This window comes from Schistocerca cancellata, chromosome 12 (genome assembly GCF_023864275.1).
Source record: "Schistocerca cancellata isolate TAMUIC-IGC-003103 chromosome 12, iqSchCanc2.1, whole genome shotgun sequence".
Classification (NCBI taxonomy): domain Eukaryota; kingdom Metazoa; phylum Arthropoda; class Insecta; order Orthoptera; family Acrididae; genus Schistocerca; species Schistocerca cancellata.
The window spans coordinates 96,580,900-96,652,988 of record NC_064637.1 but is presented as its reverse complement, the minus strand read 5'-3'; positions in this window follow the sequence as shown (position 1 = coordinate 96,652,988).

The following is a 72,089-nucleotide window of genomic DNA, read 5'->3' as shown; positions in this document are numbered from 1 at the left end:
TACACTGTATCGAAACATAGAAACAGTGGCCAAGTCTACTCCTGTGGCCTCTGTCGGGCGCGGAAGTCGCTTTGGGTGGGTGCTGTGCTTTTCGTTGGCTAGAGTGCTGGATCCCAGGCTTCGCTGAAGTTGAACCCGGCGTCTCTGTTGACCAGCCCATCAGCTACACGTATTTCAATCGCCTCCTTCAGAACGCAGTCCCAAAAAGACGAGGCCTGCCGTAAAACTTCCGTTTTCCCACAGTGGTCAGAGCCATTGGAACCATTCAAACTGTTTTAGTATATCAGGGCAGAATGCAAATAGAAATTTTCGCATTTTACTACGGAGCAGACTGATGATAGGAATACGTTGAACCTCGAATCGGTGAAAGTTATGTTGATGGTCCACTGTAATTTTTTTAAAAAAATTCCTGAGTATCTTTTTAGAGGTTTCTGCTAAGCAGGTCTACACTGCTACAGAAAATTGGATTTTTAGAGAAGTACCTATAAATATTAAGGGATGTATGTTGTAACTATTAATTAATTAATTAATTTAATGTGAATGTATGTTTCCATGTGTACTCTGTTGTGTTTGTGAATTGGATGTTCAGAGAAGTACCAATACAAACTGAGGGATGTATGTTTCAACGTGTTCTCTTTTTTCTCAGAGAAGTACCAATAACAGTTAAGGGATATATGTTATATCTATTAATTAATTCATTTATTAAATTTAAACGCATGTTTCCATGTGAGTTCTGTTTTGTTCGTAAATCGGATCTTCAGATAGGTATCATTAAGAGTAGAGGGTCGTATATTTCAATGTGTTCCCTTATTTCTTTGTCCTGTACGAAGCTGATTGTCGTCTTTTTTTATACGTCTGTATCTGGTCAACCTACCTCAGGCTTCACCTTGGGCACGACTAAAACGTCAGGACTTCCCGGCTAATCCCGTACGTATGGTCAGCCTACTTCGTGGCAAAGCAGAAAAGTAGAAGCGCTCGCAGCTTGTTTTGTTGACAGCGTCGCAAAGAATGGAAGGCAATCGGATTTGAAGTATTGCTACTAATGAGGACTGAAGAGACTACACGAGCTGCCATCTGGCGGCAGAAGAGCGAACAACATTTCCGCGGCGATGGCGCCCCGAGCGGCAATATTCGCGACTCGCCGGCCGCAGCGCGCCGAGTGAAAGATATTATTAATGGAGGACAGGCTATTACAAAACCACGTGCTCAGAGGGCCTTGTTAATTAATGGCACCTGATAAGTGATTAAATAACGGCGTCACAAGAAAACAGCTGATAATAAATGAGCGGTGGCACACAGCCCTATAACCGTTGCGCCCCTTGTGATGACGACACGTTGTATTTACTGAACTGCGTCCACTCAATTTTCTGTACTGCAAATGCTATTCAGACCGACGCAGAAATTCTCTGGGTGAAGCACCGCGACGGACAGGCATCCCATAGCACTCGAACACAAATCTTGGTGTTATTTTATTCATTAAAAAAAATATATATGTACGTTAGGAATTGAAAACCCGTGAAGTCAAGATCGTACATGAAATCTTTGTTTTTATATGGACTGACTGCTAGTTTTGGCTAACAGTCGACCCATCACCAGATCATAAAACATCCTTTGTTATTGTTGGTGTCATTACGGCTTCACAAATCGTTAAAATCTGTCTTAAAATGACAACGTCCACAAATAATTAAAAACAGCTTTCCATCGTTCGTGGCCAGCGTAAATGAAGGATGGTCATAAAAACAATGGCGTTACGCCGTTTTTACCGAGGACCTATTTGATGCAGCTCTCTATCTACTCTATCCTGTTCGAACCTCTTCATCTCCGAGTAACTACTGCAAATCTTTCTGTATTCATATCTCGGTCTCCCTCAACTGTTCCCCCCCCCCCCCCCCCCCCCCCCCCCCGAGTTCACGCACACTTTCCTCCGATACTGAATAACTGGTGATCCCTCGATGTCTCAGAATGTGTCATATCAACCGACCCCTTATTTTTTGTCACTTTGTGCCACAAATTTCATGTCTCCCCAGTTCCATTCAGTACTTCTTCATTGGTTACGTGATCGACCCAGTTAATCTTCAGCATTCTTATTTAACACCACAATTCTATTCTCTTTTTATCTAAATTGTTTGTTGTCCATGTTTTACTTGCATAAATGGCTACATTGCAGACAAATCAGAAGAGACTTCCTGACACTTAAATCTATGGTTCAAATGGCTTTGAGCATGACTTGACTTCGAAGGTCATCAGTCTCCCAGAACTTAGAGCTACTTAAACCTAACTAACCTAAGGACATCACACAGATCTATGCCCGAGGCAGGATTCGAACCTGCCACCGTAGCGGTCGCACGGTTCCAGACTGTAGCGCCTAGAACCGCTCGGCCACCCCGGCCGGCCTTAAATCTATATTCGATATTAACGAATTTATCTTCTTCAGAAAAGGTTTCTTCCCTTTGCCAGTATACATTTTATATTCTCTCTACTTCGACCATCATCAGTTTTTTGGCTGACCGAACAGAAAAACTCACCTACTACGTTAAGTGTCTCGTTTCCTTATATCTGAGCCCCCCTCCCCTCCTCCCCCCCCCCCTCTCTCTCTCTCTCTCTCTCTCTCTCTCTCTAAGCACCACCTGATTTAACTCGACTGCACTCCGTTATCCTTGCTTTCCTTCTGTTGATGTTCATCTTATATCTTCCTTTAAAGACAATTTCCATTCCGTTTAATTGCTCTTCCAAGTCTTTCGCTGTCTCTGACAGAATTACAATGTCATCAGCAAACCTTACAATTTTTATTTCTTCTCCCTGAACTTTAATTCCTGCTCCAAATTTTTGTTTTCCTTTATCGCTTGTGTTATGTACAGATTGAATAACATCAGGCACAGGCTACTTCCCTGTCTCACTCCCTTGTGAACCACTCCTTCCCTTTCATTTTCATGCCCCTCGTTTCTTATAACTGCCATCTGGTTTCTGTACAAATTGTAAATAGCCCTTCACTCCCTGTATATTACCCATGTTACCTACAGAATTTCGAAGGAGTATTCCAGTGAGCATTGTTGAAAGCTTTCTCTGAGTCTACAAATGCTGTAAACTTAGGTTTGTCTTTCCTTAACATATACTCTAAGATAATTCGCAGGGCCAGTATTGCCTCGCGTGTTCCTACACTGCCGACATTGATCTTTCTTAAAGAGTGTTTACTCTCAGTAAATATAACATCTCTTAAAGCAACACATTAAGTTCAGTTAGTTCTTATAATTTACAGCTAGTGGGAATGATGCTTAACTTCTACCGGCCCTTGCTGTAGCTTACTTCAAATCTTTATTCTTGGCTTGGTTTAGCCCCCTTACCAATAGGCAAGCACAGCAATATCGTGTCGTATATATGATTTCTCAACTCCACGTCCCTTTTTCTCAACACATACTAATCGTACAAGGTTGAATGAGGTGTCATAAGTAAGGTTTTTTTTTTTTTAACCCGATTCTGAAATTGCATATCGATTTTGGGTTAAAACTTAGCATTTGTGGCAAATTTTAAAACAGAGGAGACTTAACTGTCATAGGCCAAAGCTTCATAACTATATTTTACGAACCTAACTCATTATCTTATTAGAAATACTATTTCATTTGTTTTAAAGTACTTATTATATGTATAGGTAACATCCGTGACCGCTGCCTTCCGCCCGTCGTACAAGTTGTCTACATCTACATCTACATCCATACTCCGCAAGCCACCAGACGGTGTGTGGCGGAGGGTACCTTGAGTACCTCCATCGGTTCTCCCTTCTATTCCAGTCTCGTATTGTTCGTGGAAAGAAGGATTGTCGGTATGCATCTGAGTGGGCTCTAATCTCTCTGATTTTATCCTCATGGTCTCTTCGCGAGATATACTTAAGAGGGAGCAATATACTGCTTGACTCCTCGGTGAAGGTATGTTCTCGAAACTTCAACAAAAGCCCGTACCGAGCTACTGAGCGTCTCTTCTGCAGAGTCTTCCACTGGAGTTTATCTATCATCTCCGTAACGCTTTCGCGATTACTAAATGATCCTGTAACGAAGCGCACTGCTCTACGTTGGGTCTTCTCTATCTCTTCTATCAACCCTATCTGGTACGGATTCCACACTGCTGAGCAGTATTCAAGCAGTGGGCGAACAAGCGTACTGTAACCTACTTCCTTTGTTTTCGGATTGCATTTCCTTAGGATTCTTCCAAAGAATCTCAGTCTGGCATCTGCTTGACCGACGATCAACTTTATATGATCATTCCATTTTAAATCACTCCTAATGCGTACTCCCAGATAATTTATGGAATTAACTGCTTCCAGTTCCTGACCTGCTATATTGTAGCTAAATGATAATGGATCTTCCTTTCTATGTATTCGCAGCACATTACACTTGCCTACATTGAGATTCAATTGCCATTCCCTGCACCATGCGACAATTCGCTGCAGATCGTCCTGCATTTCAGTACAATTTTCCATTGTTACAACCTCTCGATATAGCACAGCATCATCCGCAAAAAGCCTCAGTGAACTTCCGATGTTATCCACAAGGTCATTTATGTATATTGTGAATAGCAACGGTCCTGCGGCACACCTGAAATCACTCTTACTTCGGAAGACTTCTCTCCATTGAGAATTACATACGGCGTTCTGTTACCTAGGAACTCTTCAATCCAATGACACAATTGGTCTTATAGTCCATATCCTCTTACTTTGTTCATTAAACGACTCTGGGGAACTGTATCCAACGCCTTGCGTACGTCAAGAAACACGGCATCTACCTGTGAACCCGTGTCTATGGCCCTCTGAGTCTCGCTGACGAATAGCGCGAGCTGGGTTTCACACGATCCTCTTTTTCGAAACCGATGCTGATTCCTACAGGGTAGATTTCTAGTTTCCAGAAAGTCATTATACTCGAACATAATACGTGTTCCAAAATTCTACAACTGATCGACGTTGAGATATAGGTCTATAGTTCTGCACATCTGTTCGACGTCCCTTCTTGAAAACGGGGATGACCTGTGCCCTTTTCCATTCCTTTGGAACGCTACGCTCTTCTAGAGACCTACGATACACCGCTGCAAGAAGGGGGGCAAGTTCCTTCGCGTACTCTGTGTAAATCGAACTGGTATCCCATCAAGTCCAGCGGCCTTTCCTCTTTTGAGCGATTTTGTTTCTCTATCCCTCTATTTCGATATCTACCATTTTGTCATCTGTGCCACAATCTAGAGAAGGAACTACAGTGCAGTCTTCCTCTGTGAAACAGCTTGTCTTTTCTAAACGAATATACTTTCCGAAACGACAAGCATATTTGTCACTGTCACCTTGAATGGTGATTTAGGTATTGCTACTGTTGTGGATTGGCAGGAGACCAACCCGTAATATTAGAGGAAGCCGAAAGGCACGCGTTTTAGCTCACGCAGGCTGGCGTGAGGTCTGGAACAGGACAAGGAAATTAGACTAGCAAAAAAGGACGTAGCTGTGGAATACTTAACTTTAATCCATAAATGGTGAACATCGCTCTTGACGGTACATGTTTTGCAGCATCAATAGTAACTGGTAAGGGCGCCTTGCTAGGTCGTAGCAAATGACGTAGCTGAAGGCTATGCTAACTATCGTCTCGGCAAATGAGAGCGTATTTTGTCAGTGAACCATCGCTAGCAAAGTCGGCTGTACAACTGGGGCGAGTGCTGGGAAGTCTCTCTAGACCTGCCGTGTGGCGGCGCTCGGTCTGCAATCACTGATAGTGGCGACACGCGGACCGACGTATACTAACGGACCGCGGCCGATTTAAAGGCTACCACCTAGCAAGTGTGGTGTCTGGCGGTGACACCACAGCTACTGCTCGTGGTCGTGCGGTAGCGTTCTCGCTTCCCACGCCCGGGTTCCCGGGTTCGATTCCCGGCGGCGTCAGGGATTTTTCCTGCCTCGAGATGACTGGGTGTTGTGTCGTCTTCATCATCATAATTCATTCCCATTACTGTCGGAGGAAGGCAAAGGCAAACCACCTCCATTAGGACCTTGCCTAGTAAGGCGGTGCGGGTCTCCCGCATCGTTTCCCTACCCTCCGTCATGGAGTATGGGACTTCATCATCACTACCAACTAACGTGCTTACACAGTCGGAAGAGCAAATTAAAATCTCGAGGTACAGTTGGAGGTTATTGTGGCCTTAGTGATATACCAGGTAAGAAGCGAACACTACGTTCTAAACAATACATTTCCTATTTCTTTACTTCCTTGCATTTTACATTCGTATTTCTCATTACATTTTTTGCAACAACAGGTAAATATACACTGATAAGCCAAAACATCGTGACCACTGTCCACCGCTACGTTGGATGTCACCTGTGGCGTTGCGGACACGTGACGCGGCAAAAAAAAAAAAAAAAAAAAAAAAAAAAAAAAAAAAAAAAATGTATGCAAGTGGAGCAAAGACGGGTGGGGATCACCCTAGCCAAGTCTGCGGCTCGTGATGTTGCGGCAGCGTTCTCGCTTCCTGCGCACGGGGTTCAAAGTGTCGAAAGTATGCCCAGTAGTACCACCAGTTTTCTTTAATTAACTTTTCTTCCTTTATTTGTACTATACTGAATAGGAAACAAGCATTACTTAGTGGAAAGTGCCAACTACTCATTATTATTATTATTATTATTATTATTATTATTATTATTTTTAAAATGATATCCTTTACTTTGTGCCTATAAAATTCTATTGATTACTCACACTATTCTTTCTGCTTCTCTTATGTAATATGACAAAATTTTCTCTCTTCTTCAATTTAGGTATATTCTGTAGTATATGTAAAAAAAAGTTTCTTCCACTTCTGCTCCACCTATCATGGTGACGTTTCCCTCATACTGTCCCACTTAACAGTGTAACTAGAGGAAGAGATCAAACCAGAATACACAATGTGCCTGTGAAAAAAGATGACAAATGGCCATGTAAAAGGGTTTAAGGAACAACAATAAGAGAAAAACGAAAAAGGAAAATATAAAAACGAAAACATATAAAATGACAGTAATATTAACCATCACTAGGAATATAATAGATTAATAGAATAAAATGTCTTTTTTTAAAAACGTATCGTTGTTAATATATTTAAATAAATAAATAAATATATATATATATATATGGTTAAAAAAGGTTCTGGGTTCGATTCCCTGCGGGATCAGAGATTTTGTCTGTCTAGAGATGACTGGGTGTTGTGTGTCTTTCATCATCATTTCATCCTCATTCACTCGCAAGTCGCCGTAGTGGCGTTAAAGAACTTGTGGAGCGGCGGCCGAACCGCACCGCGAGGGGTTTCCCGGCCAACAATGCCGTGCGCTCATTGTTATTACCCTAGCGAAGATATGGGCTGCAAGTGGAGAAATGCATTGAGATAAGCGACTTTGACAACGGGCAGATTACTATTACGCAGAGTCTGTGAACGAGTATCTCGAAAGACAGCGAAGCTGCTTGAATGTGTAACTAACCTGTTACTACGGGTTATTCCTTATTATTGGGAATGGAAATACTTATTGCTTATGAAATTAACGTATGAAGAGTAGGTAGGGTCGCCACCGACTCTAACCGTACAACTAATCAAAGATTTGGTCGAGTCGGAAAATAAATTAATTTCATCACAGACCAAAAAATCACCAAAATGAATACGTTGTGATGTCGCTCATAGGGGATACGATGTAATTAATAGTGTTCCCGTGCACTGTTCACGACAATCAAACATTTAAAATAAAACAGCACATGCAAGAACACGGTGCAGAAGATCAGCTCCCAGCAACACACCTGAAAGTAAGACTTAATCTAAAGCATTTGTTATAAAATACAAGGGGAGACTAATCTCTGGACCTGTGCGTAAGGAAACGCATTGGATGTGCTAACGGGAAAGCTACGAGGTGAGTGGCTTAGGTGCAAAAACGTAATCTCGGAACACGAGAGAAAATTGTAGATAAAATCATTTATTCCTAAGATAAGGATGTGAGGCATGTACACGATTCCTGATAACACGTGGTTTGTGGAGACACAATTTCTAGGTATAGTGCCAAATTCCAACAATATCACATCACACAATCATGTGAACATTATCTAAAACAAACATGCGATCGCACAGTTAGTGATGCCGGTAGCCCAACAACTATAATGTTCTACCACGTGGTTGGCTCCCCACGGACGAAAGACACATAAACCAAGGAAAATTTACGAGAAGGCAAAGCTCTAAATATTTAGAAAGGTGAAAGCTTATGCAGGCACAGCTGAAGGCAAACAGACATTCATACAGAAGCGAGTGTTCACTTCTTGTCGACACCTTTGTGTGGCGCTCTTCCGGCGGATCCAAGTCTGCTATAGAAATTTACTAAAAGAAAAATCTGCCAAAGTTTTGCATTCCTTGCTGCGACAAGGCAAAGCAATCTTCCAGATTTGAAAAGCGAGACCAAAAGCTAACAGCTCTCCCCTCGCCAAGTAACAGCGCGCCACGCAGTCAGTCTAACTCACCCTTCTCCGACTGGAGCACAGCTGTGGACGCTTCCCGTACCGGCGGCAGACTGCCTCCCGCTTCTTCTCCAGCCTCTTCCACGCTCCGCGTGGCCCGGAAAACCCAAAGATGCCATTTCCGCCACCAACCTAACGCAGGTGGATTTCTCACAAGTAGCGAAAACCTCTTTGCCGACTTGACCACTACGAGAGTTGGCTATTCTGTACCACTGCTGCTGAATCTGTACGACTATCGCAGACTTTCTGCAGCAGACTACGCCACAGTCTAGCAACGTGACACACAACGACATTCATTCAATCACACCGCTATGAGTTATGAGAAAAGATAAACAAGGAAAGAAAGAGAAATACTAGTGAAAATGGGCTACCGGACTAATGAAAGGTGGCTACAGGACCCTTTCAAATGTTCACGTACTACTGTCGTGAGCATCTACGGAAAGAGGAAGGAGGGCAGTGAAACTACCAGTAGGCGCTTAATGGTTGGACGTCCACGACTGTTCACAGAACGTGGGGTTTGGAGGCTTGTTGTTGTTGTGGTCTTCAGTCCTGAGACTTGTTGATGCAGCTCTCCATGCTACTCTATCCTGTGCAAGCTTATTCATCTCCCAGTATCTACTGCAACCTACATCCTTCTGAACCTGCTTAGTGTATTCATCTCTTGGTCTCCCTCTACGATTTTTACCCTCCACACTGCCCTCCAATGCTAAATTTGTGATCCCTTGATGCCTCAAAACATGTCCTACCAACCGATCCCTTCTTCTAGTCAAGTTGTGCCACAAACTTCTCTTCTCCCCAATCCTATTCAATACCTCATCATTAGTTACGTGATCTACCCACCTTATCTTCAGCATTCTTCTGTAGCACCACATTTCGAAAGCTTCTATTCTCTTCTTGTCCAAACTAGTTATCGTCCATGTTTCACTTCCATACATGGCTACACTCCATACAAATACTTTCAGAAACGACTTCCTGACACTTAAATCTATACTCGATGTTAACAGATTCCTCTTCTTGAGAAACGCTTTCCTTGCCATTGCCAGTCTACATTTTATATCCTCTCTACTTCGACCATCATCGGTTATTTTACTCCCTAAATAGCGAAACTCCTTTACTACTTTAAGTGTCTCATTTCCTAATCTAATTCCCTCAGCATCACCCGCCTTAATTCGACTACATTCCATTATCCTCGTTTTGCTTTTGTTGATGTTCATCTTATATCCTCCTTTCAAGACACTGTCCATTCCGTTCAACTGCTCTTCCAAGTCCTTTGCTGTCTCTGACAGAATTACAATGTCATCGGCGAACCTCAAAGTTTTTACTTCTTCTCCATGAATTTTAATACCTATTCCGAATTTTTCTTTTGTTTCCTTTACTGCTTGCTCAATATACAGATTGAATAACATCGGGGAGAGGCTACAACCCTGTCTTACTCCTTTCCCAACCACTGCTTCCCTTTCATGCCCCTCGACTCTTATAATTGCCATCTGGTTTCTGTACAAACTGTAAATAGCCTCTCACTCCCTGTATTTTACCCCTGCCACCTTCAGAATTCGAAAGAGAGTATTCCAGTTAACAGAATGAGATTTTCACTCTGCAGCGGAGTGTGCGCTGATATGAAACTTCCTGGCAGATTAAAACTGTGTGCCCGACCGAGACTCGAACTCGGGACCTTTGCCTTTCGCGGGCAAGTGCTCTACCCGCGAAAGGCAAAGGTCCCGAGTTCGAGTCTCGGTCGGGCACACAGTTTTAATCTGCCAGGAAGTTTTATTCCAGTTAACATTGTCAAAAGCTTTCTCTAAGTCTACAAATGCTAGAAACGTAGGTTTGCCTTTTCTTAATCTTTCTTCTAAGATAAGTCGTAGGGTCAGTATTGCCTCACGTGTTCCAACATTTCTACGGAATCCAAACTGATCTCCCCCAAGGTCGGCTTCTACCAGTTTTTCCATTCGTCTGTAAAGAATTCGCGTTAGTATTTTGTCTGCTCTGTAAAGTGGGATAGACGGTGATCTCTGGTACGTCTGCCGAAAGGGCACAATGATGGCGCACGCACACGTGTTTCGGAGCACACCGTTCATCATACGTTGTCGAACATGGAGTTCGTCAGTCGACCACCCCTACGTGCTCACACGTTGACCGAACGGCATGGACGGTTACGATTGCAATGGACACCGGATTATCGCGATTCGATGTAGCGATGTCGGAGATTTGATGTTTCACCAGATTCGTACACACGTGAAATGGTCGTATGGCAAAATCCCCACTTCATCGCTACCTCGGAGACGCTGTGTCCCATCGCTCGTGCGCCGACTGTAATACAATGTATTTTCGAACTCACTTAGATCTTGATAATCCGCCATTGTAGCAGCAGTAACCGATCTAACGACTGCGCCAGACCCTTGTTGTCTTATATAGCTTGTAAGTAGGCTGTTTATGTTTTCTTTATGTAAGTAGGCTGTTTATGTTTTCTTTATGTAAGTAGGCTGTTTAGGTTTTCTTATTGGGAACGTTACGTAGCGCTGCTGGATGTGAACAGCGCGTAGCGTTGCGCAGTTAGAGGTGAGCCGCCAGCAGTGGTGGATGTGTGGAAGGAAATGGCGGAGTTTTGAAATTACATATATTATGACTTTTGATTAATATTAAGGTAAATACATTGTTTGTTCTCTATTAAAATCTTTCAATTTGCTAAGTATGCCTATCAGTAGTTAGTCCCTTCCGTAGTTTGAATCTTTTATTTAGCTGGCAGTAGTGGCGCTCGCTGTATTGCAGTAGTTCGAGTAATGAAGATTTTTGTGAGGTAAGTGATTTGTGAAAGGTATAGGTTAATGTTAGTCAGGGCCATTCTTTTGTAGGGATTTTTGAAAGTCAGATTGCGTTGCGCTAAAAATATTGTGTGTCAGGTTAAGCACAGTCCTGTATAAATTGTTCTAAGGGGATGTTTCATGCTGTTGCCGACCGCAGTGCGGTACTCTGCCTGTTTACATATCTCTGCATTTAAATACGCATGCCTGTACCAGTTTCTGTGGCGCTTCAGTGTAGGATCACTTTCTTGTCCGTTTGTCTGTATCTGCCAGTCTATCTGACTGTTAAAAACCGAACCGTTTTTGTCAGGTGCGGGAAGAGTATCAAGCCGAAATTTGTGTCACATTTTAAGGTCTATGGTCCCTCCGCGGTATAATAAACGTTAGCTTCTAAGTCAATGCAGTCAAAAGATACGGCCTCTTATGTCCTGTTTTGAAACACGTAAACTCACTTATCAAAAGCTGTAGAGTACTTCCCGTTGTCCTAGAAACATGAAATTTGGCAAGAAGCTAAGTTTTACAGTAAAAGTAAATGGAATAACGACAATATTACTAATTTGTAATTGTATCACATGAAACAAAAAAAAAATTCTTTTGTAATTTCAGAGTGGTTCAAGACGCTTCAGTCTGGAGCCGCGCGACCACTACGGTCGCAGGTTCGAATCCTGCCTCGGGCTTGCATGTGTGTGAAGTCGTTAGCTTAGTTAGGTTTAAGTAGTTCTAAGTTCTAGGGGACTGATGACCTCAAATGTTAAGTCCCATAGCGCTCAGAGCCATTTGAACCATTTTTTGTAATTTGTTATCCGACGTCAAACTGGAGATTAAAACCGTCAATAGTTCTGCCGTCAGCCTGACTAGATTGCAATGGTGAAAGTCAAACATCAGGCAAGGAGTAACTTTTCTGCTCATATGACGCGTTTCGTGATTTATCCATCGTCAGATACCTAGGTGCGATTACTGCACGCAGATATGGCGTTTCACGTACAACTCGAATAGTTAAAAAATTATCTACTTGTGAGGATCGACAGCCTGCGGATTCTTAATAAACGTAAATATGGGCCGTAGTAGGCTGTAAGGCGATGTTTATTTAATCGTGCGATTAGTTAACTTCGACTAAGTTTCATTGTAAAGCGCCCGTTAACATTTGTAACATCTGTATTTCATGTCATTTTCAAATCACTCTTATTTACAAGTAGAAATGACGGAATTCTATTCTTTACTTGTAATTAAGAGTGATTTGAAAATGACATGAAATACGGATGTTACGAATCTTTACAGGTGCTTGACAATGACGCTTAGTCGAAATTAACTAATCGCACGATTAAATAAACATCGCCTTACAGACTACTACGGACCATGTTTAAGTTTATTAAATTTGAATAGTATGCGAATGTTTGTTTTACATAGAACTTGAAACGCCAATCTACGTGAAGTAGTCGCTTCTGGTTGCCTGATAAAGGATGAATTCCTGAAAGCGTCATGCGAGCAATAAAGTCATTCTTTGTCTGATATTTGACTTTTACCATTGCGACCCAGTCAGTCTGAATGCAGAACTACTGATTATTATACACTCCTGGAAATGGAAAAAAGAACACATTGACACCGGTGTGTCAGACCCACCATACTTGCTCCGGACACTGCGAGAGGGCTGTACAAGCAATGATCACACGCACGGCACAGCGGACACACCAGGAACCGCGGTGTTGGCCGCCGAATGGCGCTAGCTGCGCAGCATTTGTGCACCGCCGCCGTCAGTGTCAGCCAGTTTGCCGTGGCATACGGAGCTCCATCGCAGTCTTTAACACTGGTAGCATGCCGCGACAGCGTGGACGTGAACCGTATGTGCAGTTGACGGACTTTGAGCGAGGGCGTATAGTGGGCATGCGGGAGGCCGGGTGGACGTACCGCCGAATTGCTCAACACGTGGGGCGTGAGGTCTCCACAGTACATCGATGTTGTCGCCAGTGGTCGGCGGAAGGTGCACGTGCCCGTCGACCTGGGACCGGACCGCAGCGACGCACGGATGCACGCCAAGACTGTAGGATCCTACGCAGTGCCGTAGGGGACTGCACCGCCACTTCCCAGCAAATTAGGGACACTGTTGCTCCTGGGGTATCGGCGAGGACCATTCGCAACCGTCTCCACGAAGCTGGGCTACGGTCCCGCACACCGTTAGGCCGTCTTCCGCTCACGCCCCAACATCGTGCAGCCCGCCTCCAGTGGTGTCGCGACAGGCGTGAATGGAGGGACGAATGGAGACGTGTCGTCTTCAGCGATGAGAGTCGCTTCTGCCTTGGTGCCAATGATGGTCGTATGCGTGTTTGGCGCCGTGCAGGTGAGCGCCACAATCAGGACTGCATACGACCGAGGCACACAGGGCCAACACCCGGCATCATGGTGTGGGGAGCGATCCCCTACACTGGCCGTACACCGCTGCTGATCGTCGAGGGGACACTGAATAGTGCACGGTACATCCAAACCGTCATCGAACCCATCGTTCTACCATTCCTAGACCGGCAAGGGAACTTGCTGTTCCAACAGGACAATGCACGTCCGCATGTATCCCGTGCCACCCAACGTGCTCTAGAAGGTGTAAGTCAACTACCCTGGCCAGCAAGATCTCCGGATCTGTCCCCCATTGAGCATGTTTGGGACTGGATGAAGCGTCGTCTCACGCGGTCTGCACGTCCAGCACGAACGCTGGTCCAACTGAGGCGCCAGGTGGAAATGGCATGGCAAGCCGTTCCACAGGACTACATCCAGCATCTCTACGATCGTCTCCATGGGAGAATAGCAGCCTGCATTGCTGCGAAAGGTGGATATACACTGTACTAGTGCCGACATTGTGCATGCTCTGTTGCCTGTGTCTATGTGCCTGTGGTTCTGTCAGTGTGATCATGTGATGTATCTGACCCCAGGAATGTGTCAATAAAGTTTCCCCTTCCTGGGACAATGAATTCAGGGTGTTCTTATTTCAATTTCCAGGAGTGTAATAATGGTCACCTGTCTCCTACATGACTTTGTGTCAGCTTTATGTTACTGAAATTAAAACATTCTCGAAAATCTTGGAATCCCTGGGATCGATACCTTGCCACTATCAACGTCGTTAACGGGGAAAAATGGTCGACATTCTCCATTCCCGGAATTGATGCACTTTCTGTATACACAATTAAAAAACGAACATTTTGTGTTAGATTTTACCGTGCCTGTATTAACATCGAATGAAACAGCCAGTCCACTGTTATCAGTCAATGTTTGTTTATATCCACAACGCGTTTCGAAGGTTTACACTTCCATCATCAGGTGGATTTACATGCGTTAGTATGACATGTGTGTGTATTGTGTTACGATTTTGAGGTACTTTGAGCCACTGTCTCGAATGGTCACAGGCTCTGTGCTCTGTCGTAAAACATCACGTGTAAATCGTAAAGAACATATTTGCTACAAGTTCTTTGCACCTAGTTGTTTCCAGACAGCATCTTTGTTTACAAAATATGTTTACAGGTGATACGTCAGGCAGATAGAAGCCTGTGACCTCTGGAGGCAAAGCCATAATGTAACCAAAAACCGTAAGATATCTGTATGGTGCGAACAGTGGCAGTTGCCTGTGAATAAAGAAAAGTGTGAAGTTATTCACATGAGTACTAAAAGAAATCCGCTAAATTTCGATTACGCGATAAGTCACACAAATCTTAAGCCTGTAAATTCAACTAAATACTTAGGGACTACAATTACAAATAACGTAAATTGCAACGATCGCATAGATAATGTTGTGGGTAAAGCAAACCAAAGACTGCGACTGATTGGCAGAACACTTAGAAGGTGCAACAGGTGTACTAAAGAGACTGCTTACACCACGCTTAGCCGGCCAGTGTGGCCATGCGGTTCTAGGCGCTTCAGTCTGGAACCGCGTGACCGCTACGGTCGCAGGTTCGAATCCTGCCTCGGGCATGGATGTGTGTGATGTCCTTAGGTTAGTTAGGTTTAATTAGTTCTAAATTCTAGGCGACTGATGACCTCAGAAGTTAAGTCGCATAGTGCTCACAGCCATTTGAACCATTTGAACACCACGCTTGTCAGCCCTAAAAATGGTTCAAATGGCTCTGAGCACTATGGGACTTAACTTTTGAAGTCATCAGTCCCCTAGAACATAGAACTACTTAAACCTAACTAACTTTCCCGAGGCAGGATTCTAACCTGACCGTAGCGGTCGCGCGGTTGCAGACTGTAGCGCCTAGAACCGCTCGGCCACCCCGGCCTTGTCCGCCCAATTCTGGAGTATTGCTGAGCGGTGTGGGATCCGCATCAGGTGGGACTGACGGATGACATCGAAAAAGTTCAGAGAAGGGCAGCTCGTTTTGTATTATCGCGAAGTAAGGCAGATAGTGCCACAGACATGATACGTGAATTGGAGTGGCAATCATTAAAACAAAGGCGTTTTCCGTGGGACCCACCTACATAGGGAGAAATGATCATCACGGTAACATAATAGAAATCAGGGCTCGGGCAGAAAAATTTAAGTGCTCGTTTTTCCCGCGCGCCGTTCGAGAGTGGAACGGTAGCGAGACAAGTTGAAGGTGGTTCACTGAACCCTCTGCCAGGCACTTTATTGTGAATAGCACAGTAATAATGTAGATGTAGATGTGGACACAATACACTCGTATTTCATAAAAATATTCAAATGTGTGTGAAGTCCTATGGGACTTAACTGCTAAGGTCATCAGTCCCTAAGCGTACACACTACTTAACCTAAATTATCCTAAAGACAATCACACACACCCATGCCCGAGGAAGGACTCGAACCTCCTCCGGGACCAGCCGCACAGTCCATGACTGCAGCACCTTAGGCCGCTCGGCTAATCCCGCGCGGCATATTTCATACTAAAACATGCAAATCCACCTGATGATGGAGGTTTAAATCTTCGAAATGGCTTGTGGATATAAACAAACAGTGGCTGGTCACAGTAAAATTGTTGTTTCATTCGATACAATTGCGACGGTACGGAACCCTCAGTGCACTGCCCCTACTTGCACATGACCAGTTTATTTGTTTATCTTATTGTATGGTCACATGACGAAGCTCTCTTTCGTCTCCGTTTGCCACGGCCATTTGTTCCGACACGTTTAATCCTTTGCTTATTGTTTTTTCGTTTGTCCAGTGGCAATCGAATATTTTCAGTTGATGCAACAGCTGCAGCAAGCCAACCCTAAAACGTTTGCACTCTTATCGAGTCATTCATTACGAGACACTTCTGCTGCTCGGTAGAAGACCGCCTACGCTCGTAATGAGGACGGCGACCCTGAGGTCTCAAGCAGCGGCGCCAAGACCCGCGTACCAAGCGCCATCAGGGTCTCCTCCCCCGCACCCGACAACCCCCTCCCCCACCCCCTCCTCCCCCGCACCGCCGCCACTTTCGGCGTTCTTCCCGGCGGGCTGTCAGTCGCTACAGAAGCGAGCGCACCACAAGATGGATTCGCGGGCCTCTCACGGGAGATTAATCAAAGTCTGCCGCGCCCTCTAACACCCCCCCCCCCCTCCCTCCCCTCTGACACACACACACACGTATAAGAAGACAAACACAGTTCTGCTGCGCCCAGTACCACGTGGGGCTACCCAGTCCCATGATGCAACCTCCTGAGCTCGCACTGGGTGCGAAATCTTCATGTGTGTTGTTGCGGGTGTGGGGTGGTGGTAGAGTGTCGCCTCCCACTCACCGTCCCTCCCAGCCATCCGTGGTCCACCCCCGCACCGCCCGTTTTTTTTTTTAAAGATTACTTTCTATTTTCTTTCGGCAGCAGCAGCGGCGCAAGTCTTTTCACTTTGCTGACGGCCGCCTTCCTCTCTTTCCTGCTACCACCCTCGAACCGGGCCTGGGGGCTGATGTAGCTTGCCGCGTGAGAATTTGGAAAATGTCGGCGTATCTGTAACGCGGAATAGCTTCTCGATTTCCAAGAGACTTTCGACCGCGTACCTCACAAGTGTCTTCTAATTAAACTAGTAAACCCCCACCCCAAAGTCTTTAAAGAATCTAACTATGTTGTATAAAACTCCATATCCTCTGAACTATAACTCGGGAAAAAATTAGTTCACTCTGAAAGACGATGTCGATTTTGATCCGATGACGGCATATGCCACCTGGGGGACAGTAGATGTACTGCCGTTCGCCAACAGAGAGCGTTTACTTATATGGATATGGTGTCTGTTCTTTCGGACATGTCCGAAAGAACATACACGATTGATGACCTGCAGCCGTCTAGAACGAAATTACAATTATATTGATACCTTCACCTGCTTACGGGCGTTGATACATATTAACGGGGACAGGTGAAAATGTGTGTCCCGACCGGGACTCGAACCCGAGATCTCCTGCTTACGTGGCGGACATCATATCCATAGAAGTATATAGTTCTGGCATTACCGGCCATGACCTCCTCCTGCTGGGTACAGCTGGAAGTATTTCAAAACAATAGCATATCAGACTGGCGTCTCATGTATCAGTACGTGTACGGAAAAGACAACTCTTTCGCTTCGAATCTTCATTTCTGTGTGCAGTATTGACTGTTCATAGTTTATTAGTGATCTTATAGTGTACAGTTTTGCCTTGCAAGTAAGATAAGTGAGTATACGCTGGCAGAAAAGACACGAAAACATCGTATCCAACGTGACGTTTTCAAGAAGGGACGTCGAACAGATGTGCAGAACTATAGACCTATATCTCTAACGTCGATCAGTTGCAGAATTTTGGAACACGTATTGTGTTCGAGTATAATGACTTTTCTGGAGACTAGAAATCTACTCTGTAGGAATCAGCATGGGTTTCGAAAAAGACGGTCATGTGAAACCCAGCTCGCGCTATTCGTCCACGAGACTCAGAGGGCCATAGACACGGGTTCACAGGTAGATGCCGTGTTTCTTGACTTCCGCAAGGCGTTCGATACAGTTCCCCACAGTCGTTTAATGAACAAAGTAAGAGCATATGGACTATCAGACCAATTGTGTGATTGGATTGAGGAGTTCCTAGATAACAGGACGCAGCATGTTATTCTCAATGGAGAGAAGTCTTCCGGAGTAAGAGTGATTTCAGGTGTGCCGCAGGGGAGTGTCATAGGACCGTTGCTATTCACAATATACATAAATGACCTGGTGGATGACATCGGAAGTTCACTGAGGCTTTTTGCAGATGATGCTGTGGTGTATCGAGAGGTTGTAACAATGGAAAATTGTACTGAAATGCAGGAGGATCTGCAGCGAATTGACGCATGGTGCAGGGAATGGCAACTGAATCTCAATGTAGACAAGTGTAATGTGCTGCGAATACACAGAAAGATAGATCCTTTATCATTTAGCTACAAAATAGCAGGTCAGCAACTGGAAGCAGTTAATACCATAAATTATCTGGGATTACGCATTAGGAGTGATTTAAAATGGAATGATCATATAATGTTGATCGTCGGTAAAGCAGATGCCAGACTGAGATTCATTGGAAGAATCCTAAGGAAATGCAATCCGAGAACAAAGGAAGTGGGTTACAGTACGCTTGTTCGCCCACTGCTTGAATACTGCTCAGCAGTGTGGGATCCGTACCAGATAGGGTTGATACAAGACATAGATAAGATCCAACGGAGAGCAGCGCGCTTCGTTACAGGATCATTTAGTAATCGCGAAAGCGTTACGGAGATGATAGATAAACTCCAGTGGAAGACTCTGCAGGAGAGACGCTCAGTAGCTCGGTACGGGCTTGTATTGAAGTTTCGAGAACATACCTTCACCGAAGAGTCTAGCAGTATATTGCTCCCTCCTACGTATATCTCGCGAAGAGACCATGAGGATAAAATCAGAGAGATTAGAGCCCACACAGAGGCATACCGACAGTCCTTCTTTCCACGAACAATACGAGACTGGAATAGAAGGGAGAACCGATAGAGGTACTGAAGGTACCCTCCGCCACACACCGTCAGGTGGCTTGCGGAGTATGGATGTAGATGTAGATGTAGATGTAGACGTCGAAGCAGTGTGTCTTCAAAGCATTCAAAACAGATACGACGCTAAGAGCAGTTCGGAAGCAGTCAGCGCCTCTGCTAAGAAACTGTGAGACAGCGACCAGGATTCTGATGTGAATCTGAAATTGAACTATAGGTTCACGAATTTTCTTGCCGTTTTCTCTGTTATTTTCAACACGTCAAATGTAAAACTTGCAATGCAGACCACGTTACAAGAACGAAGTTCTCGAGGCTCAGGGTTCACAATAATTGTTACTTGTCGAAATTGTCCAGAAGTTGTTATACTAAGTCGCAAGTTTATACGGAACGCGTTTGAAATCAGCCGTCGAATCGTCGTAGCAATGCGCTTCCTTGGAGCAGGGCTAAACCGAATTGTACAGTTTTGTGTGTTTGTACAATTGTCACGGGCGACATTTCAATCGTTTTGTAATATACTAGTGGATATGATTGCGATCACAGTGGCAACATTACGACAGGCCAGACCTGGGATAGCAGATTAATCGTAAGACTTCTCTAAATATAGAGTTTTTTCATTGACCGTGTCTATAATAGATTCCAAGACTTCTAACGCGTTTTTCTGAAAACATGATTTTTCAAAACGGCACGCAGCGTAACTCCAACAATTTTCAATGTTTTTGTTTGTAAATTTAACAACTACTTTGAAATAATATTTAAAAGTGAACCACGTAGGACATTTTCGATTAGTTTATGAATCACCTCCAAGGGAACGATCTATTGATACGTAATCAGCATGGTTTCAGTAAACCTCGTTCTCGTGCAACGCAGCTAGCTCTTTATTCGCACGAAGTAATGGCCGCTATCGACAGGGGATCTCAAGTTGATTCCGTATTTCTAGATTTCAGGAAAGCTTTTGACACCGTTCCTCACAAGCGACTTCTAATCAAGCTGCGGGCCTATGGGGTATCGTCTCAGTTGTGCGACTGGATTCGTGATTTCCTGTCAGGAAGGTCGCAGTTCGCAGTAATTGACGGCAAACCATCGAGTAAAATTAAAGTGATATCAGGTGTTCCCCAGGGAAGCGTCCTGGGACCTCTGCTGTTCCTGATCTATATAAATGACCTGGGTGACAATCTGAGCAGTTCTCTTAAGTTGTTCGCAGATGATGCTGTAATTTACCGTCTAGTAAGGTCATCCGAACACCAGTATCAGTTGCAAAGCGATTTAGAAAAGATTGCTGTATGGTGTGGCAGGTGGTAGTTGACGCTAAATAACGAAAAGTGTGAGGTGATCCACATGAGTTCCAAAAGAAATCCGTTGGAATTCGATTACTCGATAAATAGTACAATTCTCAAGGCTGTCAATTCAACTAAGTACCTGGGTGTTAAAATTACGAACAACTTCAATTGGAAAGACCACATAGATAATATTGTGGGGAAGGCGAGCCAAAGGTTGCGTTTCATTGGCAGGACACTTAGAAGATGCAACAAGTCCACTAAAGAGACAGCTTACACTACACTCGTTCGTCCTCTGTTAGAATATTGCTGCGCGGTGTGGGATCGTTACCAGGTGGGATTGACGGAGGACATCGAAAGGGTGCAAAAAAGGGCAGCTCGTTTTGTATTATCACGTAATAGGGGAGAGAGTGTGGCAGATATGATACGCGAGTTGGGATGGAAGTCATTAAAGCAAAGACGTTTTTCGTCGCGGCGAGATCTATTTACGAAATTTCAGTTACCAACTTTCTCTTCCGAATGCGAAAATATTTTGTTGAGCCCAACCTACATGGGTAGGAATGATCATCAAAATAAAATAAGAGAAATCAGAGCTCGAACAGAAAGGTTTAGGTGTTCGTTTTTCCCGCGCGCTGTTCGGGAGTGGAATAGTAGAGAGATAGTAGGATTGTGGTTCGGTGAACCCTCTGCCAAGCACTTTAATGTGAATTGCAGAGTACTCATGTAGATGTAGATGTAGATGTAAACAATAATCATGAACAAATTAGTCCTTTTTTGGTGAAAATTGAGAGATTTTAGTTAAACACTCGCCATTTACACAAAAATCAACACTTCTAAAATCGCCTAGGTGGTTCATGTATATTACATAGACTTTTTTCCCCCTTGGATTCACACTGACACGAGTTATAGTGCGTGCCACAGATCGCTTCAAATTCACTATGTCTCGGATAAATTGCTGCGGTGTCGCTATTTCCCGAGAAATATGTTTGTAATATAATTAATACAGGGTGTTCCAAAAAGAATAACCTGATTTAAAAGCTCCATGTTTATTGATAAAAACATATTACAAAAGTGGGATAAATTGCAAAATACAAGATCTTGAAGTTGTAACTATACTATTAAACATGCTTTGTGTGTCCACCACCAGCAGGACAAACGACATATAGTCGATAGTGAAACGTCCCCTTAGAAAAATTGTACAGGACTGAGCTTAAACTGACACACAATATTTTTTAGAGCAACGCAATCTGACTTTCAAAAATCCCTACAAAAGAATGGCCCTGACTAACATTAACCTATACCTTTCACAAATCACTTACCTCACAAAAATCTTGGTTACTCGAACTACTGCAATACAGCGAGCGCCACTACTGCCAGCTAAATAAAAGATTCAAACTATGGAAGGCACTAACTACTGATAGGCATAGTTAGCAAATGAAAGACTTTTAAAGAGAACAAACAATGTATTTACCTTAATAGTGTTGAAAAATCATAATGTACATAGCAGTTCATAATATCCAGTATTACGAATTTCAAAACTCCGCCATCTCTCTCCCCACATCCACCACTGCTGGCGGCTCAGCTCCAACTGCGCAACGCTACGCGCTGTTCACGTCCAGCTGCCCAACACTACAATGGCAGACAACAATGCAAACTAGCCACAGACTGCACACAGCACAGCCAGTGATTTTCATACAGAGAGCGCTACGTGGCGGCGTCGTTACCAATATAAGAACCTAAACAGCCTACTTACAATAGTTAAATTCGTGATGAACTTAACGCAATGTGTCTACTTTTACAGAAATTATGGCGCTGTTGTTCTGTTCTTCATTTCTTATATGTCACAAGATAAAGGGGAGACGAACATACTCCCACAAGAAAAAAAATCGCGTGGGATCACGTCTGGCGATCCTAAAAATCAAAGACAGCGGGGCGGCGTCTCGGGTTCCCGTGCGCCCTAGGAAGCTTTGAGCTACCTTCAAATGCTGCAGAACTGTCTTTTTCCACAACTTCAGTGGGACTCCAATGACTTCATTTTCCAACAGGATGGAGCTCCGCCACAATGGCACAACATAGGCTACGTCAGTTTTTCTTTATATGGATATGGTGTCTGTTCTTTCGGACTTGTCCTTATGAGTATATAGTTTTGGCAATACCGGCCATGACCTTCCTCTTCTGTGCGGATGCTCACATATTACCCGAACTCTTACGGGACTTGCTAAGAATGTGTTGGGTAGCAACACTACGAGTGTAGTGTGTGGACATATAAGGTGAGAATGTGGGTCTCGCGGGAGGTGTGCGCGAGATAGACCCTGCAGTCGCACTATCCTCTGTGCCCTCAGTGGCTCAGATGGATAGAACGTCTGCCATGTAAACAAGAGATCCCGGGTTCGAGTTCCGGTCGGGGCACACATTTTCACCTGTCCCCGTTGATATATATCAACGCCCGTCAGCAGCTGACGGTATTAATATATAATTCCAATTACGTACGTCAGTTTCCCAGTGGCACTCTGCATTAACACTGGATAGGGTGCACCGTACCCCCGAGACACTGTCCCACATTCTTGGCCTCCAAGATCGACCATTATGACACCGAGCGATTTTTCTTTATGTGGATATGTGAAGGAAAGTATGTTCATCTCCCCTTCACCAGACGCTCAGAACAGAATAACAGCTGCCATAATTCTTGTAAAGGCAGACACTGTGCATAAAGTTTATCACGAATTTAGCTATCGTGTAAATGTTGTTCGTGCTACTGATGGTGCACACATAGAACATTTGTAGTAGCGTAGCTATATATATATATATATATATATATATATATATATATATATATATATATATATATATATATATATATAGGGTGAGCCACCTAACGTTACCGCTGGATATATTTCGTAAACCACATCAAATACTGACGAACCGATTCCACAGACCGAACGTGAGGAGAGGGGCTAGTGTAATTGTTTAATACAAACCATACAAAAATGCACGGAAGTATGTTTTTTAACACAAATCTACGTTTTTTTAAATGGAACCACGTTAGTTTTGTTAGCACATCTGAACATATAAACAAATACGTAATCAGTGCCGTTTGTTGCATTGTAAAATGTTAATTACATCCGGAGATATTGTTACCTAAAGTTGGCGCTTGAGTACCACTCCTCCGCTGTTCGATCGTGTGTATCCAATAGATGTTCAATGTAGTGGCCATCATGTACCGAGTGTACCGTGATGTGCCTACAACCCAGAGGATATGAAACAACGTATTGTGGCAGCCTGCGGCGACATTACACCAGATGTTCTGCGGCGTGTACGATATTCATTACGCCAGAGATTGCAATTGTGTGCAGCAAATGATGGCCACCACATTGAACATCTATTGGCCTGACATGTCGGGACACACTCTATTCCACTCCGTAATTGAAAACGGAAACCACGTGTGTACGTGTACCTCACCCCTTATGGTAATGTACATGTGCGTCAGTGAAAAAGACCAATAAAAAGGTGTTAGCATGTGGACGTAATGTGCTGTTCCAGTCTCTTCTGTACCTAAGGTCCATCACCGTTCCCTTTGGATCCCTACGTAATTCGGTGCTCTCCGATACACACGATCGAACAGCGGAGGAGTGGTACTCAAGCGCCAACTTTAGGTAACAATATCTCCGGATGTAATTAACATTTTACAATGCAACAAACGGCACTGATTACGTATTTGTTTATATGTTCAGATGTGCTAACGAAACTAACGGGGTTCCATTTAAAAAAAACGTAGGTTTTTGTTAAAAAACATACTTCCGTGCATTTTTGTATGGTTTGTATTAACCAATTACACTAGCCTCTCTCCTCACGTTCGGTCTGTGGAATCGATTCGTCAGTATTTGATGTGGTTTACGAAATATATCCAGCGGTAATGTTAGGTGACTCACCCTAAATAATACATGTATTGCAAATCATCCCATGTCTGTAGTATGTTTCATCAATAAATATGGATCATTTTAATTGAATAAGTTATGGGCTCTTGGTAAAACGTTATAAGCTAAGTAGATACTGTTTTTTAACAAATTTTATTACGATTATTGCACAATGTAGCTTTTGGCTTATAGGCCCATTTTTAATTACTTCACTGATTCCAAAAATGATAAAACAAAGATAAACATGATGATTTTTCTTTCGCTTATACCACAGTCCCGCAGCGATTGCAGGGTCGGCGTGGTTACAACGGATTTGGCAGTGTTAGTGTGAGGGATGGCCGGATGCCCTTCCTGCCGCCACCCCGTACCCCCCAGGACGGAATCAGTGTACCCCAACTGTCTGCGTCAAGTGGAAATAATGAAATAGTACGGACGTGTTTTAAATGTCTGCGACGTGGGTAACAGAGGCGGAACGTGGGGACCAGCCCGGTATTCACCTAGCGGGATACGGAAAACCGCCTAAAAGCCAGATCCAGGCTGGCTGGCCCACCAGCCCTCGTCGTTAATCCGCCGGGCGGATTCGATCCGGGACCGGCGCGCCTGCCCGAGTCCAGGAAGCAGCGCGTTAGAGCTCTCGGCTACCCTGGTGGGTTAAAGATAAACATGATGATAAGGGACAGATAAACATCTCAACTTCTTAATGTATCAATCGTTGGCTTAATGTAAAATTACTTCAATGATCATTTTTTTGACAAATTACGTAAGGAATTACACAATTCAGGAATGAGACTAACATGACTAAACATACCTAGGAATAAAGTTATGCATCAGCCTAGAACTTTTTATCTACTCATGAATTGAGACCAAATGTTTTGCTCCTGTCGGGGAGTTCTGATATCATCTAAAAGAGGTGAGTAATCGAATTGTGTTTGATTGGTTAATAATACGAGTGGGAATATACATATCAGTTTTTTAATTTTTAGAATTTCTAGCTGGCTGAGTTTTCCCCCCTGTTTCTCTGTGTGTATGACTTCTGCATTTATTATGGATTTGTGGTTTTTGTTAAGGCAATGTTTTGCAAAGGCTGAATCACGCCTCTTCAGTCTCTAACTTCTTTGGTGTTCCATAGGTCTGGTGCAGATTAACCTTCCAATCTGTCCAATGTAACAAGACTGACACTCCCGGCATACGATCTTATACCAGGTGTAGAACAATGAAACCGGAATTTCCCTATAGATGGTATTAGGCGTCAGTGTAGAGCCTGTGAGACCGCGTCTGCAGTGCCATTATATTACATTAATACTTGTTCCACAAATCATGAATATTACATTTCGTAATGATGTGGAAAATGTCACTTTAACGTAATTTTTCTGTCCACAAAATAATTAATTAATATTTGTTTTCAGTTACTACTTCATATCTAAAAATTCATCTATTGAGAGGAAGGAGTTGTCACTCTGAAATTTTTTTAATTTGCTTTTACATGTTGGTTGGCTCTCTGTCAGAATTTTAATGCTATTTGATAAATGACCACAGATTTTTGTGGCGCCGTAATTCACTCCTTTCTGTGCCAAAGTGAGAATTAATGCAGAATAGTAAAGATCATCCTTTCTTCTCGTGTTGTAGCTATGCACTTCACTGTTATTTTTGAATTGGGATGGGTTTTTAATAACAAATTTCATAAGTGAATATATGTATTGCGAAGGTACTGTGCATATCCCGAGTTCCTTAAACAAATCCTTAAACAAATATGTATGCAAGATGATCTTGGGTAGGCTGCAGCTATTATTCTGATTACACGCTTTTGTACAATGAGTACTTTCTCTCTTAATGGCGAATAGCCCCAAAATTCAATACCATGAAAGCAATGAATGAAAATAGGTATAGTAATCTAATTTACTGATATGTTTATCACCAAAATTTGCAATAGGCCTAATACGAGTAGCATAAGAAGCTGAATCTAACAGTTGGGGCAGATCATCGATGTGTTTCTTCCAATTCAATTTCTCATCAGTGCACACACTCAGAAATTTAGGATATTCTGCCTTAGCATCAGACTTCTGTTCATAGTCTGTATTTATCAATGGTGTTATGCCATTTACTGTACACAGTTGTATAAACTGTGTTTTATCAAAATTTAGTCTGAGTCCATTTTGCAGAGAACCACTTAATAATTTTCTGAAAGACATTATTTACAATTTCCTCAGATGATTCTTGTTTTTTGTGAGTGATTACTATACTTGTATCATCAGCAAAAAGAACTAGTTTTGCATCTTCACGAATATAGAGTGGCAAGTCATTATATATATTAAGAACAGTAAGGGACCCAAGACTGAACCCTGTAGGTCACCATTCTTGATACCTTCCCATTTAGAGGACTCTTCTGATTTTTGCAGTCTATTTGTACTCTTAATTTCATCCTTGTGCATTCTTCCAGTTAAATATGAATTAAACCATTTGTGCACTGTCCCACTCATACCGCAACACTTAAACTTATCTAGAAGACTTTCATGATTCATACAATCAAAAGCCTTTGAGAGATCACAAAATATCCCAGTGGGTAATGTTCGGTTATTCAGTGCATTTAATATTTGATCAGTGAAAGCATATATAGCATTTCTGTTGAAAAGCTTTTCTGAAAACCAAACTGACATTTTGTTAGTACTTCATTTTTACAAATATGTGATGCTACTCTTGAATACATTACTTTTTCATGAATTTTGGATAAAGGTGTCAGAAGTGAGATTGGGCAGTAGTTGTTAGCATCAGACCTATCCCTTTTCTTATGCAATGGTTTAACAACAGCGTATTTCAGTCTATCAGGAAAAATGCCCTGTTTCAGTGAGCTGCTGCATATGTGGCTGAGAATCCTACTTATTTGTTGGGAACAAGCTTTTACTTGTGAGTAAATCTATTATTTTCCTAATTTCAGTAGGAGGAATGGAATGAATTACAATTTTATCAAATTGCATAGGTATTGCCTCTTCCATATCCTGCCTTGCCTTTTCAAATGAATAGCCGCATCCTATTTTCTCTACAACACTTAAAAGTGACTATTAAAAATGTTTTCTACTTCTGACTTCTTATTGACAAACTTTTAATTGCGTTTGATAGAAATACAATCTTCCTGTGCTCTAGACTGCCCAGTTTCCCTTTTAACAATATTCCAAATTGTTTCAATTTTATTATCAGATGTTCTAATATCAGACATAATGCACATACTTCTGGACTTCTTAATAGCTTTTCTTAATACAGTGCAGTAGTTTTTATAATGTTTCACAGTTTCGGGATCATTACTCCTCCTAACTATAAGATACCTTTCCCTTTTCTGTTTACAAGATATTTTTATTCCTTTAGTAAGCCATCTGCTTCCTGTAACGACTGACGACGAATGTCAACACACAGTAAACGAGGTTCCATACATCGGTATCTGTTTCAAACCAGCAAACATGTCGAGTTTTGTGCCTACGAACTACGATTTGCGGACAGTATCGGTTTTCTTTTAGCATTTGAAGAAAACTCCTGTAAAACGGTATCGAATGCTTGTCGAAGCTTTCGGCGAACATGCTCCTGGGAAAACACAGTGTTTCGAGTGGTTCAAAAAATTCAAAAGTTGTGATTTTGGCGCGAGAAACGACGAGCGCGGGAAACCGAAAAAGTTCGAAGACAACAAATTGGATGAAGGTGATACTCGAACGCAACAGGAACTGGAGGAACAACTGAATGTGCCGCAGAAAGGCGTTTCTCTTCGTTTGAAAGCCATGGGAAAGGTGGAGAAAGTGGGTAACTAGGTTATGCATGAACTGAATGAAAGACAGCAAGCACATCGAAAGACCATTTGTGAAATGCAGCTGGCTAGATACAAAAGAAAGTCGCTTCTCCCTCGAATAGTGACAGGTCATGAAAAACTGACGTATTTTGAGAATCCTAAGAGTCGCAAATCATGGGTGAATCGAGGCAAATCACGACATCCACTGCAAGACGTAATCGCTTTGGAAAGAAGACAATGTTTTGTGTTTGGTGGGATCAGAAGGCTGTCATCTACTATGAGCTACTGAAACCTGGTGAAAACGTTAACACTGATCGCTACCAACAGCAAATGATCGATTTAAATCGAGCATTGCACGAAAAACGACCGGAATATGGGAAAAGGCAACACGAAGTCATATAGATCCATGATAACGCCCCATGACACACAGCGAAATGGATCAGCGAAAGGATCGATGCGTTCAGTTGGGAAATACTAGGACATGCAGCTTATTCCCCACACTTGGCTCCGTCCGATTATCATTTATTTGCATTACTGGGACACACTCTCGCTGAACAAAGCTTCGGTTCGTATGAAAATGCGGGAAAATGGCTCGCTGACTGGTTCGGTTCAAAGGAAAAACTGTTTTTTTTTTTTTTTTTTTTTGACGTGGTATTCATAGCCTGCCAGAGAGGTGAGATAAATGTATAAATAGCAATGGAGATTATTTTGAATAAAATATCGTTTATCAGTTTCAAATAACAGACGTGTAATTATTGCAACCAAATTGCGGTTTCATACTTCTACACCTGGTAAACCCCACTTTTTGTGATGGCTGGTTGTTTGTATTTTGCATTGAACAAATTTGTACTTTTCTATGTCCCACAGACAATAAGTAGTTGTTTGTTCAATACGAGAGACAGACAACCAGGCATCACAAAAAGTGGGTTTTATAAGATCATATGCGGGGAGTGTCAGTCTTTCTATATTGGGCAAACTGGGAGGTCAATCTACACCAGGCTTAAGGAACATCATAGAAGCACGAGATTAAAGAAGCCTGATTCAGCGTTGGCAAAACATTGCCTTAACGAAAACCACAAATACATAACAGATGTAGAAGTCTTACACAGAAAGAATAGGGGGGCGGAGCCCAGTCGGGTAGAAATGTATATATCCCCATGCCCATTATTAAATGAGCAAAGCCAACTCAATTCAAATGGTTCAAATGGCTCTGAGCACTATGGGACTTAACATCTGAGGTCATCAGTCCCCTAGAACTTAGAACTACTTAAACCTAACTAACCTAAGGACATCACACACACCCATGCCCGAGACAGGATTCGAACCTTGCGTCCGTAGCGGTCGCGCGGTTCCAGACTGAAGCGCCTAGAACCGCTCGGCCACACGGCCGGCAGCCAATTCAATTAATCACTTCTTTCAGATGATGTCAAAACTGCCAGACAGAAGTAAAACTTCGGGCATCAATTCACGAAGGTCAGATGTTCCTGATTGATCCATAACTTTATTCGTAGATGTGTTTAGCCATATTAGTCTAATTGCTGAGTTGTGTAATTCCATATGTAATTTGTCAAAAAAAATGGCCATTGAAGTAATTTTACATTAAGCCAGGGATCGATACGTTAAGAAGTCGAGATGTTTGTTTTTGCCTTATCATCGTATTTACGTCTGTTTTATCATTTTTGGACTCAGTAATTTACTTGAAAATGGGCTTACAACCCGTAACCTAGGTTGTGCAATAACCATAATAAAATTTGTGAAACAAGGCAAAGAACGGTGTTTGGTTAGTTAATATGGTTTGAAACCAGGTCATTCTCTTTCAAACACCCTGTTACACTCCTGGAAATTGAAATAAGAACACCGTGAATTCATTGTCCCAGGAAGGGGAAACTTTATTGACACATTCCTGGGGTCAGATACATCACATGATCACACTGACAGAACCACAGGCACATAGACACAGGCAACAGAGCATGCACAATGTCGGCACTAGTACAGTGTATATCCACCTTTTGCAGCAATGTAGGCTGCTATTCTCCCATGGAGACGATCGTAGAGATGCTGGATGTAGTCCTGTGGAACGGCTTGCCATGCCATTTCCACCTGGCGCCTCAGTTGGACCAGCGTTCGTGCTGGACGTGCAGACCGCGTGAGACGACGCTTCATCCAGTTCCAAACATGCTCAATGGGGGACAGATCCGGAGATCTTGCTGGCCAGGGTAGTTGACTTACACCTTCTAGAGCACGTTGGGTGGCACGGGATACATGCGGATGTGCATTGTCCTGTTGGAACAGCAAGTTCCCTTGCCGGTCTAGGAATGGTAGAACGATGGGTTCGATGACGGTTTGGATGTACAGTGCACTATTCAGTGTCCCCTCGACGATCACCAGTGGTGTACGGCCAGTGTAGGAGATCGCTCCCCACACCATGATGCCGGGTGTTGGCCCTGTGTGCCTCGGTCGTATGCAGTCCTGATTGTGGCGCTCACCTGCACGGCGCCAAACACGCATACGACCATCATTGGCACCAAGGCAGAAGCGACTCTCATCGCTGAAGACGACACGTCTCCATTCGTCCCTCCATTCATGCCTGTCGCGACACCACTGGAGGTGGGCTGCACGATGTTGGGGCGTGAGCGGAAGACGGCCTAACGGTGTGCGGGACCGTAGCCCAGCTTCATGGAGACGGTTGCGAATGGTCCTCGCCGATACCCCAGGAGCAACAGTGTCCCTAATTTGCTGGGAAGTGGCGGTGCGGTCCCCTACGGCACTGCGTAGGATCCTGCGGTCTTGGCGTGCATCCGTGCGTCGCTGCGGTCCGGTCCCAGGTCGACGGGCACGTGCACCTTCCGCCGACCACTGGCGACAACATCGATGTACTGTGGAGACCTCACGCCCCACGTGTTGAGCAATTCGGCGGTACGTCCACTCGTCCTCCCGCATGCCCACTATACACCCTCGCTCAAAGCCCGTCAACTGCACATACGGTTCACGTCCACGCTGTCGCGGCATGCTACCAGTGTTAAAGACTGCGATGGAGCTCTGTATGCCACGGCAAACTGGCTGACACTGACGGCGGCGGTGCACAAATGCTGCGCAGCTAGCGCCATTCGACGGCCAACACCGCGGTTCCTGGTGTGTCCGCTGTGCCGTGCGTGTGATCATTGCTTGTACAGCCCTCTCGCAGTGTCCGGAGCAAGTATGGTGGGTCTGACACACCGGTGTCAATGTGTTCTTTTTTCCATTTCCAGGAGCGTATATGCTTAATAACCCAAGTACACTACTGGCCATTAAAATTGGTACACCAGGAAGAAATGCAGATGATAAACGGGTATTCACTGGACAAATATACACTCCTGGAAATGGAAAAAAGAACACATTGACACCGGTGTGTCAGACCCACCATACTTGCTCCGGACACTGCGAGAGGGCTGTACAAGCAATGATCACACGCACGGCACAGCGGACACACCAGGAACCGCGGTGTTGGCCGTCGAATGGCGCTAGCTGCGCAGCATTTGTGCACCGCCGCCGGCAGTGTCAGCCAGTTTGCCGTGGCATACGGAGCTTCATCGCAGTCTTTAACACTGGTAGCATGCCGCGACAGCGTGGACGTGAACCGTATGTGCAGTTGACGGACTTTGAGCGAGGGCGTATAGTGGGCATGCGGGAGGCCGGGTGGACGTACCGCCGAATTGCTCAACACGTGGGGCGTGAGGTCTCCACAGTACATCGATGTTGTCGCCAGTGGTCGGCGGAAGGTGCACGTGCCCGTCGACCTGGGACCGGACCGCAGCGACGCACGGATGCACGCCAAGACCGTAGGATCCTACGCAGTGCCGTAGGGGACCGCACCGCCACTTCCCAGCAAATTAGGGACACTGTTGCTCCTGGGGTATCGGCGAGGACCATTCGCAACCGTCTCCATAAAGCTGGGCTACGGTCCCGCACACCGTTAGGCCGTCTTCCGCTCACGCCCCAACATCGTGCAGCCCGCCTCCAGTGGTGTCGCGACAGGCGTGAATGGAGGGACGAATGGAGACGTGTCGTCTTCAGCGATGAGAGTCGCTTCTGCCTTGGTGCCAATGATGGTCGTATGCGTGTTTGGCGCCGTTCAGGTGAGCGCCACAATCAGGACTGCATACGACCGAGGCACACAGGGCCAACACCCGGCATCATGGTGTGGGGAGCGATCTCCTACACTGGCCGTACACCACTGGTGATCGTCGAGGGGACACTGAATAGTGCACGGTACATCCAAACCGTCATCGAACCCATCGTTCTACCATTCCTAGACCGGCAAGGGAACTTGCTGTTCCAACAGGACAATGCACGTCCGCATGTATCCCGTGCCACCCAACGTGCTCTAGAAGGTGTAAGTCAACTACCCTGGCCAGCAAGATCTCCGGATCTGTCCCCCATTGAGCATGTTTGGGACTGGATGAAGCGTCGTCTCACGCGGTATGCACGTCCAGCACGAACGCTGGTCCAACTGAGGCGCCAGGTGGAAATGGCATGGCAAGCCGTTCCACAGGACTACATCCAGCATCTCTACGATCGTCTCCATGGGAGAATAGCAGCCTGCATTGCTGCGAAAGGTGGATATACACTGTACTAGTGCCGACATTGTGCATGCTCTGTTGCCTGTGTCTATGTGCCTGTGGTTCTGTCAGTGTGATCATGTGATGTATCTGACCCCAGGAATGTGTCAATAAAGTTTCCCCTTCCTGGGACAATGAATTCACGGTGTTCTTATTTCAATTTCCAAGAGTGTATTATACTAGAACTGACATGTGATTACATTTTCACGCAATTTGGGTGCATAGCCACTTCTGGCCTTAATAACGGCACTGATACGCCTGGGCATTGAGTCAAACAGAGCTTGGCTGGCGTATGCAGGTACAGCTGCCCATGCAGCTTCAACACGATACCACAGTTAATCGAGAGTAGTGACTAGCGTATTGTGACGAGCCAGTTGCTCGGCCACCGTTGACCAGACGTTTTTAATTGGTGGCCAGGGCAGCAGTCGAATATTTTCTGTATTCAGAAAGGCCCGTATGGGACCTGCAAAATGCAGTCGTGGATTATCCTGCTGAAATGTATGGTTTCGCAGGGATCGAATGAAGGGTAGAGCCACGGGACGTAACACATCTGAAATGTAACGTCCACTGTTCAAAGTTCCGTCAATGCGAACAAGAGGTGACCGAGACGTGTAACCAATGGCACCTCATACCATCACGCCGGGTGATTCGCCAGTATGGCGATGACGAATACACGCTTCCAATGTGCGTTCACCGCCATGTCGCCATACACGGATGCGACCATCATGATGCTGTAAACAGAACCTGGATTCATCCGAAAGAGTGACGTTCTGCCATTCGTGAACCCAGGTACGTCGTAGAGTACACCATCGCAGGCGCTCCTGTCTGTGATATAGCGTCAAGGGTATCCGCAGCCATGGTCTCCGACATGATAGTCCATGCTGCTGGAAACGTCGTCGAACTGTTCGTGCAGGTGGTTGTTGTCTTGCAAAGGTCCCCATCTGTTGACTCAGGGATAGAGACGTGGCTGCACGGTCCTTTACAGCCATGCAGATAAGATGCCTGTCATCTCGACTGCTAGTGATACGAGGCCGTTGGGATCCAGCACGGCGATCCGTATTACCCTCCTAAACCCACCGATTCCATATTCTAACAGTCATTGGATGTCGACCAAGCCGAGCAGCAATGTCGCCATACGATAAACCGCAATCGCGATAGGTTACAAATCGACCTTTATCAAAGTCGGAAACGTGATAGTACGCATTTCTCCTCCTTACACGAGGCATCACAACAACATTTCAGCAGGCAACGCCGGTCAACTGCTGTTTGTGTTTGAGAAATCGGTTGGAAACTTTCGTCATATCAGCACGTTGTAGGTGTCGCCACCGGCGCCAACCTTGTGTGAATGCTCTGAAAAGCTAATCATTTTATAACGGCAGGGTCGCCATGTATAACGTTGTTGGTTAATTTGCTATGAAAGCGGTACTGATAGACAATAAAAGCGGTTTAAAAGCTGTGAGCTGTCTGGGGAAGTTAACCTTGCATTACTGCGCAACTGTTTCACCAGGTATCTAGTCTAGCTTACCAAATTCCCAACGAGACTAACATTAATTATAATCTTTTGATAGTCATACGACAACCGGTGATATATATATATATATATATATATATAAAGAGAATTTAAATAAAAAGAAATAAATCAGTTTATATTTGGAAATTTATTTTAACATTGATCATTGAAATTTCAGCATATTAAATTTGATTCATAAATAAACTGGTGCCTTATTTAGGACTGTGAAAATGTGAGATTGTAATCTTACGTAACACATCAAATATGGAGCCAAGATTGGGAGACTGCATACAACACTGCATTCATAAAACAACACACAAAGAACGTTGAAACATATGCAAGAGAAAATTAACCACTACCAACCGATTCAATTTTCACCCAAAGAAGTTACTTTCGTAGCACAATATTGTCCGTCATGTAATTACCACACACTGGTATACTAAATTCATATTAACTCTTTGTGAAATCTTCCCGAAAAGAATAGCTGAGGGCTACTTTGATGATTACACCACATGCTTCACGTGGTCAACTTGGTTTACACAAAGAGTGTAACTCCACAATAATTTTGATAATTAAAATAAATTAGGTCGAAAAGCAATTTAGAAAGGAAAAACCTCGAACTGGGGTACTATCGTCTTACTATTAACCTGATGGGTCAAACAATTGTATAAGCACGTGGTACTGGTTTCACAAAGTACACCCCACGTGGGTTGAACATAAAGAAAAGTTGCTATATTGAAAAATATTGTGAAGACGAGACGTTATAATCTCACGCACATTCGCAATTAAGATTGATGATTTTAGTTAGAGTTACTGATCAACACGTGGTTCCACTTTACTCACAAAGTAGTGACAAAGCAACTACCAGAATATATTCTGAACTTCACACGAGAATTACACTGCGCTGCAATTTAAGATAACATTAGATATTTTAGAGCTAAACCTCATATAAAGGTGATTAAATTTTCAGTTAGGCTGAACTTAAGAAATCCATTGTCCTACGGACTTAGCAGACACGCACTTAGCCGGAGATCTTACCACTTCAGACGCTCGCCACGGACAGACTGACCTGGTCCCTTTCTGAGGGTGGTTCACAAATACAAACGGAAGTGGCCAGAGGGGCAGCTTCCTATACCAACATGACAAGGGACAGACAGGACCATACTAAGGATAGAAACCTCTTTGCTTTTAGGAAGCGTAGCTACCTGTTCCGACGTTGGTTCTACTGTTCTCTAGCAGACAGGCTTGTCTGCTACCCTCAAGCATGCAACTAGAAATACATTTGCTCATTCATCCTCTCACACAGAAGGGAAGGGGGATGACAGTATCTTATCATATACAGTATATAAAATAAAGCGGATGTAGGTTCTGTATGAGACTGTGTGACATGAATTACATATAAACTGTGTTTTAAAGTGTAGTAGTGTGACAGATCGTTCTTGTTTATGTGTAAAAGTAACACGTTCCACTACTCAGTCTCCTCCCAGTTAGTCAGAAACGCCACAGTAAATTTAGAAGAGGAATTTATGCCGTAAATGACAACAGATTTAAGAAATTAACATGAAAGGAATCCAACAGAGACCTTTCAATTTGCATATCACAGCATCTTCTTCCTGTCGGTTAAATTTCGCGTCTGTAAAACGTCATCTTCGTGCTGTAGCAATTTTAATGGCCGGTAGTGTAATATTTCCTACCTTTCATTCGGCAAAAAAAGGTCAACAAACCGCTTTTTTAGGCTGTTACATTAGTGTTGTCCTTTGGTGGGGAAAGATGGGCCCGAAATAGCGCGGCGGATTCGTCAAAAATATTCGTGTGTGGCCGGACAGTGGTGTTCGCAGACGTTAACACTGGGCCCGGTAAAGTGTTTACTTACTCCCTAGCGCGGCGCGAGTCCGAGTTGCCGTTGGACGGGGTCATCCTTGGGCAGCGAGGTGATGTCAGACGGCAGACACTTGTCAGTCCGCGGAGGGGCGGCATCGCCTTCGGCCGCTTTGTGCCGCGTCTGCGGGCTGCAGCGGAATACAGACGACCGCCTTTGCGGGTGCCGGCGGACGAGCAGTCGCCTGCAAATGCCGGCAGCGACCTCGTGCAACCACTTCCTCAGTGAGTTCCGTTTTTGGAAAGTGATGTCACCGCGAACCTCTAACGACAGCGAGAAAGGACTGCGGTAGGTATCTCCACGCGTAGCCTCTGCCTGTCTTTCAAAACAACCATCTGTCTTCAGAGACACAATTATTCTGCGACCACCAACTCTTTGACATCTACAGTGAGTTGACAAAAGTCATGACTCAGCGATATGCACGTATACATACGGCTGTAGTATCGCATTCACAAGGTGTAAAAGGGCAGTGCATTGGCAGAGCGATCACTTCTACTCGGGGGATTCATCTGAAAAGAGGTCCACGACTAAGGAATTCATTGCTAGCACACTCGGGCAGATGTAACTTCCATGGATTGCTCACGCGCTGCCTGCGATATGTAAGCTATAAACTTGGTTCAAGAATCATAAAAGAAGGTTGTATACCTGGAAGAATCCTGGAGATACTAGTAGGTATCAGATAGATTATATAATGGTAAGACAGAGATTCAGGAACCAGGTTTTAAATTGTAAGACATTTCCTGGGGCAGATGTGGACTCTGACCACAATCTATTGGTTATGAACTGCAGATTGAAACTGAAGAAACTGCAAAAAGGTGGGAATTTAAGGAGATGGGACCTGGATAAACTGAAAGAACCAGAGGTTGTAGAGAGTTTCAGGGAGAGCATAAGGGAACAATTGACAGGAATGGGGGAAAGAAATACAGTAGAAGAAGAATGGGTAGCTCTGAGGGATGAAGTAGTGAAGGCAGCAGAGGATCAAGTAGGTAAAAAGACGAGGGCTAATAGAAATCCTTGGGTAACAGAAGAAATATTGAATTTAATTGATGAAAGGAGAAAATACAAAAATGCAGTAAATGAAGCAGACAAAAAGGAATACAGACGTCTCAAAAATGATATCGACAGGAAGTGCAAAATGGCTAAGCAGGGATGGCTAGAGGACAAATGTAAGGATGTAGAGGCTTGTCTCACTAGGGGTAGAATAGATACTGCGTACAGGAAAATTAAAGAGACATTTGGAGAGAAGAGAACCACTTGTATGAATATCAAGAGCTCAGATGGCAACCCAGTTCTAAGCAAAGAAGGGAAGGCAGAAAGGTGGAAGGAGTATATAGAGGGTTTATACAAGGGCGATGTACTTGAGGACAATATTATGGAAATGAAAGAGGATGTAGATGAAGACGAAATGGGAGATAAGATACTGCGTGAAGAGTTTGACAGAGCACTGAAAGACCTGAGTCGAAACAAGGCCCCGGGAGTAGACAACATTCCATTTGAACTACTGATGGCCTCGGGAGAGCCAGTCATGACAAAACTCTACCATCTGGTGAGCACGATGTATGAGACAGGCGAAATACCCTCAGACTTCAAGAAGAATATAATAATTCCAATCCCAAAGAAAGCAGGTGTTGACAGATGTGAAAATTACCGAACTATCAGTTTAATAAGTCACAGCTGCAAAATACTAACGCGAATTCTTTACAGACGAATGGAAAAACTGGTAGAAGCCGACCTCGGGGAAGATCAGTTCGGATTCCGTAGAAATGTTGGAACACGTGAGGCAATACTGACCTTACGACTTATCTTAGAAGAAAGATTAAGAAAAGGCAAACTTACGTTTCTAGCATTTGTATACTTAGAGAAAGCTTTTGACAATGTTAACTGGAATACTCTCTTTCAAATTCTGTAGGTGGCAGGGGTAAAATACAGGGAGCGAAAGGCTATTTACAGTTTGTACAGAAACCAGATGGCAGTTATAAGAGTCGAGGGGCATGAAAGGGAAGCAGTGGTTGGGAAAGGAGTAAGACAGGGTTGTAGCCTCTCCCCGATGTTATTCAATCTGTATATTGAGCAAACAGTAAAGGAAACAAAAGAAAAATTCGGAGTAGGTATTAAAATTCATGGAGAAGAAGTAAAAACTTTGAGGTTCGCCGATGACATTGTAATTCTGTCAGAGACAGCAAAGGACTTGGAAGAGCAGTTGAACGGAATGGACAGTGTCTTGAAAGGAGGATATAAGATGAACATCAACAAAAGCAAAACGAGGATAATGGAATGTAGTCAAATTAAGTCGGGTGATGCTGAGGGAATTAGATTAGGAAATGAGACACTTAAAGTAGTAAAGGAGTTTTGCTATTTAGGGAGTAAAATAACCGATGATGGTCGAAGTAGAGAGGATATAAAATGTAGACTGGCAATGGCAAGGAAAGCGTTTCTGAAGAAGAGAAATTTGTTAACATCGAGTATAGATTTAAGTGTCAGGAAGTCGTTTCTGAAAGTATTTGTATGGAGTGTAGCCATGTATGGAAGTGAAACATGGACGTTAACTAGTTTGGACAAGAAGAGAATAGAAGCTTTCGAAATGTGGTGCTACAGAAGAATGCTGAAGATAAGGTGGGTAGATCACGTAACTAATGAGGAGGTATTGAATAGGATTGGGGAGAAGAGAAGTTTGTGGCACAACTTGACTAGAAGAAGGGATCGGTTGGTAGGACATGTTTTGAGGCATCAAGGGATCACAAATTTAGCATTGGAGGGCAGTGTGGAGGGTAAAAATCGTAGAGGGAGACCAAGAGATGAATCACTAAGCAGATTCAGAAGGATGTAGGTTGCAGTAGATACTGGGAGATGAAGAAGCTTGCACAGGATAGAGTAGCATGGAGAGCTGCATCAAACCAGTCTCAGGACTGAAGACCACAACAACAACAACAAGAGAATCGCAGACCAGAGAGCAGTGTCGGCAGCAGTCATGGAGATAAGAATAGAGGGAGTCGCCGTGACGTCACAGCTGTGAAGCTATGTGAAGCCATCTCAATCCGATCAAAACATTGCTGCTGTAAGCTTGTGTGCATAGGCTCGTCGCTCCCTTTTGGAAGGATTTTGCGCTATTATGGTGACTTGTGTGGTGTTCCGATGTACGAATCGTTCTGATTGCGATGCGAAATCGAAGGGAATAACATTTCATGTGTAAGTTGTCTCGTTAAGTGTGATTTTACAACTTCATTGTGAATGAACGTGTGCTACATCGGTACTTGTACGATAGAGTGTGTTTCTCCTGTATGATTTTAGATTTCCTAAAAATGAAAGTCGGAAAGGTCTGTGGGAGAATGCCGTGAGGAGGAAGAATTGGCGTGCGTCTAAATGGAGCACTATATGTTCTCAGCATTTCCGAGAAGAGGACATAGACCTAACTTCCCTTTCAACAGTAAGGCTCCGAGAAAATGCTGTAACATCAGTTTTCCCTACACACCCAAAACATTTGCAAAAGGTATGTTAATTCAAAGAATTAAATTCTTAGTTTTCAAGTTCACGTTTCAGGACAATACGTACATATCGTCGATAATCGAAGTGTTGAGTAGCTCACTTTGTCTTCATCATGTACCAAATTAAAAGCTAACACTACGTTAACTGGCGTAAAGTATAGGCCTAAACAGGACACTGTGTAGATTTGCCATTCTAGGTACCGTATTTCAGTAAATATTGGTGGTAATGAACAGTGTTTCCCAGTAGTGTAACGTAGCTGAAATGTCCCAGTACGTATTACAAACAAGATGTATTTATGGGGCTTTGGAGGGAGGGTATAGCTAACTTAGTTTTCAGTTTCTCTTATTTAGTTTGTGATACACGTTTATTACTGAATTAACAAAATTGTATCGTTTACATTGAAGACTAGCTATTCGTAATATTACATTAAAAACTATTTTTAATCAGAAGAAACGCGGAATTTTGCCTTTACGAGATTTAATTTTAAATACAAACTTTGAAACAACCAATCTGATGACGTTACATGCGAATATGGTGCAATTAGCGACTGTAATACACGCAGCGCTATAGCACACTGGCAATGTTTTGGTCAGAGTGTCATGGCAGCGAGCCACGCCTCCATGGCTTCAAAACGTAGTACGGCTGGGATACGTAGCGCCATCTCCCCTTATTCTTACCTCCATGGCAGCAGTAGTAGGAGAGCATTCACATGCGCAGAACAGGTTTTGTGTTGTCAACATACATTGCCGGCCTGGTCAGGTATTCTCGGGACATCGTGTGTTTGTGCGTATAGCGCCCCGTATATTCCGAATGTCACTACATCTCTAGTACAGACGGATTCTTTTCGTACGTGTCGTGGATTATTTATATATGTTGCGCAGACATTTTAACAGTATCCATTTGATACCGGGAATAAACCAGCTAAGTCACTTTTAAGTGCAATTAATACTGCATTCTGCTTCTTTGCGATAGGTGTCACAGTTCAGATGCACTCGATTTTTGGTAGTTTTCGGTATGATACGGCACTTTACAGTATTACAGACCCTGACGTACATTTTTGCAGTGATAGTCTTGTAAAATGACTTGACAGTACGCTAGTACTTTTGCAAGTGTCCGAAAAACACCGAATTTCCCATACATTAGCGATTATATCCCTGCTAATTCGTCCTTTTTTCTCTGCTATTTCTGCGTATTTATTTTCCCGTTTTTGCGACCTAAAGCACAATTTTTCTTCATGATGACACTTTGAAGTGTTTATTTAACGCATTTTACGTACTTGCTTCCAGTTTATTAAATAAATAGTACACTGAGTAAGAAGGGGGAAAAAGACGATCGGAGAATAAATGTACTGTAAAGCAAACACAGTTGGTCATATAACAGTCAACCCATATAACACCATTAAGGGAAGTGGAGAGTGACACAAATGAAAGAGTTTGGGGGCGTGTTTACTAATATTTTACGGTTCTTAATCAAACGGTGGAGAAAATAAATTGAAGGCAAAATACACCAAAGAAGACGAATGTGTACTTTGATTAGCTACACTATTGTGTTTTTTATTTGATTTGTGCAGAAAATGTATTTAAGCTGAATACAGAAATTGGTAGTAGGTGCTGTGGAAGATTAAAAATAGTTGGTATAGCATCTACCTTCAGCCACACACGTCTGTCTAAACATTTCTCTTCAAAGTGTTTTGAACATACTTTGGAAAATTTTGTGGGGACAAATTACTCCTCCTTATTTTCTGGAGCCACATCTTTACTCGTTGTTCATCCTTCGGGAAACTAAAATATAGATCACACATAATCATTCTCCATGTCCTAGAACACTTAACATGGTCTCCTACTGTAACTTTATAGTAAACAAAAAGGTTTGGACACATATTATAGAAGACAATTACAGACTCCCACTCTATTGAATTTATCTGTCTCCCGTCTTTCAAATCTATACACATAATCGACAAGCCAATGATAAATGCATGGAGGATAGTATTTGCTGAAACAACTAACCATTCCCTTTCCTGTTCCACTACCAAATTTTCGAGAGGAAGCGATTGTTTGTAAGCTTTTGTTCGAGCCGTAATATCTACTATATAGCCATAAAATCGTAGAAAAATAGGTCTACAGAATCTAGCCTTAATTATAATGCGTCTCGAAATTTTTAAACATAATACCCATGAAAAGTTACTATCCCTCCTATCACATATTTTTCTTTGCATCCGTAGCAACAACAGTAATTCACCATTGCTATTACACTATCAACAAACGGTGAAAAGACAACAAAAACTCTTGATATTATGAACTTCAAACTCTGCGGAAAGCACACACGCGCAGCGAAGTCCCGAAAACACGTGACAATCCTGGTTTAATGTTGACAACATGCGCAGAACGCAGTGCTCACTCCAGAGATATTTACTCTATGAGTCGGCCGGTTGGGTCAGTTCGCTCGTAGAGAGCAATCGTCTAGTTGTATAGCTCACAGTGAGCACTTACAGGGTGTTTCAAAAATGACCGGTATATTTGAAACGGCAATAAAAACTAAACGAGCAGCGATAGAAATACACCGTTTGTTGCAATATGCTTGGGACAACAGTACATTTTCAGGCAGACAAATTTTCGAAATTACAGTAGTTACAATTTTCAACAACAGATGGCGCTGCGGTCTGGGAAACTCTATAGTACGATATTTTCCACATATCCACCATGCGTAGCAATAATATGGCGTAGTCTCTGAATGAAATTACCCGAAACCTTTGATAACGTGTATGGCGGAATGGCTTCACATGCAGATGAGATGTACTGCTTCAGCTGTACAATTGTTTCTGGATTCTGGCGGTACACCTGGTCTGTCAAGTGTCCCCACAGAAAGAAGTCACAGGGGTTCATGTCTGGCGAATAGGGAGGCCAATCCACGCCGCCTCCTGTATGTTTCGGATAGCTCAAAGCAATCACACGATCATCGAAATATTCATTCAGGAAATTAAAGACGTCGGCCGTGCGATGTGGCTGGGCACCATCTTGCATAAACCACGAGGTGTTCGCAGTGTCGTCTAAGGCAGTTTGTACCGCCACAAAATCACGAAGAATGTCCAGATAGCGTGATGCAGTAATCGTTTCGGATCTGAAAAATGGGCCAATGATTCCTTTGGAAGAAATGGCGGCCCAGACCAGTACTTTTTGAGGATGCAGGGACGATGGGACTGCAACATGGGGCTTTTCGGTTCCCCATATGCGCCAGTTCTGTTTATTGACGAAGCCGTCCAGGTAAAAATAAGCTTCGTCAGTAAACCAAATGCTGCCCACATGCATATCGCCGTCATCAATCCTGTGCACTATTCGTTAGCGAATGTCTCTCGTGCAGCAATGGTAGCGGCGCTGAGGGGTTGCCGCATTTGAATTTTGTATGGATAGAGGTGTAAACTCTGGCGCATGAGACGATACGTGGACGTTGGCGTCATTTGGACCGCAGCTGCAACACGGCGAACGGAAACCCGAGGCCGCTGTCAGATCACCTGCTGCACTAGCTGCGCGTTGCCCTCTGTGGTTGCCGTACGCAGTCGCCCTACCTTTCCAGCACGTTCATCCGTCACGTTCCCAGTCCGTTGAAATTTTTCAAACAGATCCTTTATTGTATCGCTTTTCGGTCCTTTGGTTACATTAAACCTCCGTTGAAAACTTCGTCTTGTTGCAACAACACTGTGTTCTACGCGGTGGAATTCCAACACCAGAAAAATCCTCTGTTCTAAGGAATAAACCATGTTGTCTACAGCACACTTGCACGTTGTGAACAGCACACGCTTACAGCAGAAAGACGACGTACAGAATGGCGCACCCACAGACTGCGTTGTCTTCTATATCTTTCACATCACTTGCAGCGCCATCTGTTGTTGAAAATCGTAACTACTGTAATTTCGAAAGTTTGTCCGCCTGAAAATGTACTGTTGTCCCAAGCATATTGCAACAAACGGTGTATTTCTACCGCTGCTCGTTTAGTTTTTATTGCCGTTTCAAATATACCGGTCATTTTTGAAACACCCTGTATATCCTATATGGAATTACCAGGGCCGGTCGTGGAGAACGATGGCGGTGCCTGAGCGATGCAGTATAAGGTAAAAGTAAAAATTATTATTATTTATTGCCCCGCTCATTTGTAATTTGCAGCAACTCATTTTGTCCTACTGTTATATCATAGTCATATGTAAATAATTTTTTAATAATTTTTCGATAATAATCTTTCTTATGAACATAACTTTTGACAGTCATTCGTCTGAATTTACAGTTTTTGCTAATTTATCCTATCCATAGTCATGCCAGTTGTTTTTCATGTATAACAAAATCTGGTGGCCAGCATTGCACTGGGCTGTGCCAGAAAAATTTCTTATAGGAGCAGATATATACGCGTTAACCGGCGACTTCATTGAGATAAGAATTTGCAATTTATTCAGAATGATTTTTCAGGGCCATGACGCAGCACTGCAGACGTCCGAAATTTATCAGTTTAGATTCACAGTTAGTTAATTATTATAATAATTGTGTTGTGTGACTAGGACCTCCCGTCGGTTAGACGGTTCGCCGGGTGCAAGTCTCTCGATTTGACGCCACTTCGGTGACTTGAGCATCGATGGGGATGAAATGATGATGATGACAACTCCAGGTCCCTGAACGGAGAAAATTTCCGAACTAGCCGGGAATCGAACACAGTACCCTTAGGATTGACATTCTGTCGCGCTGACAACTCAGCTACCGGGGGCGGACAGTTAATTATTGAAAGTCAATATATGAGTCACAGCTTTATTGAGAGGTTAGTCACCACATTTTTATTGGGAGGTTACGGAAATAATCTGCTGGGAGGTTACAAGGTTTCCGACCTGATTATGGTCGCACGATGGGAATTAACGATCTTTGAACGCGGAACGGTAGTTGGAGCTAGGTGTATGGGACATTGGAAAAATGGAAATGACTTCCCATGCTTCTTGCATGTAGGGAAACGATGTGGGAGACCCAGACCGCCGTACTAGGCAATGTCCTAATGGAGGTGGTTTGCTGTTGCCTTCCTCCGACCGTAATGACAAAAATGGCTCTGAGCACTATGGGACTCAACTGCTGTGGTCATAAGTCCCCTAGTACTTAGAACTACTTAAACCTAACTAACCTAAGGACAGCACACAACACCCAGCCATCACGAGGCAGAGAAAATCCCTGACCCCGCCGGGAATCGGACCCGGGAACCCGGGCGTGGGAAGCGAGAACGCTACCGCACGACCACGAGATGCGGGCGACCGTAATGAGAAAGAATGATGATGATGAGGAAGACTACACAACAACACCCTATCATCTCGGGGCAGGTGAAAATCCCCGACCCCGCCTGGAATCGAACCCGGGACCCCGTGCTCCGGAAGCGAGAACGCTACCGCGAGACCACGAGCGACGGACGCATGAGACATTACATTTTGGAAATCGTTAGAGAGTTCAATATTTTGCGGTCCACAGTGTCAAGACTATGTCGAGAACAGCAAATTTTCGGGCATTACCTCTCACCACGGACAGCACAGTGGCCGACAGCCTTCACTTAACGACCGAGAGCAGCGGCGTTTGCGTAGAGTTGTCAGGCAAGCAACTCTGCGTGAAATAACGGCAGGAATCAACGTGGGATGTACGACGAACGTATCCGTTAGGACAGTGCGGCGAAATATGGCGTTAATGGGCTATGGCAGCAAACGACAGACGCGAGTGCCTTTGCTATTAGCACGACATCGCCTGCAGCTCCTCTCCTGGGCTCGTGACCATATCAGTTGGACCCTAGACGACTGGAAAACCGTGGTCTGGCCAGATGAGTCCCGATTTCAGTTGGTAAGAGCTGATGCTAAGGTTCGAGTGCGGCGAAGACCCCACGAAGACATGGACCCAAGTTGTCAATACGGCACTGTTCAAGCTCGTGGTGGTTTCCTAATGGTGAGGGCTGTGTTTGCATGGAATAGATTCGGGTACTCTGTTCCCACTGAACCGGTCATAGACTCGAAATGGTTTTGTTCGGCTACTTGGGGACAATTTGCAGCGATTAATGGAATTCATTTTTACGCATGACAGTGCGCCACGGCAGTGGGCCACAACTGTTTGCAGTTGGTTTGAACAACATTCCGGACAATTCGAGGGAATTATTTAGCCTCCATATCTACCTACATGAGTCTCATCGATCATTTATGGAACATGATCGAAAGGCCACTTCATGCTCGAGCTTCTGTACCGGCAACATTTTCGCGGTTATGGACGGATATAGAGGATGTATGGCTCAATATTTATGCAGGAGACTTCTAACGACTTGTTCAATACATGTCACATCGAGCTGCGGCACTACGCTCGGCGAAAGGAGGTCCGACAAGATATTAGGGCGTATCCAATGACTTTCCATCTCAGTGTAGTGTTGTCAGATGATTCACAGTCCCATCACCACGACCTTTGCAACAGTAGACCACTTCTTACAATATACACTACTGACCATTAAAATTGTTACACCAAGAAGAAAAGCAGATGATAAACGAGTATTCATTAGACAAATATATTATACTAGAACTGACATGTGATTACACTTTCACTCAATCAGGGTGCAAAGATTCTGAGAAATCAGTACCCAGAACAACCACCTCTGGCCGTAAAACGGCCTTGATACGCCTGGGCATTGAGTCAAACAGAGCTTGGATGGCGTGTTCAGGTACAGCTGCCCATGCAGCTTCAACACGATACCACAGTTCATCAAGAGTAGTGATTGGCGTATTGTGACGAGCCAGTTGCTCGGCCACCATTGACCAGACGTTTTCAATTGGTGAGAGAATGTGGTGGCCAGGGCAGCAGTCGAACATTTTCTGTATCCAGAAAGGCCTGCACAGTACCTGCAACATGGGGTCGCGCATTATTTGCTGAAATGTAGAGTTTCGCAGGGGTCGAATGAAGGGTAGAACCTCGTGTCGTAACACATCTGAAATGTAACGTCCACTGTTTAAAGTGCCGTCAATTCGAACAAGAGGTGACCGAGACGTGTAACCAATGACACCCCATACCATCACGCCGGGTGATACGCCAGTATGGCGATGACGAATACACGCTTCCAATGTGCGTTCACCGCGATGTCGCCAAACACGGATGCGACCATCATGATGCTGTAAACAGAACCTGGATTCATCCGAAAAAATGACGTTTTGCAATTCGTGCACCCAGGCTCGTCGTTGAGTACCCCACCGCAGGCGCTCCTGTCTGTGATGCAGCATCAAGGGTAACCGCAGCCACGGTCTCCGAGCTGATAGTCCATTCTGCAGCAAACGTCGTCGAACTGTTCGTGCAGATGGTTGTTGTCTTGCAAACGTCCCCATCTGTTGACTCAGGGATCGAGACGTGGCTGCACGATCCGTTACAGCCATGCGGATAAGATGCCTGTCATCTCCACTGCTGCGCCGGCCGCGGTAGCCGAGCGCTTCTAGGCGCTTCAATCTGGAACCGCGCGACCGCTGCGGTCGCAGGTTCGAATCCTGCCTCGGGCATGGATGTGTGTGTTGTCTTAGGTTATTTAGGTTTAAGTAGTTCTACGTTCTAGGGGACTGATGACCTCAGATGTTGAGCCCCATAGCGCTCAGAGCCATTTGGACCATCATCTCGACTGCTAGTGGTACGAGGCCATTCGGATCCAGCACGGCGTTCCGTATTACCGTCCTAAACCCACCGATTCCCTATTCCGCTAACAGTCATTGGATCTCGACCAACGCGACCAGCAATGTCGCGATACGATAAACCGCAATCGCGATAGGCTACAATCCGACCTTTATCAAAGTCGGAAACGTGATGGTACGCATTTCTCCCCCTTACACGAAGCATCACAACACGTTTCACCAGGCAACGCTCTGCTGTTTGTGTATGAGAAATCGGTTGGAAACTTTCCTCATGTCAGCACGTTGTAGGTGTCGCCACCGACGCCAACCTTGTGTGAATGCTCTAAAAGCTAATCATTTGCATATCACAGCATCTTCTTCCTGTCGGTTAAATTTCGCGTCTGTAGCACGTCATCTTCGTGGTGTAGCCATTTTAATGGCGAGTAGTGTACTTATCACGCTCCACAAACCGACATTCATTCTTCAAATACGACTCTACCGTAGACTCCACTCTTAGCATCACCGTCTTTCTCATCACGCTCCCCCCCTTTTTTTAGCTTCGTATTGGCCACTTAGGATGATTAAACAACTTCAGTTCTTCTTCTTCTTCTCTTGATGCTTCCTATTTTTTCAGTGCTTCATTGCTCCCCTCGTTCACTTTTCCATGTCCTCTCTTGATCGCCTCCTCTCCCTCTAATTCCACCTCTTCCCTCTCTCTGTCCATCTCATCCTCCTTCCTCTCTCTGTTCATCTCCTCCTCTTGCCTTTCTCTGTCGATTATTTCCTCCCATTCTATCTCCCCTCTCCCTCTTCCCTGACTACCTCTTTCTCCTCATGTCTCTGTTCATCTTTTCGTCTTTCCTTTCCCTGTTCTAGATAAATTGAAGTTTTATGGGGCTGCTGGTATAGCCAACCAACGGACAGTGTCGTGTCTAACCAACAGAATGCAGGAAGTCGTAACTCAATCAATATAGTCTGGGGACATAATTCTGGAGAGAAATTATGGGGTTCCCCAAGGCTCAATCTTAGGTCCACTATCGTTCATCATACATGTAAATAATCTTCTGTCTAATATACAATTGTAATCAATCCAAGCACACATGCAGAAACACAAGAAATGGTAAACAAAGTTCTTAGAAGTATCATTGACTGGGTTTCTGCGAGTTTTCTCACCCAGAGTTTTAAAAAGACAGTTCTGCACATATATTGGTACGACAACAATCATAAGTGTAACACACGAGAGGAAATAATAAACAGAGTGGAAATTTTATATTTCTAAGGCATCCATATTGATGAGAATTTGAACTGGAAAAAGCACATTTTGGATCTCCTAAAACAACTTAGTTCAGAGTCATTGCAAGCCCTGAGGCAAGACAAATCAGAAAGTTGACACATTTTGCCTATTTTCATTCAGTTATGTCGTACGTTCTGGGGGTAACTCATCTTTAAGAAAGGAAGTCTTCGTTGTGCAGAAACGTGCTGTAAAGCAATATGTGGTGGTCACCCACGATCACCTGTAGACATCTGTTCCAGACTGAAGCGCCTAGAACCGCTCGTAACCCAATGCAGTTCAAAAAGAACAGTGAAATACATAATTATAGTACCAGAAGAAAAAAATGACATTCATTACTCCACATTAAGGTTGGCTTTAGCACAAAAAGGAGTGTAAAATGCTGCAAAACATTTTTGATCACTTACCCAGTGAAATAAAATATCAGACAGACAACAAAGTAAAATTTGAAAACAAACTGAAGCAGTTTCTCCTTGAAGATTATTATCGGAGAGAAAAATGGATATAAAAAACTGAAGGTGAAGATGTCAAAACGGGGCAAAGGCAAAAAAGTTACGTGTTTGTAAACACAGATACAGATATCTGAAGTATGAAATACCGATAGACCTGGACAGGGGAACAGCCCAGTGTTGTACTTAAAGAAATTACGAAAATTAAAGAATTTTTTATATACAGCGTTTGATGTTTTGCCTATAGAAGCCATAACACACAAATTTTCTGAGCTAGTGACGCGCGAGCTAGCTACGTCGTTGTCTATGAGAGAAACTTCGTCCTGAGGTCGACGCCGATGGCTCGAAGGAGTCTTGTTGATGGTCACCGTGAAGCGTATGCTCGTGGGAAACTGCAGGCGTTTGAATTGGAAACGGAAATTTTTGGGAACGAGAGGTGTGCCTGGTATGAAAACTTTTTATCCAATCCCAGAACTGCAGCTTCCTAGTATTACCACGAAGCGACACCACTTTAAGGCGAAAACCTGTGACGAAATGTACGAAAGTGATTTTTAGTGTCAACAGGAGAAACATATCAACGATAACAGATTTTTACGGGCTACTCGAAAAACTTATCAACGAGAATAGTAGCGTAAACTCTACAAGTCATCAAGTATTGTTACATCTATTGAAGAATGAGCTGAACAATGTATACAGATAACTGGATTAAACTGTTAACGTTATCATTATGACGATGAAACTTTCCAAAATACTACTCTTGACGGAATCTGTCATTTATATACTGATTTATTTAGTTTCATTTTATAAAACTTCTGCTGTACCGATTTTTTCCTTCCAGTATAACGAAATGATCCTTACCCGAAATTGAGTCGATCCACATAAAAAACGTTTTTCCAATTTTATTCATTTTCATTGACAACTCTCGCTTCACCAAAAACTTGATTCTGGCAAAAATCGTTTTCACAGGAAAGTAGCTGAGGGTTGCTAAGGGAGTTTCCCTGTATCTACTATGGATTCTGATTTTCCCGTATTGACGCAGCTGAAGAAAACTCTCTGTATATGTAGGTAATTCGGCTTCTGGGCGGCGTATTAAGGTGAAACATGCACCAGATTCTAAGTTCGCCCTGCAACAATGCAACTGCGAAAATCACACCCAGTTTCGTGCAGTAGTTTTTGCGTGATGCAGGTACAAACATACGGACAGACAGACTGACAGACAAACAAACAAACAAACAAACATAGTTCTAAACATAGGTGCTATTGCTGTTATAAAGAACCGTCATATTAAGTTTTCATAAATATTTCCTATGCACAGACAGGCATGGTATAAATTTTCATTCTTCGCTTCAGTTTGCATATATACATTGAAGAATAAGTTACTTTCACAAAATTCTATCCAAATATTGAAAATAAAACCCAGAGTATTTATACAGTTGAATATCAGTAGATATATGGGGCCTAGAGTCCCCTGTTTGCCACTGCTAGTCTGCTTCTGATGTCCGGCTAGCTCCGTCCGTCATAGATTATTTTGCTGCCTAGGTTATAGAATCCCTTAATTTCATCTACTTCGTGACCAATAACCCTGAAGTTAAGTTTCTCGCTGTTCTGGTTTCTGCTACTTCTCATTACTTTCGCCTTTCTTCGATTTACTCTCACTCCATATTCAGTGGTCATTAGAGTGTTCATTCCATTCAGCAGACCATGTAATTCTTCATTTTCACTAAGGATAGCAATGTCATCAGCGGATAGTATCACTGAAATCCTTTCACGCTGAATTTTAATTCCATTCCTGAATGTCTCTTTTTTTGCATTATTGATTCTTCGGTGTACAGATTGAACAGTAGTGACGAAAGACTACATCCGTTTCTTACACCCTTTTAATTCGAGCACTTCATTCTCGTTCGTCCACTCTCATTCCCGGCTGGCTCTTGTACATACTGTATATTACCCATCCCTCCCAAAAGCGTACCCTACATTTCTCAGAATTTCTAACATCTTGCACCATGCACGGCGCATATGTTTGTGGCTGCCTCCCTGTACTCAGACAGAAGAATATATCTGAAAAGTTTCTATTTCTCCAGTCGGCACTCCATTTTCTAGCGTTCACAGCTCCACTTACTATCTCCGAATGACAAAATGACAATACGTAAACTCAAAAAGCAACAGTGAACTACAAATAAAAAGCTACAATGGGTGATTAAACCTACTGCAACCGGAGTACTAACAAGCAAGATAGTGTCGGAAGTTCCATGCGGATTTTCGCGGATGTTGCTGTAGTATACAGAGAAGTTGCAGCATTAGAAAATTGCAGCGAAATGCAGGAAGATTTGCAGCGGATAGGCACTTGGTGCAGGGAGTGGCAACTGACCCTTAACATACATAAATATAATGTATTGCGAATACATAGAAAGAAGGATCCTTTATTATATGATTATATGGTAACAAACACAGGTAGCAGCTAATTCTGTAAAATATCTGGGAGTATGCGTACGGAACGATTTGAAGTGGAACGATCATATAAAATTAATTGTTGGTAAGGCGGGTGCCAGGTTGAGATTCATTGGGAGAGTCCATAGGAAATGTAGTCCATCAGGAGGTGGCTTACAAAACACTCGTTCGACCTATACTTGAGTACGGTGGGATCCGTACCAGGTCGGGTTGACAGAGGAGATAGAGAAGATCCAAAGAAGAGCGGCGCGTTTCGTCACAGGGTTATTTGGTAAGCGTGATAGCGTTACACAGATGTTTAGCAAACTCAACTGGCAGACTCTGCAAGAGTTGACCGGCGTTGACTGGTGAAACGTTGTTGTGATGCCAAGTGTAAGGAGGTGAAATGCGTACCATCACGTTTCCGACTTTGATAAAGGTCGGATTGTAGCCTATCGCGAATGCGGTTTATCGTATCGAGACATTGCTGCTCGCGTTGGTCGAGATCCAATGACTGTTGGCAGAATATGGAATCGGTGGGTTCAGGAGGGTGATACGGAACGCCGTACTGGATCCCAACGGCCTCGTATCACTAGCAGTCGAGATGACAGGCATCTTATCCGCACGGCTGTAACGGATCATGCACCCACGCCTCGAACCTGAATCAACAGATAGAGACGTTTGCAAGACAACAACCATCTGCACGAACAGTGCGACGACGTTTGCAGCAGCATGGACTATCAGCTCGGAGACCATGGCTGCGGTTACCCTTGACGCTGCATCACACACAGGAGCGCCTGCGATGGTGTTCTCAACAACGAACCTGGGTGTACGAATGGCGAAACTTCATTTTTTCGGATGAATCCAGGTTCTGTTTACAGCATAACGATGGTCGCATCCGTGTTTGGCGACATCGCGGTGAACGCACATTGGAAGTGTGTGTTCGTCATTGCCATACTGGCGTGTCACCCGGCGTGATGGTATGGGGTGTCATTGGTTACACGTCTCGGTCACCTTTTGTTCGCATTGACTGCACTTTGAACAGTGGACGTTACCTTTCAGATGTGTTACGACGCGTGGCTCTACCCTTCATTAGATCCCTGCGAAACCCTACATTTCAGCAGGATAACGCATGACCGCATGTTGCAGGTTCTGTATGGGATACAGAAAATGTTCGACTGCTGCCCTGGCCAGCGCATTCTCCATATCATCAATTGAATTTGTCTGGTGAATGGTGGCCGAGCAACTGGGTCGTCACAATACGCCAGTCACTACTCTTGATGAACCATGATATCGTGTTGAAGCTGCAAGGGCAGCTGTACCTGTACACGCCATCCAAGCTCTGTTTGACTCAATGCCCAGGCGTATCGAGGCCGTCATTACAGCCAGTTGTGGTTGTTCTGGGTACCTGATTTCTCAGGATCTATGCACCCAAATTGCGTGAAAATGTAATCACATGTCAGTTCTAGTATAATATATTTGTCCAATGAATACCCGTTTATCATCTGCATTTCTTCCTGGTGTAGCAATTTTAATCGCCAGTAGTGTAATTCAAATTTCCGTGACTACTGCTGGCACGGCGCCGTCTTCACCTTGCCCTCCTGATTATCGTATTGGAGGAGTGTTCCGCGTCGCGTCTCGTGGGTGCTGTCCGGCCAGAGAGTGTCGGACGGCGGGCCGGCCGTCTGGCCGCATTAGCCCGGTGATGCGTGACGCGGGACGGGAGGTCAATATGAGACGCGGCGGCTAACGTGACGCGCGCCTGGCACGAATCGCCGGAGACAGGTCCCGCGCCGGAAGCGCCGGTCTCACTGATGGCGCGTGACGGCAGGTTAGCCGCTACGGGACCGCAGCTGCCCGGTCCGCTCTGTGCGGAAGGAAGGCCCGCGTCGTGTCACTGGCTGGGAGAGCCCCCTACGAGATGTTTCTGCCGCGTAATCGGAAAGGATTTTTCTTCCTCACCGCACAATCGCCTCTTTTCTCGCTGCGTATGGGCATCACGTCTGAAGTGTATCGGCTTAGTGTACAGGGGTTGGACATACAGTGGAAGATGGGCTACAGCTGTGCGTGCCCGTAGTCCCACTGCTACTAACCGGTTCAAAATGGTTCAAATGGCTCTGAGCACTATGGGACTTAACTTCTGAGGTCGTCAGTCCCGTAGAACTTAGAACTACTTAAACCTAACTAACCTAAGGACATCACACACGCCCATGCCCGAGGCAGGATTCGAACCTGCGACAGTAGCAGCAGCATGGTTCCAGACTGTAGGGCTTAGAACCGCTCGGCCACCCCGGCCGGCTACTAACCGGTTCGCAACAGTACGTGCCGAAACACCTAGACTCACAAGGCCTCTTACACTATGTGATAAAAAGTATCCGGACAACCCCAAAAACGTACGTTTTTCATATTAGGTGCATTGTCCTGCCACCTACTGCCAGGTACTTCACATCAGCGACCTCAGCAGTCATTAGACATCGTGAAAGAGCAGAATGGGACACTCCGCGGAACAAACAAAGTTCAAATGTGGTCAGGTGGTTGGGTGTCAATTGTGTCATACGTCTGTACCCGACATTTCCACACTCCTAAACACCCCTAGGTCCACTGTTTCCGATCTGACAGTGAAGTGGAAACGTGAAAGCGACACGTACAGCCCAAAAGCGTACAGGCCGACCTCTTCTGTTGACTGACAGAGACTGCCGACATTTGAAGACGGTCGTCCGCAGCTCGTGGTCTCGCGATTGCATTCTCGCTTCCCGAGCACGGGGTCCCGGGTTCGATTCCCGGCGGGGTCAGAGATTTTCACTTGCCTCGAGATGACTGGGTGTTTGTGTTGTCCTCATCATCCAGGAAAGTGGCAAAATTGGACTGAGCAAAGGTTGGGAAATTGTACAGGCTCTGATAACCGCGCAGTTGAGTGCCCCACAAACCAAACATCGTCATTGGACTGAAGGAAGTCATGAAAGCAATTCGGAGGCCGTCTGCCATATTTTTTACCGGCAGTTTTGAACACCATGGAGATGTTTCGAGAACTCAAGTGGGAATCCCTGCAGGGAAGGCGACGTTCTTTTCGAGAAAAACTGTTGAGAAAATTTAGAGAACCGGCATTTGAAACTGCCGCTAACATACGTTAGGTTAGGACCACGAAGATAAGATACGAGAAATTAGGGCTTCTACGTCGTTTTTCCCTCGCTCTAGATGCGACTGGAACAGGAAAGGAAATGAAATAAATGATCGTATGGCACTGCTGGCCGGGAGGCCGAATGCGGTGAAGTTCGACCGCCGTTTTGCAAGTCCTTTTTAGATGACGCCACTTCGGCAACTTGCGAGACACCTGATGATGAAGAACAAACAACACCCAGTCATCACGAGGCAGAGAAAATCCATAACCCCGCCGGGAATCGAACCTGGGACCCCAAGCGCGGGAAGCGAGAACGCTACCGCAAGACCACGAGCTGCCGACTAGGAAAGGAAATGACAGTGATACATGCTACACTCAGCCACGCATCTTACGGTGGCTGGCGGAGTGTCTGTGTAGATGCCGATGTAGATGCCAGCCAAGCTCGCAGGTTGCGCTGTTGTATTTGACCACAAACAGCACCTGTACAATGTCCTTAAACCGGGTCTACTTTGACCGCCGTGGTCACTTTGACCACTCATACACAAAACGTTCTACACCTCTGTGCTGGCTCTCAGTATGATATTTAGTATACACTGTTTGGTGCTAAAGTTGATCAATGTACGCTAAATGCCGCTATGTAGTGCCGATTTCCTCGCGAACAGTTGGCGAACCTGTTGCGACTTATAATTGTATTCTAAAAAGCACACTCATGCACATAAATTAAGGATAATTGCAGAATGTGGTGCCACACAACGTGACGCTAAAGAAAACTGGCGCTAATAGCATAGGCACATAGGGAACACATACGACACAGATATGAAGGTCCACGGTATTGGTGATAAGTTGAGAAAAACGGTCCCGAAACACATTTGCTACAAAACGCCACTGTTTCCTGCGCATGTACCCTGACATCAATACGGCATATGATCACCATGCACAACGGGTTGGCATACTCTGGATCAGGCGGTCGAGCAGCTGCTGGGGTATTGCCTCCCATTCTTGCACCAGCGCCTGTTGGAGCTCCTGAAGTGTCCTAGGGGTTTGAAGACGTGCAGCGATACGTCGAGATCATCCCAGACGTGTTCGATGGGGTTTAGGTGTGGAGAACAGGCAGGCCACTCCATTCACCTGATATCTTCTGTTTCAAGGTACTCCTCCACGATGGCAGCTCGGTGGGGCCATGAGTTATCATCCATCAGGAGGAAGGTGGGAACCACAGCACCCCTGGAAAGGCGGATTTACTGGTGCAAAATGACCTGTTACAGTTCCTCTGTCGAAGACATGCAGGGGTGTCCATGCACCAATCATAATACCACCCCACACCATCAAACCACGACCTCCATACGGGTCCCTTTCGTATCTGGTACCTAGTTCACGCCAGATGAGAACCCAGCGAGAATCACTGTTCAGGCTATACCTGGACTCGTCTGTGAACATAACCTGGGACCACTGTTCCAATGACCATGTACTGTGTTCTTGACAGCAGGCTTTACGGGCTCTCCTGTGACCAGGGGTCAGTGGAATGCACCTTGCGAATAAACCATATGTGTTCAGTCGTCTATAGACTGTGTGTTTGGAGACAACTGTTCCAGTGGGTGCGGTAAGGTCCCGAGTAAGGCTACCTGCAGTACTCCGTGGCCGTCTGCGGGCACTGATGATGAGATATCGTCTTCTTGTGGTGTTTTACACTGTGGACATCGCGTACTGTAGCGGCTGGATACGTTTCCTGTCTGCTGGAATCGTTGCCATAATATTGAGATCACACTTTGTGGCACACGGAGGACCTGTTGTGTTTGACCAGCCTAAAGTCGCCCTAGTATTCTACCCCTCATAGCGTCAGCAATATTTCTTTGAGCCATTTTCAGCACACAGTCACCATTAGCACGTCTGAAAACGTCTGCATACTTAATCGCTGCATCGTACTCTGACATGCACCAACACACCTCTGCGTATGTCGACTGCTGCCAGCACCACCGTGCGACGACCGCAGGTCAAATGCACCGCATGGTCATACCCCGAGGTGATTTAAACCCGCAAACCGCCCACCAGAGCGTTGTTTCACCATGTATCATCATTATCCTTAATTTATGAGCATGCGTGTACGTAAAAATCAGCTTGTGCAAAATTTGCAGATATCTAGGTTTTTTTGTTCACACGTATGTATCTGCCAGTATCTTACATTTCTGAGGTCACGTGCGTGACTTCTCTGTTTCAGGGTTACTTTGACGATCAGTCATACCTACGCCAGGATTACAGATACGCTATTTGTTAGACAGTGTTGATGACAACGATAGTGTGGATCTAAGGAACATAAACGTTAACCATCGGAATACGGACTAAGGAAACAAAAGTCACTCATATACTACTCAAATTACAAGCTGTTGTGGTTCAGGGAGTGATTCAGATATAACATACAATGTAAAACATTTACAGAAACAAGGAATGAATTTGGCTTGGTCACAAGTGCCAGATAATGGCTCGATAACTATAGCTCTAATTGCACCGGATGTTCTGAAACGAGAATTACGTTTAATATGGATGAACTAAATTTGGAGCTATGATTGTTACCCCATTCTGGTAGCTCTCATTATACGGGGTGAGTCACCTAACGTTACCGCTGGATATATTTCGTAAACCACATCAAATACTGACGAATCGATTCCACAGACCGAACGTGAGGAGAGGGGCTAGTGTAATTAGTTAATACAAACAAAAAAGAAAAATGCACGGAAGTATGTTTTTTAACACAAACCTACTTTTTTTAAATGGAACCCCGTTAGTTTTGTTAGCACATCTGAACATATAAGCAAATACATAATCAGTGCCGTTTGTTGCACTGTAAAATGTTAATTACATCCGGAGATATTGCAACCTAAAGTTGACGCTTGAGTACCACTCCTCCGCTGTTCGATCGTGTGTATCGGAGAGCGCCAAATTACGTAGGGATCCAAAGGGAACGGTGATGGACCTTAGGTACAGAAGACACTGGAACAGCACATTACGTCCACATGCTAACATATTTTTATTGGTCTTTTTCACTGACGCACATGTACATTACCATGAGGGGTGAGGTAAACGTACATACGTGGTTTCCGTTTTCAATTACGAAGTGGAATAGAGTGTGTCCCACTGGAAACGCTTCGATGTATGCGGTATCAGCATGATGGTGCACCTGCACATTCCGCAATTAACACTAGGCTGAGCCTTGACAGGATGTTCGACGGGCGTTTCATAGGACGTGGAGGACGCACAAATTGGCCAGCCCGTTCTCCTGATATTACACCTCTGGACTTCTTTCTGTGGGGTACGTTAAGGGAGAATGTGTACCGTGGTGTGCCTACAACCCCAGAGGATATGAAACAGCGTATTGTGGCAGCCTGCGGCGACATTACACCAGATGTACTGCGGCGTGTACGACATTCATTACGCCAGAGATTGCAATTGTGTGCAGCAAATGATGGTCACCACATTGAACATCTATTGGCCTGACATGTCGGGACACACTCTATTCCACTCCGTAATTGAAAACGGGAACCACGTGTGTACGTGTACCTCACCCCTCATGATAAGGTACATGTGCGTCAGTGAAAAAGACCAATAAAAAAGTGTTAGCATGTGGACGTAATGTGCTGTTCCAGTGTCTTCTGTACCTAAGGTCCATCACCGTTCCCTTTGGATCCCTACGTAATTTGGTGCTCTCCGATACACACGATCGAACAGCGGAGGAGTGGTACTCAAGCGTCAACTTTATGTTACAATATCTCCGGATGTAATTAACATTTTACAGTGCAACAAACGGCACTGATTACGTATTTGCTTATATGTTCAGATGTGCTAACAAAACTAACGGGGTTCCATTTAAAAAAACATAGGTTTGTGTTAAAAACATATTTCCGTGCATTTTTTTATTGTTAGTATTAACCAATTACACTAGCCCCTCTCCTCACGTTCGGTCTGTGGAATCGATTCGTCGGTATTTGATGTGGTTTACGAAATATATCCAGCGGTAATGTTAGGTGACTCACCCTGTATTTATAACTCTGATTATGGATAACACTTTTGGATTTATGTACCGTACTAGGTTTTTCTTTCACGAGGCTTAATAAAGCAGTCAAGGAAAGTTTATATCAATATATTTATTTCTCAGTGAACACATAGTGCGTAGGGGGCGATCACTCTGTTATAGACTCGCTTCCCGAGCACGGGGTCCCGGGTTCGATTCCCGGCGGGGTCAGGGATTTTCACCTGCCTCGAGATGACTGGGTGTTTTTGTTGTCCTCATCATTTCATCATCATCCAGGAAAGTGGCGAAATTGGACTGAGCAAAGGTTGGGAAATTGTACGGGCGCTGATAACCACGCAGTTGAGCGCCCCACAAACCAAACATCATCACTCCACTCTGTTATAGAAATAATTCAGAAGCCAAGATCGCTTAAGTACTATTTACTGGATAACCGGTTTCAACACACTCAAGGTGCCATCATCGGATTTGTGAAGATATAACATGACAGGTTTGAGGGAGGGCTTACCTGAGTTACACTGTATACGCTACTATTGGTACAGTGCCACGTACCTGAATGCAGATTAACATTTATAAACCACTTGGATATAACGATACATGAGGCAGACCAGCTGATATAAAATCATTGTGACAGAAAATAAAAAACAAACTTCTCTCGTGGTCATTCTTTTCCATAAGCTATGTAAAACCGAAACCATAAGATAAAACTATTTGGTACATCACACTGCCCTATTCCGCGCAGGTTTGCCTGCTGCGAGTCTAGTAGTTCACAAATGGCCACCAGCAATGCATCCACAGTCCCACGGTATAACCACTCATTACTACTACAATACAAATTGAGTATTACTGCTAATCAAATACCCATGCAAAAAACACTTACGTATACGGTTACTGTACATACTATGCACAGTATACATACTTACTATACTTACTGTAAAGTACGTCAATTACAAAGTAAAAAAATCTGAAGGAAAGGCATTATCCATATTAGCACCATACAAAACTACATATTATAATTTACCATTATTCTTACATGGAAGCCACGAATATACACACAGTAAGCTGTTCATAACACGACTTACATACAATGTGACGATTGATTAAAACCTGTACGCTAGGCATTACCTGTCTGGGCACAACGCTTCTAATTATTATAAGCGCTAAAAAAGTACTAACGTGCTATAAAAGGCTCTCACCATCTATACACTCATTATGAACATAGTACTGACCGACTATGAAAACTTGCATAGGCACATGAAGTTAAGGGATGCCAGGTCAGAAACAAACCGAGGGGGCCAGGGAACATGGTCTAAGTTTCATTGAATTTTTGAAATATTGACCACAAGTGGAATAGTAGCTGACAGTGGTCGTGGAAGTATAGCCCGATCATGTATCCTCAAATCGATGCTAACTTTGAGCACCTACACTTCCTTCAATTAATTCCTCTTGATTTTAGAAAATATACTGTACTAACTGGTGTGTAATACTAACATAGAACACCGCGTGGTGTTCACTAACATGAACACATATCAAAAAGTGTTTTGCATCAGCCCAGTTCCCAGAACTCGTGAAGATAGACGTTGACTGTGGATATTGTATCACAGACACAGTCCCTTTGACTGTTCAGAGATAACCGGCCCAAAGAAGTAAACAACCATGCATGAGCAGCGCGTGTTAGACGGAGGGGGTCCGACAACCGATCAGTTCGAGTCATTCCACCAGGAAGGAGGTACACGGATAGTGTTGTCTGTGTAGTTCAACCATGCCTAGACGGTCAATACCGCGGTTCGATCGCGTCCGCATTGTTACTTTGTGCCAGGAAGGGCTCTCAACAAGAGAAGTGTCCAGACGTCTCGGAGAGAACCAGGGCGATGTTGTTCGGACATGGAGGAGATACAGAGAGACAGGAACTGTCGATGACTTGTCTCGCTAAGGCCGCCCAAGGGCTACTACTGCAGTGGATGACCGCTACCTACGGATTATGGCTCGGAGGAACCCTGACAGCAACGCCACCATGTTGAACAACGCTGTTCGTGCAGCCACAGGACGTCGTGCTACGACTCAAACTGTGCGGAATAGACTGCGTGATGCACAACTTCATTCCCGAGGTCCAAGGCGAGGTCCGTCTTTGCAACTACGACACCGTGCAGCTCGGTGCAGATGGGCCCAACAACATGCCGAATGGACTGCTCAGGAGTGTCGCATACACCTTCAACCAGACAATCGTCGGAGACGTGTTTGGAGGCTACCTGGTCAGGCTGAACGTCTTAAACACACTGTCCAGCGAGTGCAGCAAGGTGGAGGTTCCCAGCTACTTTGGGGTAGCATATGTGGGCCGGCGTACGCCGCTGCTGGTCATGGAAAGCTGTTCGCTACGTGAATGCCATCCTCCGACTGATAATGCAACCATATCGTCAGCATATTGGGGAGGCATTCGTCTTCACGGATGACAATTCGCGCCCCCAACGTGCACATCTTGTGAATGGCTTCCACCAGGATAATGCCATCGCTCGACTAGAGTGACCAGCATGTTCTCCAGACGTGAACCCTGTCGAACATGCCTGGATAGGTTAAAAAGGGTTGTTTATGGACGACGTGACCCACCAACCACTCAGAGGGATCTACGCCGAAACGCTGCTAAGGAGTGGGACAATCGATACCAACAGTGTCTTGATCAGCTTGTGGATAGTATGCCGCGACGAAAACAGGCATGCATCAATGCAAGAGGACGTGCTGCTGAGTGTGAGAGGTAACGGTGTGTACAGCAATCTGGACCACCACTTCTGAAGCCGATTTGAGTAAACCTGATTTGTTGGAGCATTGTTAGGGCGTTTTTACTCAGAATGGGAACTAAAGTTTCAATAGTCTCATTTGGAGACACGCTCCAAAAATAATTTCCAGCCGAAGCTTAAAACTTGACCGTATGTCTACTCAATGTAGGCCATACTGCGTTAATAGACGTGGCAATCGCCTTTCAAATCAAAATCGGCTATGAAATGCGCCAATTCTGTGAAGACAGGGACGCCAGTGGCGATGCACTCAGAGACGAAAAGGCCTTTGAGGACGAAAATGAGGGCTTATCAGGTCCAAGTGGCAGAAAGCGGCCATCCACTAACCGGGGCGATAGTTATCATGGACCAGGCATCGATGACATCCCCTAAGTTTCAACCTTTGCCCGTTTTTTTATATGATAAATAGTTGTATAACTTCAAACGCGTTTTTCTCAAAACCATATTTTTCGGTTTGTTTGTCGTCGCCCACGCTACAATTTTCATCCAATTTTAGAGAGTGTTGGTCTCCTTTCAAGTAAACTGACTTCAGATCATCGTAGCCGATTGTTTTCATGCTGATATTTAGTATTTTTATTCGGCCAAAAAAGAGGAGTCCAAAAATGGCCATTTTTTTCAATATCTATAATTTCGCAAAAAAAAAAAAAATATTTCTCTGAGTCCCTACGATGAGGTGAAATTACATCTGTAAGGATTAGGTTGATATATTAATTTCATGTTTCAGATAACCACAAACCGAGTTACAGCGACAACCTTTTATCTGCCTCCTTTCAAAGCTACCTCAGCAAAATCCGGATTACGCAGTGAAGATATTAATATTTTTCAATAGAAAATACAAAAAATGTTAAATGTATGCTTTATTCAGTTAAGCAAACCCCATTTGTCTACCACGTTCCAGTACGGAGAAAAAAAAAGCATGATATAATTAACGAATAAAACGATATCAAATCGCCGTTATTTAGGTTTTATTTTGTTGTGGACTGACAAGACAGCCAGTCCACAGTGACGGGTAACCGAAAGGCACGCGTTTACACACGCCGGCTGGCGTTAGGTCTGAAACAGGATACGTAATGAATGCTCTAAAGAAAAGTACGTAGCTGCTGGAATACTTAACTTTAATCCATCATTTGTATACAGCATTCTTGATGATACAAGTGAGACTCTCTCTAGAAATGGTTAATGGCGCCTTGCTAGGTCGTAGCCATGGACTTAGCTGAAGGCTATTCTAACTATCTCTCGGCAAATGAGAGAAAGGCTTCGTCAGTGTAGTCGCTAGCAAAGTCGTCCGTACAACTGGGGCGAGTGCTCGTAAGTCTCTCTAGACCTGCCGTGTGGTGGCGCTCGGTCTGCGATCACTGACAGTGGCGACACGCGGGTCCGACATGTACTAATGGACGGCGGCCGATTTAAAGCTACCACCTAGCAAGTGTGGTGTCTGGCGGTGACACCACATATTTTTCTTTTTCGGCCACAGTAAAATGGCTCTGAGCACTATGGGACGTAACATCTGAGGTCATCAGTGCCCTAGAACTTAGAACTACTTAAACCTAACTAACCTAAGGACATTACACACATCCATGCCCGAGGCAGGATTCGAACATGCGACCGTAGCGGTCTCGCGGTTCCAGACTGAAGCGCCTAGAACCGCACTGCCACACCGGCCGGCTATTGGGCCACAGTAATCAGGCGGGCTTGCCTGCTTTAAGCACTCTAATTTGTTCGAAGTAAACGTGCTAGCCCACCGATATACTCGGTAAAGAGCACCCTGGCAGGATTTCAACGCGGTCCGCCTCGGGACGCACGAGTTCGCACTAGGCGGTCGCACAGCTTTGGCTCGCCAACCGGCAGGACGTCCCACGATACGGGCCAGTTACACACCGACGGGCGGTGAACCAACAGCGTGGGACACAAATCCAACTACGAGCTTTCTAACAGCAACAACTTTAATATACGCTATTGGAGCTGCAATTACCGTGGCTGCTGGCACCAGACTTGTCCTCCAGTGGATACTCGTTAATGGATTTAAAGTGTACTCATTCCGGTTACGGGGCATCGGATGAGTCCAGTATCGTCACCGCCCGTCGGTGTTTAACTGGCCTGTATCGTGGGACGTCCTGCCGATGTGGCGAGCCGAAGGTGTGCGACCGCCTCTTGCGTGCTCGTGAGTCCCGAGGCGCAGCCCGTTGAAATCCTAAGATGCTCTTTACCAAGTGTCTCGCTGGGCTGGCACGTCTGCTTTGAACAAATCAGAGTGCTTGAAGCAGGCAAGCCCGCCGCAATACGACCATTTTACGAGCGTACTGTGAAGATGAGGAATCCGGTAAAACATCAAATCTCCGACATCGCTCCGTCCGGAAAAAGATCCTGCAAGAACGGGGCCGACGACGACTGAAGAGAATCGTTCAGGGTGACAGAAATGCAACGCTTCTGCAAATTGCTACAGATTTCAATACCTGGTCATCAACAAGTGACAGCGTGCAAACCATTCAACGAAACATCATCGACGTGGGTTTTCGAAACCGAAGGCTGACTCGTGTACGCTGGATGACTGTACGACACAAAGCTTTACGCCTCGCCTGAGCCCGTCAGTACCGACACTGGACTGTTGACGACTGGAAACATGTTGCCTGGTCGGACGGGTCTCGTTCCAAATTGCATCGAGCAGTTGGACGTGTACGGATATGGAGACAACCTCATCAACAGTCCCTGCATGTCAGCAGGGAATTTTCACCCTGATGGAGGCTCTGCAATAGTGTGGGGTGTCTCCAGTTGGAGAGATATGTGATACCTGAAACGTGTAGATACGACTCTGACAGGTGACACGCACGTAACCATTCTGTCTGGTCACCTGCATCCATCCCTGTCCATTGTGCATTCTGACGGACTTGGGCAATTCCAGCATGACAACGCGACATCTCACAAATCCAGAATAGCTACAGAGTGGCTCCAGGAACGCTCTTCCGAGTTTAAACACTCCCGTTGGCCACCAAGCTGCCCACACATGAACATTACTGAGCATTTATGGAATGCCTTGAAACGTTCTGTTCAGAAGAGGTATCCAACCCCTCGTACTCTTGCGGATTTGTGGACAGCCCTGCAGAGTTCATGGTGTCAGTTCCCTCCAGCATTACTTCAGACATTAGTCGAGTCCATGCCACGGCGTGTTGCGGCAGTTCGGGTCTCCCGGAGGCTCTACACGATATTAGACAGGAGTACCAGTTTCTTTGGTTCTTCAGTGTATGATGGACCACTAGTGGTGGTGGTGGTTAGTGTTTAACGTCCCGTCGACAACCAGGTCATTAGAGACGGAGCGCAAGCTCGGGTTAGGGAAGGATTGGGAAGGAAATCGGCCGTGCCCATTCAAAGGAACCATCCCGGCATTTCCCTGAAACGATTTAGGGAAATCACGGAAAACCTAAATCAGGATGGTTGGAGACGGGATTGACCGTCGTCCTCCCGAATGCGAGTCCAGTGTGGATGGACCACTAGGCAGGAGGGGCATGCGCAGAGTAGAAAATATAATAAAAACTATTAATATGTTAAAACTTTTGAAAAAACTAAAAGGAGAGAGACCCTTAAAATATCGAATCCGAAAAGAGCCAAATATGGGGGGGGGGGGGGGGGGGGGTGATAGATAAAGGAAGAGGCAACGCTCAAACAGGTGAACGAGCCGAGTTATCCACTAAGACAATGAAAGTAAGCTACGATTAATTACTTTTGAATACATTATGGGAGTGACAGTGATCAATGTGTTACAAATATTTACTATAAAACAGTCTTAATCACGATTTATTTATTAAGGTGACCGGTTTCGAGCACTACTGTGGTCTTCTTCAGACCATTGTGCAGGAGCCTCTTTCTGCTGGAGAATCACTACTTCCAGCAGAAAGAGGTTCCTGTTAAATGGTCTGAAGATGACCACAGTAGTGGTCGAAACTGGTCACCTAAATAAATAAATCGTGATCAAGAGTGTTTTATAGTAAATATAAGCTACGATTGATTTGTGTTTCAGTTCAACATGAGTGTTGAGGGTATGACTAGGAGAACCTCTACTGCTTTGAAAACATTAAGAACATTGCCCTTACGCTCTGCCGGCCGCTGTGGCCGAGCGGTTCTAGGCGCTTCAGTCCGGAACGGCGCTGGTACTCCGCTCGCAGGTTCGAATCCTGCCTCGGGCATGGATGTGTGTGATGTCCGTAGGTTAGTTAGGTTTAAGTAGCTCTAAGTCTAGGGGACCGATGACCTCAGATGTGAGTCTCATAGTGCTTAGAGCCACTTGAACCATTTGAACCTTACGCTCCCTATGCAACACTGAAAAGCTGGCTGAAATACAGGTAACAGAGTGACTCGTCTTTGAAAAATGGGTACCCAAAGTGAGTTAGAGCCCATCCAAATCAATGTTCCCTAAATCCGATCCTTCTTCATAGGTCAGCAAACTGGAAAGCGAGCATACGATTCCCCATTCTCTCTACGCCACCAAATCGCGAAAAGAAACTACAGGGTTTTTCACAAAATTATACCGCACCTCCCACAACTCGCCTTTTGAATGAGTGGCGCCGCAGCGTGCAAATTTGTCTCGGTGTGTGTATTTTCGAGCAAGTGCATCCACTGTATGGTCTCCTTCGTGGGACTGCGATGCAAATGACCAGCAGTGTATACACGTCTCTGACGTTCAGCCTATCACCCGTTTCAGTGGCGTTCCTGGACACGATTCGACGCACTAGTACAACCAGCGACCGCTCGTTATGGTCGCCCACGCTGGCGAAAAACCACGCAGGTCGGCGGAGGGACATTGCGGATGCAGTGACAGCCCGACAAACGACGACAACGGCGGCGTTCTAATGCGCCGAGCGCGGGAGCGTCGGACAAATCGCTTACGGAACTCGCGTTGGCAGACGCCGCAGGAAGAAGCAGCGGACCCCGCGCCCTGCCCCCTGCAGTATGTGTGTGCGCTCTTTTTTCCTGTACCCTGGGCTTCCTCCGCGTTTCTCCGGCTAATTTGTTTACAGAGTCGCGGGCGGAACAGCTCAGCGTCCTCCGCGCTGTCGTCAGCCCGGCAGGGCCGGCAACATTACGGCGACAAGAAAGGCAAACAGGCGCGCGCACGCAGAACAAGAGCGACCGGGGCGCCCACTTCCGGGAATGATGGATGGCGCGCGAGCGGACGGGACGCTTGTTGACGCGGAAGAATCCATCGCTGCCGCCATAGCTGCTCCTGTCCCCTCTCCCCCACTCTCTCCCCCCCACCCCACCTGCTCCCCTCTACCACCCTAGATAACCCGCTCCCCCCCCCCCCCCCCCCCACCAGCACCACCATCACCTCATTGAACAAGACCGCAATAACCATGGAAGGCAGGTTCGCTCAACCGAGTTTTTCGACTTGTTTCACATACCTGTGGCGTGCACTACACTGAGGCCTAATGTCGTTTCGGGCTTCATTTTGCAGCAACTCGACGTGGCGTGGATACTCCACAAGTCGTTGGAAGTCCCCAGCGGAAATACTGAACCATGCTGCCTCTATGTTGTTGTTGTTGTTGTTGTCTTCAGTCCTGAGACTGGTTTGATGCAGCTCTCCATGTTACTCTATACTCTATACTGTGCAAGCTTCTTCATCTCCCAGTAGCTACTGCAACCTACATCCTTCTGAATCTGGTTAGTGTATTCATCTCTTGGTCTCCCTCTACGATTTTTACCCTCCACGCTGCCCTCCAGTACTAAATTGATGATCCTGTGATGCTTCAGAACATGTCCTACCAACCGATCCCTTCTTCTAGTCAAGTTGTGCCACAAACTTCTCTTCTCCCCAATCCTATTCAATACTTCCTCATTAGTTATGTGATCTACCCATCTAATTTTCAGCATTCTTCTGTAGCGCCACATTTCAAAAGCTTCTATTCTCTTCTTGTCTAAACTATTTATCGTCCATGTTTCACTTCCATACTTTCAGAAATGATTTCCTGACACTTAAATCTTTACTCGATGTTAACAAATTTCTCTTCTTCAGAAACGCTTTCCTTGCCATTGCCAGTCTACATTTTATATCCCCTCTACTTCGACCATCATCAGTTATTTTGCTCCCCAAATAGCAAAACTCCTGTACTACTTTAAGTGTCTCATTTCCTAATCTAATTCCCTCAGCATCCTCCTACTTAATTCGACTACATTCCATTATCCTCGTTTTGCTTTTGTTAATGTTCATCTTATATCCTCCTTTCAAGACACTGTCCATTCCATTCAACTGCTCTTCCAAGTCCTTTGCTGTCTCTGACAGAATTACAATGTCATTGGAAAACCTCAAAGTTTTTATTTCTTCTCCATGGATTTTAATACCTACTCCGAATTTTTCTTTTGTTTCCTTTATTGCTTGCTCGATATACAGATTGAACAGCATCGGGGATAGACTGCAACCCTGTCTCACTCCATTCCTAACCACTGCTTCCCTTCCATGCCCCTCGACTAACTGCCATCTGGCTTCTGTACAAATTGTAAATAGCCTTTCGCTCCTTGTATTTTACCCCTGCCACCTTCAGAATTTGAAAGAGAGTATTCCAGTCAACATTGTCAAAAGCTTTCTTTAAGTCTACAAATGTTAGAAATGTAGGTTTGCCTTTCCTTAATCTATTTTCTAAGATAAGTCGTAGGGTCAGTATTGCCTCACGTGTTCCAACATTTCTGCGGAATCCTAACTGATCTTCCCCGAGGTCGGCTTCTACCAGTTTTTCTATTCGTCTGTAAAGAATTCGTGTTAGTATTTTGCAGCTGTGAGTTATTAAACTGATTGTTCGGTAATTTTCACATCTGTCCACACCTGCTTTCTTTGGGATTGGAATTATTATATTCTTCTTGAAGTCTGAGGGTATTTCGCCTGTTTCATACATCTTGCTCACCAGATGGTAGAGTTTTGTCAGCACTGGCTCTCCCAAGGCCATCAGTAGTTCCAATGGAATGTTGTCTACTCCCGGGGCCTTGTTTCGACGCAGGTCTTTCAGTGCTCTGTCAAACTCTTCACGCAGTATCGTATCTCCCATTTCATCTTCATCTACATCCTCTTCCATTTCCATGATATTGTCCTCAAGTACATCGCCCTTGTGTAGACCCTCTACACACTCCTTCCACCTTTCTGCTTTCCCTTCTTTGCTTAGAACTGGGTTTCCATCTGAGCTCCTGATATTCATACAAGTGGCTCTCTTTTCTCCAAAGGTCTATTTAATTTTCCTGTAGGCAGTATCTATCTTACCCCTAGTGAGATAAGCCTCTACATCCTTACATTTGTCCTCTAGCCATCCCTGCTTAGCCATTTTGCACTTCCTGTCGATCTCATTTTTGAGACGTTTGTATTCTTTTTTGGCTGCTTCATTTACTGCGTTTTTATATTTTCTCCTTTCATCAATTAAATTCAATATTTCTTCTGTTACCCAAGGATTTCTACTAGCCCTCGTCTTTTTACCTACTTGATCCTCTGCTGCCTTCACTACTTCATCCCTCAGAGCTACCCATTCTTCTTCTACTGTATTTTCTTTCCCCCATTCCTGTCAATTGTTCCCTTATGCTCTCCCTGAAACTCTGTACAACCTCTGGTTCTTTCAGTTTATCCAGGTCCCATTTCCTTAAATTCCCACCTTTTTGCAGTTTCTTCAGTTTCAATCTACAGTTCATAATCTATAGATTGTGATCAGAGTCCACATCAGCCCCTGGAAATGTCTTACAATTTAAAACCTGGTTCCTAAATCTCTGTCTTACCATTATATAATCTATCTGATGCCTTCTACTATCTCCAGGATTCTTCCATGTATACATCCTTCTTTTATGATTCTTGAACCAAGTGTTAGCTATGATTAAATTATGCTCTGCGCAAAATTCTACCAGACGGCTTCCTCTTTCATTTCTCTCCCCAATCCATATTCACCCACTATATTTCCTTCTCTCCCTTTTCCTACTCTCGAATTCCAGTCACCCATGACTATTAAATTTTCGTCTCGCTGCCTCTACAGCCGTCCATAATTGCGGAAATGTTGCCAGTGAAGAAGACTGAGCACGAACAGAACTTCCGATTTCATCCCATAATTGCTCGATGGGATACATGTCTGCGGTCTGGGTGGCCAAATCATTCCCTCGAATGGTCAGGAAAGTTCTTCAAACCAGTCGCAAAGAATTGTGGTCCTGTGACATGACGCATTTGTCATCCATAAAAATACCATCGTTGTTCGGGGACATGACGTCAATGAATGGCTTTGATCAAAAGTATCTGGACATTAGTATGTAGTGCAGAACTGTATACAAGTGGCAACCGTTCTTTTCGACATGCCAGAAATAACAGACACCATCATGCAGCCACTATGAATTAAGGTTCAAATGGCTCTGAGCACTATGAGACTTAACTTCTGAGGTCATCAGTTCCCTAGACTTACGAGGTGCATTCAAGTTCTAAGGCCTCCGATTTTTTTTCACCAGACTGGAAAGAGATAGGAACATGCGCATTGTTTTAAAATGAGGCCGCGTTCATTGTCAATACGTTCCAGAGATGTTAGCACCGTACGGCAGATGGAATTTTACCGCCAACGGCGAGAATAAGAACTGTTTTAAATACTTAAAATGGCGACGTTTTCCTTACTTGAACAGCGTGCAATCATTCGTTTTCTGAATTTGCGTGGTGTGAAACCAATTGAAATACACCGACAGTTGAAGGAGACATGTGGTGATGGAGTTATGGATGTGTCGAAAGTGCGTTCGTGGGTGCGACTGTTTAATGAAGGCAGAACATCGTGTGACAACAAACCGAAACAACCTCGGGCTCGCACAAGCCGGTCTGACGACACGATCGAGAAAGTGGAGAGAATTGTTTTCGGGGATCGCCGAATGACTGTTGAACAGATCGCCTCCAGAGTTGGCATTTCTGTGGGTTCTGTGCACACAATCCTGCATGGAGACCTGAAAATGCGAAAAGTGTCATCCAGGTGGGTGCCACGAATGCTGACGGACGACCACACGGCTGCCCGTGTGACATGTTGCCGAGCGATGTTGACGCGCAACGACAGCACGAATGGGACTTTCTTTTCGTCGGTTGTGACAATGGATGAGACGTGGATGCCATTTTTCAATCCAGAAACAAAGCGCCAGTCAGCTCAATGGAAGCACACAGATTCACCGCCACCAAAAAAATTTCGGGTAACCGCCAGTGCTGAAGAAATGATGGTGTCAATGTTCTGGGACAGCGAGGGCGTAATCCTTACCCATTGCGTTCCAAAGGGCACTACGGTAACAGGTACATCCTACGAAAATGTTTTGAAGTACAAATTCCTTCCTGCACTGCAACAAAAACGTCCGGGAAGGGCTGCGCGTGTGCTATTTCACCAAGACAACGCACCCGCACATCGAGCTAACGTTACGCAACAATTTCTTCGTGATAACAACTTTGAAGTGATTCCTCATGCTCCCTACTCACCTGACCTGGCTCCTAGTGACTTTTGGCTTTTTCCAACAATGAAAGACACTCTCCGTGGCCGCACATTCACCAGCCGTGCTGCTATTGCCTCAGCGATTTTCCAGTGGTCAAAACAGACTCCTAAAGAAGCCTTCGCCGCTGCCATGGAATCATAGCGTAAGCGTCGTGAAAAACGTGTACGTCTGCAGGGCGATTACGTCGAGAAGTAACTCCAGTTTCATCGATTTCGAGTGAGTAGTTAATTAGAAAAAAAATCGGAGGCCTTAGAACTTGAATCCACCTCGTAGAACTACTTAAACCTAACTAACCTAAGGACACCACACACATCCATGCCCGAGGCAGGATTCGAACCTGCGACGCTAATAGCAGCGCGGTTCCAGACTGAAGCGCCTAGAACCGCTCGGTCACAAAGGCCGGCCTATGAATTAAGCCTTAAAGGAATTGCGTACACTGGGTGCGAGGCAATGGAGAAATATAATAATTTGAAGGATCAGCCTTAGTTGCGCAAATTTTCTGGTCTTTACCAGGTTTCGGCTACATTAATCTAGCACTCTTCAGAAGCATGAAATTACTATAACATGCCAGAATAAGACACAGTCAACATTAAAATTAAAACTTTTAGCAAAGTGGTACCATGTCGAATTACGTGCCAACGTAGTTGCCGCTGCCAACCGACCGCATGGTGAAGAGATGCCGGGGCTGGACTTCAGTTAAGTAGTTGTAATTCGACATGGTACAACGGTACTATAGGTTTTAATTTTAATGTTGACTTTGACTTACTCTGGCATGTTATAGTAATTTTATGCTTCTGAAGAAGGCTAGATTAATTTAGGCGAGACGTGGTCAAGACCAGAAAATTTGCTCAACTGAGGCTGATCCTTCAAAATATTAGTCTTTTACAGTTGCTGACGGGGCTGCAGGTTTCCTGTTTATTAGACATGCGCCGAGCACTGCACCATGCGGACACAGTCGCCATCGCAATTGCACGGACTACCTTAGCACGGTTCCCATCAGACCCACATGACCAACTTATCCACACTCTACTGTTAAATGCAGAGAAGAGAGCAGAAAGGTGGAAAGATTACACTGAAAGCCTCTTTGAGGGTGAAGATTTGTCTGATGTGATAGAATAAGAAACAGGAGTCGATTTAGAAGAGATAGGGGATCCAGTATTAGAATCGGAATTTAAAAGAGCTTTGGAGGACTTACGGTCAAATAAGGCAGAAGGGATAGATAACATTCCATCAGAATTTCTAAAATCATTGGGGGAAGTGTCAACAATTCGACTATT